General features: G+C 33.8%; 4 protein-coding genes across 6 annotated transcripts; 3 read left to right on the forward strand and 1 right to left on the reverse strand.

The window, feature by feature from the left end:
* Nucleotides 1-2,828: 2,828 nt before the first annotated feature.
* LOC115977779 (protein MIZU-KUSSEI 1-like) lies at nucleotides 2,829-3,767 on the forward strand. Its single transcript, XM_031099798.1, has one exon. It carries the CDS (start codon nucleotides 2,938-2,940, stop codon nucleotides 3,631-3,633), a length of 696 nt encoding a protein of 231 aa, XP_030955658.1. The 5' UTR covers nucleotides 2,829-2,937; the 3' UTR covers nucleotides 3,634-3,767.
* A 24,052-nt stretch (nucleotides 3,768-27,819) lies between these two features.
* LOC115977747 (transcription factor MYB73-like) lies at nucleotides 27,820-28,962 on the forward strand. Its single transcript, XM_031099766.1, has one exon. It carries the CDS (start codon nucleotides 28,060-28,062, stop codon nucleotides 28,768-28,770), a length of 711 nt encoding a protein of 236 aa, XP_030955626.1. The 5' UTR covers nucleotides 27,820-28,059; the 3' UTR covers nucleotides 28,771-28,962.
* Nucleotides 28,963-33,321: 4,359 nt separating this feature from the next.
* Nucleotides 33,322-34,880, reverse strand: LOC115974464. The gene is made up of 2 exons (XM_031094846.1): nucleotides 34,600-34,880; nucleotides 33,322-33,824 (listed from the first exon to the last, which is right to left on the reverse strand). Exons 1-2 carry the CDS (start codon nucleotides 34,769-34,771, stop codon nucleotides 33,568-33,570), a joined length of 429 nt encoding a protein of 142 aa, XP_030950706.1. The 5' UTR covers nucleotides 34,772-34,880; the 3' UTR covers nucleotides 33,322-33,567.
* A 4,229-nt stretch (nucleotides 34,881-39,109) lies between these two features.
* LOC115974234 lies at nucleotides 39,110-42,632 on the forward strand. Of its 3 annotated transcripts, none has more exons than XM_031094489.1 (3): nucleotides 39,110-39,186; nucleotides 40,018-40,583; nucleotides 42,350-42,632. In XM_031094489.1, exons 2-3 carry the CDS (start codon nucleotides 40,119-40,121, stop codon nucleotides 42,506-42,508), a joined length of 624 nt encoding a protein of 207 aa, XP_030950349.1. In that variant the 5' UTR covers nucleotides 39,110-39,186; nucleotides 40,018-40,118; the 3' UTR covers nucleotides 42,509-42,632. The 3 variants fall into 3 exon arrangements, with proteins under 3 accessions (XP_030950349.1, XP_030950351.1, XP_030950350.1); XM_031094491.1 differs by lacking the exon at nucleotides 42,350-42,632 and adding an exon at nucleotides 40,850-40,952; XM_031094490.1 differs by lacking the exon at nucleotides 39,110-39,186 and adding an exon at nucleotides 39,211-39,297.
* The last annotated feature ends 8,992 nt before the right edge of the window (nucleotides 42,633-51,624 follow it).

Below are 51,624 nucleotides of genomic sequence, written 5' to 3' on the forward strand. Positions count from 1 at the left end.
CCTTTTTTTTTGGGTTTTTTTTTTTTTTTGGGTTTTTTTTTTTCATCAGGCAATAATTGTAGGTTACCCAAATAAAATAAAGACCCTTTCCTTTGGAATTTGGTTTTGGACATTATGGTGTGGTGTTTATGAGAACAAATAATGGTAGCACTGGCACATAAGAAAATGGGTTTACTTTGAGTAAAAAACAAAGACTCCAAGACAAGCTTCTAGACTTGTGTTTTGATTCTCTTGAAATAATAATTCTCATCTATTTATTACCTAATAATTGGCCAAATATAAATAGCCTGATCAATCAACAAATCCTATAGCTAATACTAGTTGATGAGGGATAAGCATAAATATTCATCTAAATCCTTATTCAAATAACCTGATATAAAAATCACATTAACAATGCAAATGTAATAATCTCTAATATAAAGATTATCTTAACCGGAACATATCACATTGTTACAATAAATAGGACAATTTTTACATTTTAGTGTGCTGAGAAAATAATTTTAATAGGAAAATATCATCGCCAGCTGTTTACACTAAAATAGAGTGTTGTTATCAAATTATCAATGGCTCCCCAAACAAAAGTAGTACTAGTTCTAATGAAATAATGAAATGAATATAATTGACCCTCTTTTTCTAACATGCTACTGAATAAGACTCTTTGTGAATTAATGAGGGAGAGAGAGTGATTTGCAAGCAAAAGAAAATTCCATGGATAAATAGTAGTAGATACGTTTTTGGAGGAAAGATGAGCTGAACCTCAATAATTAGATGGGTTTGGGGAAAAAAGCAAAAAGAAGTGTGATGTTGATACCATATGTGATGATCAGAGAAGCACATGCCAAACCAACGTTTCCACAGTCCTTTTTTTCTCATCTTTTTTGAGTTTTTCTTCTTTGCCTTCCCTACCTTCTTGTGTGGTCCGACCTCCCTTATCTTATCACATTCATCCAACTCTTTTTTTTTTCTTTTCATCACTAAACTTGGTCACATCAAACTTTTTATAGTCCCCATTTCTCTTTCTCTTAACCAACTTGGTGTGTTTTAGTTCCATCCCCACCTCAAAAAGATTCCATAAAGGACAGCCCAACCTAGTAGTGACCAACCAACTTCCTACTATAACAATAAACCCAAAGCATAATATTTTTTCATAATTATTGACATAATCTATTGAGATTAGTGCATAATAATACTATGTTTGAGATCGAGTTTTTTTTTTTTTTTTTTTTTTTTTTTTTTTTTTTAAATTTGAATGAAATGGAACATGTTGTATTTTTTTTCAAATGTGTTTAGAAGTTGCTAAAAAGAGGAATGGAAATTAAATAAATATGAATTTTTATTAATATACCATTCATCCTTTATTTATATTTTCACAAGATGAAAAACAAATTTGGTATTTCACTTCCATTTTATTAAAGGAATTTTTTTTTTCCTGATGTGTTTGAAAGTTACTAAAATGAGGAATGGAATAGAAATGAAATAAATATAAAAATTTTATTAATGTACTCATTCATCTTTTATTTATTTTTTCATAAAATGAAAATAAAATTGATATTTCACATCAATTTTATTAAAAGGAATGAGTGTTCTTTCCACTTTTGAGAGGAATGCTTATTGGGAATTGAATGAAATTAGTTTATTCTCTTTTGTTAAACTTCCAAACATAAGAATTGATGAAGTATTCCTATTCATTTCATTTCAATCCATTCTTCTTAAAGAAAAAAAAAATTTCCCCACTTATATAGGACTATAAATGAACCAAACCGTTTATGAACAACTCAGGTTCGACTTGATAAAAAGCTCATTCATGTTCATTTGTTTATAAATAAGCCAAGCTTAAACCTTAGTTTTAGACTTGTTTTGATAAACAAGCCGAACCCAAGTAAAAATAATTGTTCGTGAACAAGCTCATGTACAATAGGGCTCGATATAAAACATGCTGAGTTTTGACTTGTTTATAGCTTGATATATGTTTACTAAATTAACTCATTATTATGATATTATACATATCTTAATGATAACAGAGTCCACATGAGACCACTTACCACTACCCATTAATTTTTTTTCTATCCTTTTTTTAACACTCCCTCTAAACTGACCATGGAACACTTTTAGACTAAAGTTACATGTTTTTTTTAATTACTCAAGTTATAAACAATGAATAATGAATGGATGGATTTAATTATGTAAGGTTGTAATTTGAACAATTTCTAATCACGGGTGGAATTAGAAGCATAATAATAAAATGAGTATATTATTTATTTATTTTTTTTACTTTACTTATTTTTGGTGATATAAGCATTTGATAATGCAATTTTTTTTGGATCCCAAGCTAAAAAGGTTGACTTGAGCTCGAGTTTAAGCTTAATATTAAGCTCGAGCTTGGCTTGACTAATTAATCAAACCAAGTTAAGCCGAGCTCAAGCTTTTTGGCAACCTCACGAGTTCAAGTTCAAATATTGTTTTTAGGCTTGTCTCGAGCTCAAGTCAAACTTGAGCATTTGATTTTTATTGACAAGTCAAGTTCAAATACGCACTATTTGGCAAAACTTGGCTCGTTTACAGTTCTACTCAAACCATTAAAATGGTGTTAGGGATAAACTCGCAAAAGTGAAGTGACGTTACTTCAATCACGATAGGCCGTGTTGGCCTAGCCATGAAAATAATGTTAGTGATAAGTTCGGAGAAGTGATGTGATGTTACTTCAATCACAATAAATCGTGTCGGCAATTTGAGAAATATTGTGTTCCCATTATTACTCTCTCTCTCTTTTCTCTTCTTTTTTTTCTTTATTAAAATATTTGGATGAATTCCCTACCCTACTTTAAACATCCCGTACCACTCTCTATATCTATCCTTAACTTCTTGACAATCATCTCCAACAAACCCTTTAATGCTTTTCTTGAACCAACACCATAAGCAAAACCCAATATTCCAACAATGCCTCCTGTTCACTCTAGCCCGTTCTTTCAAATGGAAAACCAAGCAATACTATCATTGCTCCGGCACACAACTACTCCAGGAAATGAGAAACGCACAAAGTCTTCAGGGGGTCTCTTGAAAATGTTCAAGCTCTTCCCCATGTTAACCTCAGGGTGCAAAATGGTGGCACTATTGGGAAGACCTCGAAAGCCTTTGCTCAAAGACAATGCAACAACAGGGACTCTTTTCGGTTTTCGTAAAGGAAGAGTAACTCTAGCAATACAAGAAGACCCTCAATGCATGCCAATGTTTGTGATAGAGCTACCAATGCACACAAGTGTTTTTCACAAGGAAATGGGGTCAGATTTAGTCAGAATTGCACTAGAGAGTGAAACAAAAACTCACAAGAAGAAACTGTTGGAGGAGTTTGTTTGGGCAGTTTACTGTAATGGAAGAAAGATGGGGTACTCTATTAGGAGGAAACAAATGTCAGATGATGAACTTTATGTGATGCAACATTTGCGAGGTGTGTCAATGGGAGCTGGGGTTCTTCCAAGTCAGTCTGAGAAAGACATAGCAGACGGGGAATTGACGTACATAAGGGCTAGATTCGAAAGAGTTGTTGGATCAAAGGATTCTGAATCTATGTACATGATAAATCCAGATGGTGCAGCAGGGCCAGAATTGAGTATTTTCTTTGTAAGAGGTCATTAGAATTACTTAATTTTGTGTTCCTTTCTAGGTTTATTTTGTAAAATTATTAAGCTTTTTTTGCTGTTGTTAAATTACATAAAACCATTTCCTCAAGATTTTTGCTTGTTCAATGATTACAGGAAATTAGTCTCATAGTTTCCCACTATGTTTACCATTTTTATTGCTTTGCCAATGTGAAATTAACCACCTGCCTAGAGTTTTTTCGTAGACTTATGTTTTCTTCTAGGTTTATATTGTAAACTAATTAAGCCTTACAAAAAAATATACTACATAAAATCATTTCCTCAAGATTTTTGCTTGTTCAATGATTAAAGGAAAGGAATATTTCCCATGGCTTTGTGGTCTCTTGTTTTCTCCTCTGTTGTTATTTTATCTCACAATGATAGATCAAATCCTTGTGAAATATCAAATCTCTTCCACTACTTTGTGAGAGAGATTTGATATATCACCGTAATAATACATAGTTTCTTGATGTTTAGCATTTTTTTTACATTGACAAAGTGTGAAATTAACCGCCTGCCTTTACTGTTTTTTGTAGAATTGCTTTTCAAAATTACATAACCAGAATTACATTTGGTTAGCATGCGTATTTGAACATTGTTCATCGATTTTGTTCTTTTGAACGAAGTTTAAGGTTCATATGTCTTGCTTAACTATGTGAAGTTCGTAATAAGTTTCTTTTACTTGCCCAAAAAACAATTAAAAAAAAAAAACACAAAATAGCCCAAGGTAAGTGTAAGCATTAAAATTCGACAAAGAAATGTATAGTTTTATAAGGTAAGACAGACTTTCATTAAGTGTTTCAATGTGCTGAACAAGAAACGAGACCAATAAATTACCATTTTTAAACATGTGTTATGTCAATGTCACATTTACTTTAGTGCACCAAAACACTAGACATAAGCGAAGACAATTTTGATTCAATGTGCTGAACAAGATACAAGACCAATAAGTAGTCATTTTTAAATATGTGTTGTGTTCATATCACGTCCAAACTCCGGTGCACTGGTTCGCTAGAAGTAAACATGCTAGTTTTATAATACAATCAATGATCATATTGCTAGAAATGCAAGGGAAATAAGACTTATTGGTATCTTATCTTTCCACCTTTTGAAAATATGCTATTTGAAAATATTTGTACCTAAAAAATAAAAATAAAAGAGTATAAAGAGTTATATTTTTTTTTAAAAGTGTGGTTTCAAAGAACTAGAACAAGTGCACCTACAATTGGAATAGTGTTTAGGGGGACATTAAATTTTGCTTCCAGCAAAAAAAACGAGTCTTGCCCAAAATTGCAGAGGCACAAAGCTCTGGAGTATTGATGCTCGAACCAGATTTATAATTATGGACTTTATTACATACTGTTCCAAATCCATGCCAAATATCTATTAGAATTAGTTGCAATTCTTTTTTTCCTTTTTTTTGAGAAAAAAAAAAGGAACTCAATCATCCCATGCCTTAAGGTATAGTTGGGTAAGTTCAAAGGGTACCAAAAGTAGAGCTCAGAGACCCCAACTCCAACTCAATCATCCCACGTCTTAAGGTAAGGTTGGATAAGTTCAAGGGTACCACCAGCCTGAAAGTGGAGCTCAGAGACCACCCTAACCCCACACAAGCCCCATTGATTTTTAATCCACACATTGAAATTATGTAACCCACACAGTGCGAGCATGGGATGTTGAACCTGGGCACCTGATGAGGACATAGCAGCCACTTACCACTTTGGCACACGAGCTGGTGGTAGAATTAGTTGCAATTCTAATTAGCTTGGGACATTTGCATGAGGGGAGCTGTATTGTCCTCATCACCATATCTGGCACATTCATTCATTGTTGGCACATTACTGAAAATCCACATCACGCCAAATTTAGGAAATAATAGGACTTTATATTCTTCCTTTAAATTCACATCACGCCAAATTTAGGAAATAATAGGACTTTATATTCTTCCTTTAAATTTTGCAACGATATCTATATATGAACTCAATTCCACATTGCCTAAAAATCCTAAGATTGTGTTTGGATGGCGAGATTTGGATTTAAATTAATTTAAAATATTTTAATTTTAAATTCATTGCTTTTAAAAGTCTTTGTTTTATACAATAAAAATTTTGAAATTTATTATTTAAAATTTTATTGTTGGTAACTTTTTTATAAGTTCTAAGGTTCTTTAGAATTGCACTTTTAGCCATTAGACTTTGAGCTGTCTTTTCCAATGGCAGGGGATTTATTAAAGCAATTTAATGTCACCTCAAAATATCAAAGTCAAGGAGTTAAATTTACTTAAAGCATATGGGTACACTGATGGTGGTATGTTACTATCTACAATTTAATCATTTATCAATGAGGGTTAGAAATTTGAAATATTTAGAATTTCTTGTGCTTTAAGAAATTTTTAGAGTTCCTTTTGCTGTTATTCAGTAAATATCTTCTTCTTTTTTCTTTTTATTTTTTGGGTCCAATGAGCCTAGTTTTCATTTAGAATTAAATAAATAAATAAAAAACCTGTTTCATAAAATGAAAGCCAATACTTCAAAAATGAAATCACTATGCATGAAATAGAAATTTGACAGGTTTTCAATGTCATCTTGCTCTATGATCAGGCAGCTGACTTAAGCATGCATGTTTAGAGGAGAAACTCAAGTTTGAAGCTATGCATAATGATAATCTAGTATGAAATTAAATAGATGGCATTTGATTCCTTGTTTTGTTCATTGATTTTATTTATGTTATTTTCATTGTGGCAAAAGCGATCACTTTAAATTTGTTATGGACCAAAATCGATCATTTTAAATTTTAATGACTAAATTTGTTTATGGAAAAATATATTGTTGGTCCCTAAACTTTTGCTCATCAGCGATTTTAATCCTTGAAGTTTGAAATGATTGTTTTTAGTACTTAGTAAACTTTGAGCGATCACTTTTAGTCTTTCTGTCAAAATCTATTAAATCTCTAGGGGAATGACGACATGTAGCCAAACTACAAACTAAAAAGTGATGACTTTAAGTTTATTACTCAATAAAAGTGAAACTTTAATCTTTAGGGATTAAAATCTCTAATGGGCTAAAGTTGAGGGACAACATTTAGATACAATTTTAGGGGTGTTAGATCTTAAGTTCCCTAATTAATTTCAACCACATGGCTGGATTGACTAACACAATATAGAAGGTTTTATTTTCCCCAATGACAATTTAATCTAATTATGTGCTAATTAGTCATTATAGTCACATAGTTAAATCACCACTCTCTAGAGTAATACTAAAGTCACAAACTATTTTACAATATTTTTATAAACCGTTGATGTGGCAAACTTCTTATTAGTTTTCATTTTTTTTTTTTTAAGAGAGTTTCAACTTATGGCGTCCGCTCCTGATGATTGCTCTTTATCATTAGACCAAGACATCAATCAGTTTTTGGTGTAGGTATGGATTGAACCCCAGATCTCTTATACAACCATTAGAGACTTTACCAGTTGAACTAACTGGAATCCTCCTTATTGGTTTTCGTTTAGGCCAACTATTAATATCATTTTATTATTTACCAATAATCACTTACCACATCAACAGTTTGTAAAAAAGTTTGTATCTCTATCATTACTCCCATTCTCTATATTTATCCTTAATTAATTAGTCAAAGTGCTAATTAGTCCTCTGACTATAATGACTAATTAGCACATTTAATTATGTGCTAATTAGATCTTATATCCTACCTTTTTGGATATGAGCACTTGTGGAATCAACCCATTTATAAAATATGATAAATTGATCGAAAAAAAAAAAATTTAAAGAAGATCAAATTAATGGTTTGGTCGATGATGTCCTTCTTCTTAGTGGACCTAAAAAGCCATGGCCCAAAAACCCATTAAATGGACACCAAATCCATCATATCAAGTAGTGGGTCACTACAAGTCTACAACCACAACTGAAGTATTTGGAACTAAGCACTAACCATTAAGCAAGTGGCATGCAATGAGCCTAGGAGATATTTTCTCTCTATTAAGCATCTAGATTAATAAAGCCATAAATTTAGCAATTTAGTTCCACCAGAAAATACTTTACCTATTTTATCATCTCATTTTACAAAACACCTAATATCAGTTGTGGGGACACAGTTTGGAGCCCAAACCTCTACCTCATGAAGTCTTCGCCTAAAAAAGCCCAATACAATGAATTTTGTACAGTATGGGTCAAAGAACTAGGTTTAGATAAGTTAAGCAGAGGCTTGCATGGGATTAAGGAACACACAGACAAAAACAAAAGCTACTATGATGAAAATATCTTCCGGTTTGAGGAGACTTAAAATTTGATTTATGAATACAAATCAATACATTAGGGTTCTTTTGTATGCTACAGTATTCTCCCCTCTTTTTTCTCGTCCCCCCTCATAGGGGGCTTCTTTACATTATATAGACCTTTTCTCATTATCTGGGCTTTACACTTATTGATCATCTGAGCCCCCACTTGAGCACCCATCCCATCAGACACCCCTTTCAGTCCTTTTTGAGCTATGGCAGTCAGGATAACACTGTTCAGGGGTCTTCTCCACATTAATGCGGCTAGAAAAGTAGTTGTAGTATATTTAATATGGTGGGGGTTTGCTTAGATATTTCGAGTTTCCTTCTTTGTCACGTGTTTGGGGGGTTTGCTTCAGTGGTTTGAACATGCATTTGCTTCGGATTCTCAGTGTCCGAGGAGGAATTCCTCAGACTTTTTTTCTTTGTTTCCCGTGATAAGGCTTAACGTGGATCACCTAAGCCATGTTGCCTCCTCGGATAGGCTAGCGTCTTTGAACGGGCCCAAGGCCCAACTCATTACTTTGGGCCATAGCCCCCACATCAGTTATTTTATTTTAGTTTTGAACGCAATAAAATAACATAAACAACACAATAAAATAATAAAAAAACAAACACCACAACCACCTCTACCAACGGCCACAACCACCACTCTACTCTGGCAACCACAACAAAACGCAAAAAAAAAAAAAAACAAAAAAACAAAACAAAAACAAAAACAAAAACAAAAAACAAAAACAAAACCACAATCACAATCACAATCCCATCACCACCAGCCACCACAAGCACCAGCCATGACAAACAACCATCACAACCACAACCACAATCCACTGCCACTGCCACTGCCACTACCACAACCACAACCATAAACCACAAAACCCATAGGCAAAATTCACAAAACCCACTGCCAAAGTCAAAATCATCCACCACCATTATCATAGCCAAAATCAACCACCACCACCACCAACACCAACACCAACACAGCCACCAAACACATGAAAACACACACAAAAAAACCCAATCAAAGCAAAGAGAGAAGAGAGATGGGCGGCTTGGGGCTTGGGTCGACGAAGCTGGGCAAAAAGGGATGAGAGAGATAAAGATCTGATATGGTTTGTGAATTTGTGATGGGAGTAACGGGAGAGAGATAGGAGCTGAAAGGGAAAAAAAAGAATAAAAAAATATATTAAAGGCATTTGGCTTCTTGCCACAGTAAATAGGTACTAGTACCTGTTTACTATAGCATGTAGCCAAATTTTTTTGGCTATGACACCACCAATGTGCACAATATTTTGTAGTTTGAGGAGGCAAAAATAGCATTACAGCTATATGCCTCCACCAATAATGATGCTCTTTTTTGAGAAAGGCTACTTGAAATCTATGTTTTAAGTGAAATAAAATATTTTTTATGTATCGAATAAATGCATTATCTCTCTCACAAATCACAATTACGTAGGATTCTAAGTATTAATGAAGGATTATAGAACTAACATATTATAACAAAATTGATGTATATATGTGAAACCAGTTTTATTGCCCAAAAGGGCCAAAACCAAAAGAAACTTCTGGCCAGGACTATCTCTATCTTCATGGTCAAAGAGTCAACTAGAGAGAGAAGGATATTGGAATTGGTCCATAGGAAATTCAAGCAAAAGTCTACTTAGCAACATAGAAACTTCTTTACCAAAAAGAAAAAAAAAACATAAACATAGAAACTTCTAGGAACATGATGTAAAAGACCAAGTTGTATACTTGGATAACAAAAAATGTGATTCTACTTCTCGTCTTATAACAAAAGTAGAACAAGTAATGTGCTAGTTCCGAGTAAATCTATGTACACATGACTTTTTCAAAACTTGATGAGGTTGCAAGTTTTAATTAGTAGACGAATAAATGATGATATGGTGGATCCATATTTCAACTGACCACAATTTACTACCTTATTAAATTACAAAAAGATTGTAAAATATGTTGTGTTTCTAAACTCTAGCTTTCTTGCCAAAGGCCTTATAGCTGAATTGGCATCTTCTCATGTACAAAATGCTTGGGAGTTAGAGGAAAAAGGATTTGAGTTGCGAGGTTAGCAACATGTTGTCATTATCTCTAAAAAAAAACTCTAGTTTTCTTTAATGACACCCCCTCCCTGCCTCATTCACTGTCAAAATGGAAATTGCTGCTCCCATTAAAAAAAAAAATTTGGAAATTGTTATTTACATGGATAACGTGTCACAGTAGAAATTAACCATAACTAATACCTCTCTCTTTAGATCAATCCATGGCCGTCTCTCTTTCTCTGCCCCCTCCATCACAGACCACCACGGGCGATTTCACTCCCCCCCTCTCTCTCTAGCTTTGTGAATTTTAAATCCCTTTCTTTCTTCCAATTTGTCGGTGCTAGGAATCAAGATGAAGAGATTGCCGAATTGGAGCTGAAATCTTAAGATTTGTGGTGGTGCAGGTGTGGGCTCGCGGAGGAGGTGAAGAACAAGTTGGTTGGGAGCTCTATCACAGTCGTACATGGTGGTTTGTGTGGTAGTGGTGGTGGAGGTGGGAGGATTTGTGAAATTTTGTTTGATTTGTCTTAAATCCAAGTTGTTTGGTTTGTAAGAAAATCTGGAAAGGTGAAAATGGAATGTTGTTTGGATGTTTTGTGGTTATTTTTTTTATGAAATGGAGGATTGTAATTGTTAGGTTGATGAGAAAGTGAAAGAATTTTTTTTTTTCCTAATATGAGTTGTATGGGTTGTTTGGTTGGTGAAAAAGTGGAGGAAAGTAAATAAAAATATTTTTCATCAGTAATTTCTTGGATACTTATAAAATTGTTTTTATAAAATTTGTCAAACTTATTTCGAGGGACATTTATGGAAATTAACCAAATAAAGCAATATTACATTTTTTAAATGTGTTGGAAATTTACTTAACGAACCAAACACATTCCTTTAATCATATTACATGAATGTGAGATTACAATAATGTAGCATTATACTTGATGTAGCATCTAGTGAACCAAATGCCCCCTTAAAGTCTTCTCAAAATCAAATCTATTGGAATTCAATATCAGAGTCATAGGCCCATAGCTCCCTCCACTAACTCCAAAGTGAAAAAACCCATAACCCAAAATATGTAGGAACTTTAAGTTCAAATCTCTAAAGCGTTGTTCCTTATATTTTTCTCAATAATCAAATAGACTCCCTGTTAATTACATAAACTTCATTTGGTTACATAAGAAAATGTCCAAATCCCAAATCTCACTCTCTTTATCACAAGGGCATAGCCAGAAGTTTTTGTTTGGTATGCCAATTTATGATATTAATTTATTAGCTTACACAAACTTCCATAAACTTATACTAACACAGAAATTTATACACACATATAAGAGTAGATATTAATTTTTACCAAAAAAAAAAGAGTGGATATTAAAAGTGAATCCTTAAAGTTATCATTTTTGGGTGCGGTTGCTGTCCAGTGTCTTGTGACACTGGACCCGCGCGATCATGACACATGTCATAAAATGGACACGTGTCTGAAACTGTGCCCTTCCATTTTAATATACGTTATGAAATTGTCTACCAAAGTGAGTAAAAAAATTTCAATTGAACTAATGAAGTATTCAAATACTTGAATGGTCCAAAACTTTAACAGACACAAGAACATATTTTACAATAAAAAATGAATGTGAGAAAGAAAAAATAAAATAAAATTTTCTATAGCTACTAGACCAATAGGACAATTTTTTTAAGAATATCGGACTAACTCAAATATTTGGGAGGGCCAAGTCTCATTTTTATAGGCTAATAATTAAAATGTTAAATATTTATATATAGTATTAAAATATTTTTTAAATTTTTGGCACCCCACTCATACATGTAGCTCTGCCCTGCTTTACCATCCCCATTTGGGCCAAAAAAAAAAAAAATTTCCAAATAACATTAAATATTAAAAAAGTTTAGTTAGTTGTCACGTTTTAAAAGAATGTTGTAAACTAGCATCTCAAGTGTCTAAAATTCGAGTTCCAAGATAAAACTCGAGTTTTTAAGTCTCAATTTGTAAGTGGTGGGAGCTGATGTGGAGGAAAATCCACGTGGAACTCAAGTTTTTAAGACTCGAGTTTCACTTATTCTTCCTCACATTCTTCTAAGTTCGTCCAGCGTTCTTCTTCGTGTAGATCTGAAGACTCCAATTGTCCAGCGCTCTTCCTCTCCACTTCGTCTCTGTTCTTCATCGTCAGATCGTTCATTTGTTCTTCAACGTCAGATCGTTCCACCCTCTGTTCTTTGTCATCAGATCATTCCTCCCTTTGTTCTTCGTCATCAGATTTGTTCTTCTTCAGGTTTGTTGTTCTTCAAGTTCCAAAATCGAGTCTTAGAGATTCGAGATCTATCTGGCATCATACTTCCAACTCACCAAGTGGGAATCGAGTCTTTAATCCTCGAGTTTTAGATTGAAATCGACCCTATAAAACTCGAGATGCTAGTTTGCAATTTTCTTTAAACCGCATGTTAACTTAAGATAATCTTTCCTCTCACACGGCTAGTCTGCAAATTCCCTCTTTGGGCCATCTCAGAACACCCACAAACACATACATACAAATACATTACAGCATCTGCAAGAACGGATATGAGCACTTTGAACGAAATGTGGAATCAACCCAAACATAAAATTTGATAAATTGACTATCGAAAAAAAGAAGAAGAAGATCAAATTAATAGTTTTGTCAACGACGTCCTTGTTCTTAGTGGACCTAAAAAAGCCATGGCCCAAAAAATCCATTAAATGGACACCAAATCCATCATATTAAGCTCTCACTAGTAGTGGGCCACTATAAGTCCACAACCACAATTGAAGTATGGAACTAAGCATTAAACCCTACAGCCTGTGACATGGAATGAGCATAGGAGATATATCTTCTCTCTATTACTTTGAGAAGTGAGACTTGAAATCTACGTTTTAAGAGAAATAGAATATATTTACGCATTGAATACATATATTATCTCTCTTATAGTATATGAGCTCAACAATCATGTAGGATTCTATTAATGGATGATTGTAGAGCTCACATATTATAAGAGAAATAATGTATATATTCAACGCACAAGATAATTATCAATATAAAGACACTATTGTAGGAGATATTTGCTAGTCCTAAACGTAGCCTACATTACTACATGACTATCAGTTTATTCCCACTGTTATTTTCTCATTGTATGTTTGGAGTTCGAACACATTGTAAAAGGCCTAATTAGATTAGGAGCAATATAACTGTAAAACAGCTAGGCTAAAAACATTATAAAACTTCTTGAATTTCCAAAGCTGTGGACAACCCAAGTCCAGATTTGGACCCAGCTCGCTTTGAATATTATAAACTTCTTGAATTTCCAAAGCTGTGGACAACCCAAGTCCATATTTCGTGAAGCCCAAATTACACGCAAGGTAAACTTATGCACCTGTTGATTTTGTGCTCTGGTTGGTGACAGACGTGCTTCAACTTCTTCTTCTTCTTCCTTTCCTGAAAAAGTGAAAGCAGTTTTGTTACCCAAAAGGGCCAAAACCAAAGGAAACTTCTGGCCAGGACCATCTCTATCCTCATGGTCAAAGAGCCAGCTGGAGAAAGAGGACATGGGGATTTGGTCCATAGAAAATACAAGCAAAAGTCTACTTAGCAACATTGTGGGGGCTAAGTAGTTTAATAATCTAGAAACATGAATAAAAGATCAAGCTGTATACCTGGATAAGAAAAAATATGGTTCTACTTCTCGTGTCTTGTAACAAAAGTATAACAAGTAATGTGCTAATGGTTCCAAGTAAATCTATGTACACATTACTTTTTCAAAACTTGTGGTCCTGTGGAGGTTGCAACTTGCAAAGTTTCGATTAATAGATGAATAAATGATGATACGGTGGACTCATATTTCCACTTATCGCAATTTACCACCTCAATGAATTGTGAAAAGATTGAAAAATATGTTGTGTATTTAGACTCTCAACTTTGTTTAATGACACCCCCTCTCTAACGTGTCACAGACGAAATTTACCATGACTAATACCCATACATTTTTTCAACTCAATTTAAATTATGCATTGGTTGGCCAACAAATGGAGGAAGTAACCAGGAATTGAATAGGATAGACTTTTGGGTAAACCATTTATACCATTACAAATTAAGCAATTAATTTCAAGGAATCGATCTAATAGTTTTAAGGTCTCATGAAATATTAGGTTCAAAATTTCTATTCAACATCTTAGGATTACATCCATGTTCCTCTCTATATATAAGGAGTAATTACATGGTGCGTGTGAGATGGCAAACACACACACCCAAGAGAATAGTTTATATTCCCACACTGAACCTACTCCAGTTAAGTCTTTTTCCCCCCCTTCTTGAAAACGAGAGCTCGGGACAGCTCTTTGAAAGTTGAAACTTTACAACACGCATGGTTACAAATTGACATCAATCAGTTGTTTACACAATGACTTGGATCAGTACCTTGAGTCTTGAAAAGATAAGCTCCTGGCAATAGACATGTCAATCGTATAATACAAAGCAAGAATATTAGGCTGACCACTTTTGAAGATTCATGTAGCTCACCGTGTCCTCATTCTCAAACCGTGTGGATATGCATATGATATTTGAATATTTCTTTAGTATTCTAAAATTAGTCAAAATATAAAATAAAAGAAAAAGAAATTTTTTTTTTTTTTTTATATAAGACAGAAATTCTCTGCGGGTTATCCAGGCGATTAATGAAGCTAGACCTGTCTGGACTATGTGTGGTCATGTTGTCGATGATATTAGATACCTGTCTTCTTCAATGAGTTGTAGTTTTTTACATGTTAAGCGTAAAGGTAATAGATTAGCTCATACCCTCACTCGTAGAGCAGTTTCTTCTGCTACTTTGAATGTGTGGTTAGAAGATCTACCACGGAATTTGGATGATATTTTTTAGTTTGATTTACCGTAATAAAGTTGAATTACCTTTTTCTCAAAAAAAAAAAAAAAAATAGAAATTCTACTTTAACCTAAGCTAAGTGTATATATGTGTGAAGCTCCCTTCTGGAGACTTAAACCCGGCCCTTGCCCCCCACACCCTACAAGCACTTATACTTGTGAAGTGACCACTGCATCAATGGTGTGCAATGGTAAAAAGAAAAATAATTGAGAGTTGAAACTTGAAACGTTTGAGGAAGCTTCTTCTTAAAGCCAGGCTGTATCTTCAACTTCAATAAATATGGTGTTTGTTTCTATATGCAGAGAAGATGCATCTTAATAAAATGCAATAATTTTTGAAAAATTGCAATTAAAGATAAGACAGAGTGGTTACGAATTCGAATCTCCTAACATGATAATTTTCATTTCGCACATCAGTCAACAATGTGTCCTAATTTCAAACCTTATAGACAATTTGTTGTGAATAGCATTAATTCATTGTTTTTCTTTAATTAAAATATAAAAGGACTCATTAAGTTTATGAATATAGTAAGACTATATAATATATATATATATATATATATATATATATAGTACAAATAAAGTTAAAACCTCCTTATCCCACAAAACTCTATCCCCTAATATACGCGGCATTTGGACCCAATCTGACTATAGCTCACAGCCTCACACCCAAATATTAAAATACACTCTTCAAGTGCCACAAGTTATCTACATTCTATTAGAAATGTACTCTTTGATTAACGGAGATATGGAACTCATCTCGTGGCTTAATTAAGCTTGCAGTCAAGTATGTCTATTGTAAGATCATAGGAGTAGCTTTTTTATCCAACCACTACATTTGCTTGTTGCTTTGGTTCCTTTATTCAAAAGGCCCATGGGGAAGGTGATAAAAATAAAATCATGGTTAAATTATAAATTTGATCCACGATCTTTGATTTTTGTTTTTAAATCATATGCATACTTTAAAAATATTTCAAGAATATCCTTATTGATATATGATGGATAGAAAATACTAACATGACAAGTGGGATTCATAGAATCGAAATCGCTTTGATGGCGTGAAGCCTATCATGTGGCATGAATTTTGTTGATCAAATCAACTGTTTCCATTCATTAAATGACGTAAAGGATATTTTTTAATAAATTTTTAAAGTATAGAGATAGTAAATACTTTTTTCCTTGAAATCATGTAGGATTAAAGATAATTCTCAAAATATGCTTAGGTTTATATACAAAATGCCAAATGAATTACCCATCACTTTTATGTAGATTCCTTCAAATAATTAATAAGAAAAATAATACGGGTAATGAATCAAATAATATCTCCTTAAATGATAGTTTAACATTTCCAAGTAACACAATTGTGATACATGAACATAATAATTATTTTAAATTATTGTATTTAATGGTTATGAAGACATCATGTCTTGTTAATCAAAATAATTTATTTTTAAGCAACACTTTATTCTAGGTACAATTATATTTTAATACTATAAACATTAAAAAAATTAAAATGAATAGTACTAAATGTACACTTCAAATATTAAATCATCTCCAAATAGCAGATACAATCATACAAATCAAAGTATCCTTTTGTTGTGGGTACTACAAAGATCAAAGATATAGAAGAAAGATGTTGGATTAGAAAACAGATATGTTTTAGGGAAAATTATTAAATATTCTAGGAGTATCATAAATGCGTACTCCCTTATCTCACATAAATTATGGGTCCTACCAGAAATCTAATTAGCGGGATCTATAATTATGTAAAAGAAGGGAGTACGCATTTATGGTACTCTAAAAGTACTCAATAATTACCGTTTTAAATAGCAAGAGAGTATTTTTAAATTAAAACAAATTTTCCTAAACATAGAAAAGCAAATACGCAGTCTATTAGGAAATAAACAACATTCTCATAAAAGTGGGAATTCAAAAATTCACGTACATATAAATTTCCTTGTTTGTTGGTTATCTTTTCTCTTTTCTCATGTTTTACATTCCCTCACGACTTCACTTTCCCACTATGATTAAACTATTTCTAATTTTACAATCAAACAAAAGAATGTTCAAAAATACTTTATATATATTCTAAAAAAAACCCTTCAAGATTACTTTAAGTGGGAAACAGTCACTCTCAAAAGAAATTCATATTTTGGATGGACGTGAATTCTCTTGTTTATCAAATTAACAAGTGGGAAATAAAGTACAAAAGAAAAGAAACAAACAAGAGGAAAACAAAAAACATGCAAAAGAAAACAAATAATAATTCAACAAACATTAACCAATGGTTTGACCCATAACGAGATCGACAAAGCACCGGTTCACACGCGGCATGGGCTCGGAGTCGGCGAAGCGATGAGACCAGACCAACCGGCAATCGGGTTGGAAGGGAACACTGTGGGTCCCACCTGATAGCTACTCATCAAGTGGCCCCAATCTAATTTATCAGAAGAAAAAGATCTTTTATATATATATAGTCCAATTTCAGGTCCCACAGTACAACTGCTTGCAGAGAACCACTTGTGTCCAAGTCTATGCCAAAACCCAAAACTATAGCAACACGTTTTGTACATATATTTTGTCGCAACTTCATCATGCATCAAGTAGAAATAATTGAATTGCATTTCACTACACCATACACATTTGTTTGGCTCGGGTTTATAAGTTTAGTTTTTAATTTTTAACTTTTAATTTTTATGTATAAATTTTTAATTTTTTTTAAATGTAAATATATTTTAACACACTTTCAGTAAAAAGCTAAATAAATTAGGTGTGTTTGGGAACTTTTTTTTTTTTTTCCCTTCTGATTGTGTAATAAAGTATATTTAAACTTAGCAAAAGTGAGAAAGAAATTTTTATTTTTTTTAAAATAAGGTTTTAAAAATTTGTACTAAAAAGAAATTTGACATTTAATTGGTTTCCAAACATATACTTGTCATTGGTGGTTCATATGTAAGTGATATATATTAGGATAAACTACGTATTTAGTCGCTATCTTTTAAACTATATTTCAATTTAGTCACTAATATTTGTGTCAATTTGATCTCTAACTTTTCAATGTTGTGTCAATTTAATCATTTTTTTTTTTTGAGAAGCAATTTAATCAATGTGGTTATCTCTTAAATTAAACTTGTTGACGTGGCAAATGACGAATATAAAAAATTAGTTTCTGTTGATATAACAATAAACTAATTTTTTATTTTAGTTGTTTGTCACATCAGTAATTTTTATCTAAGAGATAATGACATAAACTAAATTGATACAGCACTAAAAGGTTAGAGGCCAAACTGACACAATTGAAATATTAGAGATGAAATTGAAATATGGTGTAAAAGACGGAGACAAAATAAGTAGTTTACTCCATATATAATTCAGTCGCAAATTAATAAATATAAAAGTTGTAACAAAGAGTGTGATAAAATGTAGATCTGAAAATGATTTAATTGTTTTTACTTAAGTTCAAGTGGTGATCCATGTATAATTATAATGTAATTCATTTATAAATTTTGATCTTATGGTATATATTAGTACTTCATTTTTTTTAAAAAAAAAATTTGTATAAAAACGAAAAAATAATTCACTATTTTGACTATTTTACAAAAAAAAAAAAAAAATCTAAAATAAATGGTTAGGACTCGCATTAACCCAACCCATTTTGATAAAGAACAAATTGTGGGCGACAAAATTTTGTGTCTAAAGAGAATTGAAGTGTGTGACTATGAGCATGGCACGCCCTGTCACTTCAGTGTGCCTTGAAAACTCTGAAATAAGTCGGTGAGTTAGGATTTGCCGCCAGCTGTAATATCAACTGCCCAACTGCTTCTTGCTAACGTTACATCAGTGAGACACCATAAGGCTCCAAAATCCCATAAATAAAGCCACGTGGGCGGCTAGGATGCAATGATGATACCGCCCTCCGTTCATATTACATGAATGCAACCCCCACAACTTATAATATAGCGCGTGGTTACAAGCTCCAAGACATGATCAAGATCAAGCTAGCTCACATTATTAGTGCCACGAAAGACCAATCAATCAAGCTCATATTTTCTCCTCAAAAAAAATATATAAATAAAAATAAAAACAAGCTCATATTTTCTCTATAAAAAAAAAAAAAATGCAAGATTCTATTTTCTTGTCTTAAAAAAAAAAAAAAAAAAACCTCCTATTTTTATTTTCAATACTTTTTAAAATAATAATTGTGGGAGAGGAAGCCTGAAGAAAATGAATTATCAACATGAACCACCCCAGGTATAATTGGGTCTAACTGTTCATCAGATCAAGCCCAGTCCAATCCAGAGAACCTAAGTACTTGGCGGACTAGGAAAGTCGAGGGTTACGGCTTGCCCGAGGAGTTCGAGGAACAACTACTCCTTGGGAGATAGGAGGAAGGCCACAAGAGCTGAGTTTGAAAGGTCGAGGAGTACAATAATGACGCATAGACAAAACAGAAAGGAAACTTCTAGATAAAGCTTCCATCTATATTAAATAACCTACAACAACTCTCTCTGCTTCATTAATTGCAGAATGACTTCTGAATAATGACTTCACAGTCTGTAATCTACTCTACCACCAGTAAGGCAGTAATGTGACAAGTATCCAAAGAGAGATCAACAGCCTTCCAAGTGGAAGGCTGTGATGCAATTCAAACGACAATAAATAGGAAGGAAGATCATCTTTGAAGGGGGATCATACAAAGTTCAGAGAGAGAAATAGAAAAATAGAGAGAGAAAAAGATCAGTGTAATACCGAGAATTGTATTTCTTAAGAACAATTGTACCTCGGCCAGCCTGAGGAAAGAATTAAATAAGAAGCTTTCTTTTCTTGTTATATTTCTATCAAGTATTGTCATTCTTACAAAGCTCAATTCTTTAATTATCAAGCCATAGTCCTTAGGAATCAAAGTGTTGGCCTTAACTACCCATCTCTACAAATTAATTGTATTAGACCTTTGTCTTAACCCACTTTTAGTGGGTTGGGCCTAGTTTTAAGACCTTCCCCGTTCAATAATAATAATTATTATTATTATCATTATTGTTGTTGTTGTTTAGAAATCTATTGCAAAGTGCTTCGTGGAACTAGAAGCCAAGATCTCCCTCGACCCCCAAGCTCTAACACTTGGGAAGCTATCATTTTGCCTAATAGGAATGTGGTTCAATGGTCCCTTATGGTAGTAATGAATAATTTAATTGAAACAAAGCAATAAAATTATCAAAATTTATTGGATAAATTGCAAATTACACCCCTAAAGTTCGAGGGCGTTTAGATTTTACACCCTAAAATTTCAAATTTTAGATTTTACCCCTTAAAGTTTGGGGTGTTTGGATTTTACACCCTGAGATTTCAAACTTTAGATTTTACCCCCTAAAGTTAGAGAGTATTTGAATTTTACAATCCTAAATTCTGAAACTTTAGGGTGTAAAATTCAAATACTCTCAAATTTTAAGAAGTAAAATCCAATCACCCTTAAAATATAGGGGGTAAAATCCAAATTCTAAAACGCTAGGGTGTGAACTCCAAACACCCCTAAATATTAGGAGGTAAAATCCAAATTCCAAAATTTCAGGGTGTAAAATCCAATCACTTCCAAACTTTAGGAGTGTAATTTGTAATTTACTCAAATTTATTTGATAAAGCTAAAAAGCACTTGGAAGAATTTTTTTTATTGACATTAGGTATATGAATGGTGTAATCCAAATAAGAATTACGACACATTTTCAATAAGAAATAGATACTCTCATCTTGTTGTTAGATTTAGTAATTCTTCTTGAAAATTGATATATTTGAGACTTTAAAGTAGGATTTTTCTAATCCGTTTTTGTTGGCTTTTGATTCTTTATTAAGGAGTTTCAAAAAGGTCATAAGAGAATAAACTTTTTTTGCCTTTTTTTTTTTTTTTTTTTTTTGTTGATAACTTTTGTCTTTTTAATTGGTATAAACTATAAAGAAGATAGTATAATTTGGGAGTCTTTGTTGGGTTTAATTATATAGTTCATCCTATACTCTACTATAATTGGAGTAATAGTCTTTGGTGCTCATTTTTCAAATATCCCAAAATAGACCTATCATCTATAATTAAAATAAACTTTAAAAATGTACTTAGGGGCCGTTTGGGAGTTTATAAAGGAATGGAATGGAATGATTATTAAAGGAATGGAATGGAATGGAATAGAATGGAATGAATTTAGTAGGGAAAGGAATTGAATGAAATGTGATTTAAAAATCTTGTTTGGATGTTATAAAATAAAGGAATGGAATGGAAAGTAAGTAACACCGTTTGGGAGTGACATTGGAAGGAATGGAATGAAATCATTTTATAATAACATTACTATTATACCCCTCATTTTAAAGAACATAAAAAATAATCAATAAGAACTTATAATTGCTTTGAAATGCTTAGTGTGGGGCCCAAGAATTTGTGGTCCTGGCCCATTTTTACATTGGGGCTTAAGGCTCGAGCCGAGGAGGGGTATAGCCGAGGACGTGTAATAAAAGTCCAAGTAGTCTTGAGACATAGTCGAGGATAATTTTGTCCTCGGCATATCCGAGGTCCCCCTGAAAGAAAGGGCAAGAACGGTATAGGAACAGTTTTGGAAAAAATCTAAAATATCTATGTCAATAGAGAAAGGGACGCTGGATAGTATAACGACCAAGGACAAAGGGAAAACTGCCATTACTGCCATTGAATACTCTGCACCTGACAGAGCCATGCTCTTCAGCTTTTACAACCACCCCCAACCACTTTGGGTATGGGCTGATGGGACAAGTATCAGTCCTGGAAAGTCGATCCTACACGTGGACGTAGGATAAAGGGTACAGGCTAATATAAAAGGAGAAGCAAGCAATCCGGAAAAGAGGCTGGGAAAAAAGGCTAAAAACTAGAGCCTCTCAGACCGCCTCAAGGAGAAAGACTCCTCGAGCGAACACGGCTTAATTCTGTATGATCACCACAACTAACCCCCGTCCGGTGACCAAGGCCTAGCCTTTCAAACCCACGCTCTATAAATGATATTGTTTGGGCATTTTTACGTACGAACTCAGTATCATTTTGGGTCGTTACAAATTGAGTCCTTATAATTGGCGCCGTCTGTGGGAAAGGCTTGTGTCTTGGCACAGGCGGTGGGTTGAGACAATTCCCCCATCATTTCCAACCGCCGGTTGTAGTGTTCTAGCATAAAGTTCTACTAGGGGCTACGTTTCTTCAATAGGGGCTACGCTTCGAAGCGTTAGTAGCGCGGATGGTTCTAGGGGCTTGGCCGAGGAGCTAATCCCCATAAACCAATGTCCCACGACATAGCCGAGGGGTTAATTCCCCCAACTACTAAAAAATCAAGTTTTGGACAGAACCAAGGTATTGCATGGTCCTCGGACTCAAACCTATGGGGAAACCAACTACTTAAAAAGCTAAGTTTTGGATAGAACCAAGGTATTGCATGGTCCTCGGACTTAAACCTATAGGAAAACCAACTAATTAGAAATCAAGTTTTGGACAGAACTAAGGTATTGCATGGTCCTCGGACTCAAACCTATGGGAAAACCAACTACTTAAAGAATCAAGTTTTGGACAGAACCAAGGTATTGCATGGTCCTCGGACTCAAACCTATGGGGAAACCAACTACTTAAAGAATCAAGTTTTGGACAGAACCAAGGTATTGCATGGTCCTCGGACTCAAACCTATGGGGAAACCAACTACTTAAAGAATTAAGTTTTGGACAGAACCAAGGTATTGTATGGTCCTCAAACTCAAACCTATGGGGAAACCAACTACTTAAAAAGCTAAGTTTTGGACAGAACCAAGATATTGCATGGTCCTCGGACTCAAACTTATGGGGAAACCAACTACTTAAAGAATCAAGTTTTGGACAGAACCAAGGTATTGCATGGTCCTCGGACTCAAACCTATGGGGAAACCAACTACTTAAAAAATCAAGTTTTGGACAGAACCAAGGTATTGCATGGTCCTCGGACTCAAACCTATGGAAAAATTAGCTACTTAAGGAGAATTCTAAGTCGCTCAGTCCTCAGACCAAATACCAGAAAAGACTAAGGCTATGGAGGTCATTAGGAAGATGGTGAAACGTCTTATTACTCAGCGACCCGCAGGGGCTGTTCATTTTGGGTTACATATCCTCGGATGATTACTTCCTACACAGCGCTGAGTATTCAGCCATCATCTCGTTCAGTTTGGTGTATACAACCCTTTTTCAGGTCGGTCTTATTGTGCAAGATAGCTTCAATAAGTTCATAACAACATCTTTTTTCTTAGTAAGGGTTTCGGCCCTAAGTATCGTTTTCTCAGGTCGGCATTATTATGTCGGACAGTTCTAATAAGCTCATAATAACATCTTTTTCTTTTTTCTTAGTAAGGGTTTCTGCCCTAAGTATCATTTGTTCAAATCGGCATTATTATGTTGGATAGTTTCAATAAGCGCAGAGTAAAGTCTTTTTATTAACAGGGATTTCGGCCCTAAGCATTGTTCAGAGTATAAAAATGAAAAGAAGTCATACAGTAGTACGTCCATTCACGGCATAACCATTGCAGGAAAGAAAGAATACATAGAATAAAACAATGGCAACTTTTATTAATGTAAAGAAGTAGTACAGCGTATAATGAAGGGCTTAAACAAGCCTATATAAGAAATAAATTACAAGAACTAGAATAAAAAAAAAAAAAAAAAGCAACAAAAATAAGAAGTCTTGCTAAATTCTGCTCTAGTAGCTACCATATTGAGAGGAGGACCTCTTTTGATGGATGAGGAGAAGAAGAGGAAGAAGGAAAAGCACCAGGATGGATCTGGTGATGGGAAAGAAGAAGAAGGGGAGGCAAAAGGGGGCATTAGTGAAGGAACAGAGGAAGAAGCAGGGATACTTAGTCTCTGCGTCAGCCCTGACTCCTAACACGCTGGTGTCATATTAGCTATGCTCATAAGAGAGCGGCTGGTACTGATAATGGATAACCCCAGCTCAATCGTACCAAAAGCTTGATGCGACAAGCACCTGCTTCGAATTTTGGCTGAAGGAGGATGGGAAGTATCTTGAGTCTCTGCCAACCCTGCTCCGACTGAGCCATCTTAAGTTTCGGAGGGACATAACGCTTCTGAGAAGGATGTAATATTTTCATCCCCGTTTTTACTTCAAACATGTCACACTATAAGCTTTGGCTATGCTGATAAGGAAGACTTTGAGCACAGCTTGAGGTTTGAGGCTTTAGGAAGGTTAAAGATTTTTTACACGAAAGGAATACCCTCTCGTTTGGCTTCTTATATGGAAGGTAAATTCAGTGGCATTTAATCCGTACAGATTTCCAAGAAGATCTGCAAATGAGGTAGCGTCTATTCAACTCCCCAATGTCATCTATAACCGTCAGATTTGATCGGCCTCGTAGTGTAAATCTATTAAAGATGCGCCTTGTACCCTGAAACGGCAGAAGCGCCCAGTGTGAAAATCTAGACGAATGTCTCGTAACCCAACACATTTACTAAATAGATGAAGGGACACACCACTTGCTTCATAAATAACAGAAGAATCAAAGAGGAAACAGAGTAAAAAGCAAATTTGAGTTCTCTAGCGGTTCTCAATTTCAAATTCACAGCAATTCTACAGCAGTTTTCCAGCAATTCTCACTTTCAAATTTCTAAATACAATTTTTTTTTTAGCTGTACAGTAACAGCAGTTTTCGTTTCTTTTCACTTTCAAGGTTTTTAGGTTGTTTAGAATGTAGTTTGTTTTGGTTTTTAGGTGTACAAAAACATTATATATCACTCTCATGAATCACTAGCAAATAGTTCATAAAAATTAAAAAAAAAAAAAAAAAAGACTAGCAAACAACTGAAAAGAAAAAGAAAAGATAGACATACTTGGTTTGAGCAATATCTGAAAATTGTAGCAGACAAAAAAAAAAAAAAAGACCAGCGGCAGCAGCTTCACTTTGTAGAGGACAGACAATATTGTGCAAGAATTATAACTTTATTTTTCTTACGGGTGAATGAGAAAAAAAAGGTTGATATTAAAGGGGTATTTTAGAGATTTTAACAAAAATTTCATTAAACTTAAATTCATTCTCTCTCATTCCTCCCAATTTTGAGGGGAACAAAAATTTGAGATTTTGAGGGAAAAGGGAGGAATGAGCATTCCCTCATAACCATTCCATTCTCTCCCACTTAAACTTCCAAATAAGGAAATTGACATCTCATTCCCTCCGTTAAAACTCCCAAACAAAAGGAGGGAAGAATATTCTAAAAATATTCATTTTATTCCATTCCTTCCTCCCAAACAGAGCCTTAATAGATAATACTTAACTGAAATTGTAAAACAATCAATTTTAAATTCTTAAATAATAGCACACATATTTTCGGAGAAATATTAAATGTTTTGTAAATAACTCTCAATCGAAGCAGAACTGCTAATTGTCCCTAACTTCGAAAATTCTTCGACAAAAGCCCACCATCTGAATCAACAATTAGATTTAGAAATTGAAAGCCTCTATAACCATTAATATGAAACTACTATCAATTATCATTTTAAAATTTGAATTCGATTACAGTTTCCACATGAATTAATGTTCATGAGTTGCGTGCAAATGCTTCCAACAGTTTGTTCACAGTGTCATCTCCAATCAGTAGGGTAAGAACAAAAATATAAAAAGCCAAAGAAAAGTAAACAAGGGACAAGTCCAATTTTTCCTTAAAAAATAAAAGACAGAAAGATAAAACAGAGTGATGGGTTTTTGTGGAGCTAGTTGTCTTTTATCTGATTGATGACCCAACCCGAATAATGTTGCGTGATTTTTAATGGAAAATTTTCTGAGACTTAGTCCATGAAGTGAAGGCTTGGGCTGACAAGCCCAAGCTATAGATGAGAAATTTTTTTGGCCCGTTTTGTAGCCTATTGTGCATCCTATGCGCAGGATGTAGAAAACGTAGTTTTAGTGATTAGGATTAATTGTTGTCGTTGTTGAGATAGAGGAAAAAAAAAAAAAATTGCTGCAATTTGTATTTTTCATTGATAATAGTGAAATCTCTGTAACTCCAATTTGTATTTTTCATTGATAATAGTGAAATCTCTGTAACTCCATGGACGTAAGTAAATTGCCGAATTACGTAAATACTATCTTGTACATGAGATTGTTTTTCTTTAACGTGTGTTTTCTCTATTTTTTATTTCTCACATGTTGAAAATTTTGGATTCATTCCCTACACAATTTACCGTTTTGAGTTTTAGATTAATGCTAGTTAAAAGTAAGACTTTTCAAAACTGTCCTATTTGGTCTCTAACTCTAATTTAGTTTTTAAATCATTATACCCGTTCTTTTCATATTCCTCACTGTAATTAAGGATCAAGTTGATAAATTTAAAATAATTTTAAACCTAATTGACATTAGTTTAAACATTTTACACCCCAATAAAAATCTGGAATACAACCTAACCTACCCTATAAAGTAATGGGTGTGAAACCTGTGAGGTCCTGCAAGCTCACGCTCTAGGAAGAAGAGTGTGGTCTCTAGGTTTCTTAGAGCACACAAAAAAGTCAAAGGGATTCAAACTCGAATCACGTGAGATTCTTACAGCCTGTTAGTGGGACCTTCCTACGTGGAAGACGTCGAAGTCATCTTCAAAACCAATTAAGTTCCATTTTTTTTAAAAAAAATTTTAAGAGCCTTCCTTTTTAACAGATCTCCTTTCCGACGGTTGATTGTGGCCGTCCATTTGAGTGACTTTTGTAAATTTTGGATGTGGATTAGAGACTCTTACAGCTGTAATTGTTTGGCAAAGTTTTTAGTCAAAAAAGTTGAAGGTCCCACCTCTGCCGTTTTAAAACGTTTCTTGTATGATGTGTTAAACAGCTCTGCCTTTCCTGTCATGTTTTAAACGCTCCTGATAAGTACTCCCCAAATGTTCTGAGTACGAGAATGATTTTTATTCATTATTCTTTTTTATTATTATTTCCAGTTGGCCCCCCTCACTTTAAATCTCACATTTGCCCTTAACCCTTGTGCCCTTTGGGACTAAATTATTTGTACCTTTTTTTTTTTTTTTCCCGCAAGTGACAGGACTCGTGACAGTCTCACTTAGACTAGCTTTTTACTTAAATTAGCATGAGCAAACAAATCTACCACATATACTTGTTTTTCTTTGATTTGTAACATGTGATTGTACTAGAAATGCCGAGCAAAGCTTCACATTCAGTGAATTAAGGAGGATACAAACAAGATGGACGTAATCATTTTCAAACATGTGTCGTATTTGTAATGCCATTGACAGAAAACAAGTCAATATTTTTGCTTGTACCGTTTTGCCTCAGAATAACATGTGTTTGTACAAAGCTTCACATTCAGTGAATTTAGTGGAATTAATACAAATGAGAGTGATGTATGTTCATTTTTCAAACATGTATTATGTTCATATGGCGTCTAGTAATGTACGATTTTTTTTGTGGTGTGTAACAAATGATTATATAAATAATGTAAAACAAAACTTTCTATCACTGATTGATTTAGTGTATTGAATGAGACACGAGAGTGACACATAATCATTTTTAAAAACGTGTCGTATCTGTATCTGTATCACGCGTAATACACAGGAACAAATCAACACAAAACCAAGTCAATGCTTTGCTTACTTGGGTTATTTGATGATTTTTCTTCTCATCAAATTTTCAGAACTTTTTAACCAAATAACGTATTGCCCCAAAATTCCAAATAACTGAATAAACCGAGAGATGGAAAAGGATGGTCAAAAACTTCAGTATGACATTTTCCTAGAGCCGTGCCCAAATGGCCAAAGCTCTCTCTCTCTCTCTCTTTAGTGGGCTAAAATCGTCAAAGGAAATTTAATAGTCCCAGACAAAGCAGAATCAGACTGCGACAAAATTTTGGCTCACACAGAAAAGAAAAAAAAAAAAAACTGAAATAATAACAGGGTGCGGATTAGAGTTTATAAACCCAAGGTCCCCTCCCCACTTTACAAAAGCCAATTTCCTGGAAGTACCCCATCTCTGCACAAAAGAGCTCTAGCCCATTAGAGCTCTCCAACAAGTGCATGCACCTCTCTCTCTTTGCGTCTGTGTATATAAAACCCAAACTCTTCCTTTCCTCAATTCTGTACACAGCCCCAGCCATTCTCAACGATCCCAAATTCAATACCTTTCTCTGTGTCTTTCTTTCTATCAAAGTTGCTAGCTTTTTCTAAAATGGAAGCCTCTTCTACTACTTCTTCATCTGATTCTTCCTCTTCAGACTCATCTTTATCTAGCAAAACACCAAGAAATCACAATAGGCCTGAGAAGATCAAAGGTCCTTGGAGTGCTGAGGAAGATAGGATTTTGACTCGTTTGGTTGAACGATATGGGGCCCGGAACTGGTCTGTGATAAGCCGATACATAAAGGGTCGGTCTGGCAAGTCGTGTAGGCTTAGGTGGTGTAACCAGCTGAGCCCAAACGTGGAGCACAGACCCTTTTCTCCAGCTGAGGACGAGACCATCTTGGCTGCTCATGCTCAATATGGTAACAGGTGGGCCACCATTGCTCGATTGCTCCCTGGTCGGACCGATAATGCTGTGAAAAACCACTGGAACTCCACGCTTAAGAGAAGGGTCAAGGACCAGCAAATGATAGAAGGTGGGGGTTGTAGTATTAGTACTAATAGTTTGATTAATAATGAGGGTTTTGCCTCAGGATCTTTGCATTGCAATAATGGTTTTGATGAAGATGAGCAATTTACGGCTTTGACACTTGCGCCGCCGGGGATTGGTGGTGGTGGTGGTGGTGGGAATGGTGGCGTGGCAGAGCGGAGGTCGGAGAGTATGCCGACGGGGTTTTGGGATGTTATGAGGGATGTGATTGCTAGAGAGGTTAGAGACTATGTGAGCTCAACCTTGTCTGAAAATTCGGGCTTTCATTAATGTTTGTGTCTTTTTGAGGATCGTGTAAGTGTTCATGTTGTTGTGGTTGGGGTAGGAGTAAGATTTGGGGTTGAATTTGTTACAATGTAATTAATGGTTATAAAAGTCTACAAGGCAAATTGTAGTATGAATTTTATTGCCTCAGCTACAAACAAAGTGTTTAACAAAATTTTGAGAAGTGCTTGAAGTAAATGTAATTGGCCAATTCTCCATAGCCGTCTCCTTTTCCCACTTATAATAATAATAACAATAATGTTGAGGATATGAAAATTTTCACAATGGCACCGATAAATTCTATTCCCCCAAAAAAAAAAAAAAAAAACTGTTGTGATGGGAGTATTATCTTGATTCCTCATCAATAAAGTTTGAGATACAATAACAATTCACAATAATTTTGCATCATTTGAATCAAATTAGATACCATACACAATAATTTTATACATCAATTGAATCAAATTTGATGCATTTTACACAAAGTTCACCACAAGTATGCTTATGTAAAAATTTTGTAAAATTGTTATGGATTTCTTCTGTGTACATAAAATAATTCAATTTTCAGTAGCTTTATCACAAACACTGTTTCAATAATATGGGCAATCATAATACAGTGAAAAATGTATTGTCCATAACCTTATCGAAAGGGAAAAACAAAAAAGTGTTCCAACAAATTTTATCTGCCTTGCTATGGCAAGCTGTCACCAATAAATTGAAGGAACTGTTTTTTTTTTTTTTTTTTGGGTAAGAATTGAAGGAACTGTTGCAACTATGTATTTGATTAAAAAGGGATGACAACAAAACATTGGAGAAGTTTTAAACTTTATTATCTTGTTGTTAGTCTTCTGTTCTTGACGACTTCCAAGGGTGTTTCTGGCCAATTATAGCATCCCATGTCAGTATGCAAGCTAATCTTGCTTTGTGACCAGGAAACCATGCCAAAACCGGTAATAACTTATTGCCATATTACTGGATTTTAATACTATCAGTGTGCATTTTTTAAGAAGGAAATATTCCTCACAGTACTTTTATTTATTTTTTTGCTGAGTTTTTACGGTACTTTTCACTTTTATTTTTATTTTTAACCTTTGACGATTTTGGTTTTGCATCATCACTAAATAAAGAAAGAATGGCAAACAAAATTAGATGTGCGGATCCAAACTCATATGATTTCGAACAAAAACGTTAAGGATAAGATGGAATATTGATTACCTCCATCAACATCATATATATGCTATAATGCTAGTATGTACCAAAGTTAGAATTTCTTTAACACTTTATATCAAATAAGGGAGACAAAAAATAAAATAAAGAAATTCTTTTTGGAGTCTTAGCCGTTGTAATTAGTTTCTTTTGTCAATAAAAATTTTCTTGGTTGATTTATACTTGATAACGTTACATCATGCTTTATTAAAATATACATACACCCTCTTAGGGTGAAGGGGTAAATTCTTTTAATTAAAATTAACTGACAAGTGACAACATCCTAGCTCTTTACTCTTTTGCTCAATTACAATAAGCGACTTTAAATTTTGAGAGCAAAACTTAGATAAAATTCATTAATTTTTATATTTTAGGCTCACCAATTAATGGTTAATTACATTGGCTAATGCAATGTATCTTTTCTAAGGATGATTTAGATTTAACTATGGGGTTTCTTCTCCCAAAAAAAAAAAAAAAAAAAAAAAAAAAAGAAAGAAAAAGGTTTTAACTATGCAGCTAATTGGACAATATAATCATATGATTGCATTTAATTGAAAAATCTTAAATACATGCATCTAAGGAATTGTACCTAAGTTTTGTTTAAATTTTAATATGACAAACATATTTTTTTTCTAGTATTATTTCAGTTACTCTTTTTTATATTTTAAACAGGGAAAATAGCTAGGATCGGAAAAGATTAGATCATGGGTGACTTTTCCCAACCTCATCCTCTTTTCGTGGGCAAAATCCAACGAAGGATCAAAGTAGGTTACGGGTAGAGACATTTTGCATCCTAATTAGGTGGTTTTATCATTGGTGGGATAAAAATGAAAGAGAAAAGGGGCATGCAAAACCCGTGAGACGGGAAAAACTCATGTGAGATATAATAGGACAAAGTGAGTTTAGTAAGGTGAGAAATTTTCGCCATCCATATTTTCATCATTTACCTTCAACTCTCTCATGGTCTCACACAAGTTATATTATATATTCCCATCGTGCATGTGAGATGTGTATAGGTCTTGAAATATCATATAGATGCATTGAACTAATAACTTTAGACCCTAGTGTCACAATAAAACTCACAACTAGTTGAAATGAAAACTAGTTGTTAATAATGGATAATAAGAAGAGCGTTATTGGTGTGCTCATATGAGAAATCAATAACAATATGTCAACTCGGCATTCGTAAATTTATTGTGAAAATTGTTGTGTATGTAACTTTGCTTGTATTCAAATATCATCCCTCTATCTCCCAAAAAAAAAAAAAAGTCCATCTGAAGTGCCACTGTTTGGGTTTGCATCCGGGGCCTATGAGATTAATTGAACTCATATTTTCAAAGGGCACCTTATTAAAATTTCACAATTTGTTGGTTTATTATTACCTCTATCCATATTTTAGTTTTTAGATAAATGATGGTGATGGTATGTTTAGCAATAATGGTTGCATTGAGATTTAATATTTATTCCTTCTCCATGGAAAAATATCATCTTTTTCTGAAATATGAATAATAATTATAAAAAAAATCCTGATCGATTGTATGAATATAATATAATATATTTCTCAATAATAGAAAAGGAAAAATTTTTAACTCGCTGCAATGCAGATCTTGATGGAACGAATCCATGAACATGAGCTGTTTATGCGGCCATATACCGTTAGTTAGCCACCATTCAATGAATTTAGAATGTTCATTCTAATTGTTGTTGCTTATGGATAAGAAAATTAAATTGAATTATTAAATTCAAAAGAAAATTAAATTGAATTATTAAATTCATTGTCCTATCTTATATTCCAAACTATGGGTATAGGTATTTTTAATATAAAAACGACAACAATTATTTTATGCACTTGATAGATATATCTATCCTCTTACAATATGTAGATCTCACATTTATATGATACTCAAATACGTTGAGGGAGGAAAAATACATGAGACCCTTTTTTTCTTTTTCTTTTTCTTTTTCTTTTTCTTTTTTAATGTGGGTCCTATTATGTCTTAAACTAATTTTTGTGTGCGTGGAAAGAAAATAAATGCTTGAAACATCTAATTTTTTTATTTATTGTCTAAGGAATTTTGGGAGTTGGAGTATTTATTTATTTTAAGTGAATGTGATATTAAACTTAATAGTTCTCTCGCATTCACTCATTTCCTTCTTCAAATAAATTAACAAAAAGAAAAAGGCAAACTTGAAAAATATTGAAAAAGTAAATCTATACAATATATCACTACAAAAGTCAGAAGAGGGAGCATAGGAGAACTCTTTATTAAAGCAGATAGCTAGGTGCTTATAATGATAATATATTCCCACTATCAAATTTCATAGAACACATATGCCCTTTTTTTTGTTCCTTTTAAATCTTTATATAAGAGGTTCTGAATTTTTGATGTAATTTGAGCACACAAATTTAAGGAAGCAAAAACATTTTCAGAATCCACAAAGGAGATTTCTCATGATGAGAATCGGAGCTTTATTTCATGGGTTGGGAAGTGAACATGGGACATATAATATAGGACAACTTGTCCTTCCTTGGTCAGGTTTGGAAGCAAAAATTGTCTAAAGATGTATTCCACTTGTGACAGTGGACACTATTGAATCTCATGTTTAATCATGTCGTGCTCGTGCATGTTTTAAACGTGCATGAGGTCTAGTAAAGAATAACAGCCTTTTGGACAACAAATTGTGCCAAAAAGCAATAGTTTTTGGCGATGTGGGAGGATGAAGATTTTGACATCTTTGTCTTTTATCATTTTGGCCAGACCTTTCGTGAAGGGTCATACAGATTCTGGTTTCACTGTACAGCTTTATGGCTCTCGGGTATTTTAGGGCATTTACTAATTGATTATTTTTAGAAAATGTTAATACAATTTTCCCATCAAAAAAAAAAAATGTTAATACAATTTTTATAAAAAATATAAAGAGTTAAAAAAGTTTACTATTATTTTTTTCTATAAAATGTTTTTAAAAATATTTCATAAACTAATACTTCTAGAGCATCAGTTAATTTTTAGCTAACTTTATTATAGATTAAGATGACCTTTGACTACTTTTATCCTCCCCACTCAAATTACCGATTCAACAAATTAAGGAAAAAGTTGTGGAACAAACCTCTTGTTTCTTTTGTTTTGTTTGAGCTGCAGTGATGTTTTCTGTCCTGGTTAGGAGCTGTAGGGCTGTGATGTTTGTTTTCTGTAGAATTTTCTGCTTGTTCTAAGACTTTTTGGGATGTTTTTAATAAAATACTCATTCAAACAACAATTCTATCACATTTTTTCCGTATAAATTATACAGTATCATAACTTAAAAAAGAAAAAGAAAAGTTTTATTGATATTCAATCACGGTCCTCCCAATTGATTGATTTTTTTATTACAACAATCACTGATAAAAACAAATAAAGTAATGCTTGGGTTTTGAATATTTTTACCATCTTCGTTACAACTATTAACGTGGCAAATTATGATTAGAATATCACTGTTACATATGATTTATAAACCACCTTAACGATCGTAAAAAGATTCCATACCCAAACTTATTGAAACAATAAATAGCAATATTAATTGCATAAACCTTGGCTTTATTTGTGATGAATGAGACAATGACTAATTCCCTCGTGGCAATGGAACAGCAAAGAACTTCATCAACCCCGCACTGCAGTGGAAGCCATTGTGGCCACTAGAAGCAAAGTAATAAGGCCTCCACTGTTTTAGCACAATCTCAAAGCCCTCACCGCTACCTTGTGTAGCGTTTGCCAACAACTTAGCCCTCCTGAAATCACATTTTATATAGCTCCATAGGTCTGGCAGCAAATAAACTGAGGGAGCAAAGGAAGTGTCGCTTGGTGGAACATATTTGAATACTGCAAACAAATGGAACAATGCGAAACCACAAATTCAATTAGTTAATCCATAAATATTTTTGAGGATAATTGCTGTTATCTAGAAAGAAAAAAAAAAAAAAAATCATTTCTCGGTCACGCTTATACTATAATTTTTTAATCAATACGTGAATTCGAAATTAATTTGCAATCATCATCCCTTATTCAAATTATTACAAATTTTATTTTAGAGATAGTTTCAACTTAATTAATAGTCCACATTAATCTGCAATATTCACCTCATCACTTCCTATTATTTTGTGAATTATTCTTAAAATAGAGTATTAATAAGAGGACAAATTTAGATAGAATGTTGTATTTTGTGTTTCTCAATTAAATCCAACCATTTGGTTGTATTGACTAATAACTCATATATTTGAATTCAATTGTACTTGGGAAAAGATTTTACTGTAAATGTTGTATACTTGTATTATTCAATGCAACAATGTAATTGAATTTAATTGGGAAACTTAAAACACAAGTGTAAAATACTTACAGAACTAGACCTAATAGACTGATAGTGATAATAAAATATTATAATATGAATGTGATATCACAAATGATCCCATAACTTTGCGTAGATAGGTCTAGAATTTTGTAACTCAATTGGTTAGCACCTCCTAATATTTTCAAATAAGATATTTAGGGTTCAAATCCCCCTCTTCCAACTATTAAATTGTCGGAAAAAATAAAATCATGTAAATAGATATAATTTATTCTGATATCTATAAAACATAGTTAGAAACTTAGTGCTCACCTAATGTATCATTTATGTAGAAGGGGCTGTTTTGGAGAGCCCAATCAGTGTAGTTGAAGCCGAAACGCCAACCTTCTGAGCCTCCAACAACAATGGTGTTGGCCTCACCAACTGCCAATAAGGAGGCAGTCAGGAGTAGGATGAATCCTTGTACACGGTAACTGAGAGCCATCTTCGTTCTCAAATTCCTCTAATGAGCTTGAAAGAAAACCAAGGTATATAGAATGTGATGGTGGTAAGAGAGAATGAGCTAATGGGGCTTTATATAGGAAGCTTTGGCAACATGTTTCAAAGTTAACTGGCTATAAAATGCATGTTTCACCCTCAACTTCGTTTGGTATGAGCAGCAAAATTGCGAGGCTTCGATTCAATTCAACATTTTCATACTCCCAACATCGCTAAAATTTGTAAATTTATTTCGTTTCTCATTTGCTAATTTCCTTATTACTTGAATGCAAATTACAGATTTAGGCCTAAGGTTTGGAGACTAGGAGAGCCATATTTGATTATACAATCAGGATGGAAAGTGCATGATTGTCAATTCATGAGTTGACAATCACATTTAGTCATCACAATTTCGGTAAGTATCCATTTAGGAAAAGAATTTGTTGCGAAAGGTTATGATTAGGCAGACATCAGGGTCATCAAAAAACAACTGAATGTGGGTTGGTGGGCTGTTTTTACCCATAACACGAGTTTTTTTGGGGGAGGGTGTTCTTGCCTAACAGAGCAACATGAGATTCATCTATCAATAAAATATTCCACATATATATAACAATAATGATCTCATGTATTATCTTTTTTACAATACTGAGAGTTTTACAATTGTGTACTATCCAAAGGGAGATAATGTATATATTAAATGCACAAGATATTTTATCCGAATAACGGCATTTCATTTTCGCATTTTCAGACCGACTCAAAATGTGTCACTCTATATTAAGGAAAAAAATTGGCCGTTGCCATTTTTAAAAAAACAATCCAGTATTTGGCTCTCTTTCTCAAACTAATTATGGAAATGCCCCTCTTTTAAAACTCGTTTTCTCAAAATCAAGTTAAGTCCTATAGTGGCGTTTTTAAGGAGCCTATAGTGACATTTTAAGGACCTATAGTGGCGTTTTTAAACTCAATATCCATGAAGTCGAGTTATAGGTAAAAAAAAGAAAAAAAATTGCATGTAACTCGACTTTATGGAGATCAAGTTAAAAAACGTCACTATAGGTCCTTAAAACGTCACTATAGGCTCCTTAAAACGTTACTATAGGGTTTTAGAATTTTTTTTTTTTTTTTTTTATAACTCAATTTTGAGAAAATCGAGTTTCAAAAGAGGGGTATTTTCCTAATTAGTTTGGAAAAGGGGCAAAATACTGGATTTTTTTTTTTTTTTTTGAAAGGGGCATTTGCCCATTTTCTCCCTATATTAAGATTATGAAAGAGATAATACATATGCGGATGCACAAGATACCTTCTACAACAAAAGACATTTTCCTTACACTCTTGTAGCCTAGACCAACTCAAAATATGTTACTCCATCTTACCATTATCAATATATAAAAAGAGTCAATCCTTTCCACTAAAATGTTTTTGGTTTATTCAACATGTAGTATTCACTTACCCTTTTTTATGTTTTTTTCTCCTTCTCATAAGTCATAACATTGCCAGTTGAACCTTTTTTTCTTTTCTTTTCTTTTTTTAAAATTTTTTATAGACATATGAACTGTTAGTTACCCGGATTATATATAATAATTTAGTAACACAACAAATTGTCACAATATTTTCACAATTATTGAAGTGTTAATTCCTTGTAGGTCAAAATAAAATATCATACTAGAACCAACTACTACTAAAAATAAAGGTATTGTGAAAAAAAAAAAAGAGTGATACATCAACAACATTTTTCACAACACTTTCTATATATAAAAAGAGTGAATGGAAAGAACTACAGTGACTTTGCTATAGTAGTTTTGGTTTGTTCAATTTTCACTGTTTCGCTAGCCACTTTATTTTATTTTTTTATTATTTTTTTTTTGTGAACTGGTAAAGCTACAATAGATTTGCTATATTATTTTTGGTTGGTCCAATTTGCATTGTTTCACATTTTAATAAAATATTAACACAACAAATTGACACAATATTTTCACAATTGTTGAGGTGTTAATTCTTTATAAATCAAAATAAAGTAATAAAATATCATACTAGAACCAACCACAACTAAAAATAAAGGTATTGTGAAAAAAGAAGTGTTATATCCACAATATTTTTCATTACACTTTTGTAACAAATCATTGGTGATAAATTTTTATTAGTTCTAATTTAAACTTACCAATGAAACTACTTTTTTGCTCGCCAATAACAATCTGCAACAACCTACTACTTATGATTTTGTTGTGAAAATGTCGTAGACATAACATTTTTTTTGTGAAAATGTTAAGACATCTTGTTGTTGTCACAATATTTTCAAAACTGCTAAGCTGTCAATACTTTACAAGTCAAAATAAAATATAACAAAATTATAAAAGTATTATGAAAATGTAGTGTCATTTTGTTGTGTTTTTATAAATTTTTTGTTGGTTTAGTCAATTTTGTTGAGCTAAAATTCATCGTTTCACATACAATTTTCTTAAGTTTACTTTTTGTATTTTTTTTTCTTTACGCATCATTTTAAGTAAAGACACATAGTTTTACACCCCAAAAAAAAAAAAAACAAAACAAAAACTTAAGATAAAAACATTTTTCATCCTTTATATTTGGGGTAGTTTACAATTCCTCCTTAAACTTTAAAATCAAACAATTTTTCCCTTAATATTTTGGGAAATAGCAAATTTGTCATATTGTTACCCTCTGCAATTAAACCGTAATGAAAGTTTATGATTCTTAATATATTTATTGTGAAATGTCTAAAATACTCCCACTAAATTTTAACATCCCAAAATTTTCTTTACGTATTTTGAGTTTTAGATAGTAGTAATTCTTAGAAAGTTGGAATGATGATATAAAGTGTTTTATTTGTTATCTAAAAAACATTGATTTTCTAGGTTTAAATTTTCGAAACTTATAATTTATCTAATGGAAAATTCGATGACACGTGCCTTTTGTTATCCTTTTTTTTTCTTAGCAAAACTCAATTATTTATTATTGGAAGATGATGATATTCGTTACTGTAAGGACACAATTCTCTGGCGGCCTAATAAGGATGTTGGGCTCGCGCGTGAAAGATCCCTCACAATATGATTTGTAGAGAGTGGGCTTGAAAAGCTAGCCGTTGGTCACGGGGCGGTGCTCGGTCCTGGTTTTAGAGGAATTCGTGTAGAAAAAGGATTTGGGCTTGAACGTTTAAACCCTACGGCATCGCATCCTATGGGATGGGCCTCCTCGGACTTGATTCGAGGACCATTAGGGTCTTACCCCGGTTACCCGACGATGGGTTTTTTCTGTAATCTCAGGTGTTGTTGAGATGTTCTCCCCAGATCGTCTCCCTTTTTTTGGAGGTGGAATGGGAGTCCCCCCTTCGATTTACTTACTTTCTTCTTTTATACTCATCTGCGTTAACTGTCCTTCGTCCACGTGTAGGGTCAATCTTTACAAGACTGATATTTGTCCCATCAGTCTAATCCCAGAATTGTTGGGGATGGTTGATAAGGCTGCAGAGTACGGCTCTGTCAGGTGCAGAGTCTTATCTAGAAGGGTAGTAAGGATAACTTCCCCCAAGATATTTTGGATCTCCTTACAAATTCGTTCCTATACCAGTTTTACCCCTTTATTCCGGTGGGATTCTGGATCTGCCGAGGACTGAACTGTCCTCGGCTGCCTCCCAAAACTGTTTTGTGCTCTGTATTGTAGAGCTTGGGCCACAGCTCTCCTCGGCTTGGGCCTTCGGATTTTCCAAGAGCAACTGGGCCTGACCCTTAAATTATTGGGCCCCACAGTTACCATTCTTAGAAGTTTTTAGTGAGTGGATATATTGCTTTTAACAAATAGGTACTAAAAAACTACTATAGTAAAATAGAAATTTGTGTTAAGTAGCTACCCTAACTTTGTGGTTGATCAAAATTCTTATACGAATGAAATTAACTTTTTATGACATAATTATCAAAATTTTTAACATTAGTGTCTTTTTCGATTAATGTAAATCTCTATGTACTTTGAAAATCAAATGATTTATATATTTGTTTTGTGATATAAATAAAATATAAAATTGACCTTAATCACTACTCTCTTTCCATGGCAAGCACGTTCCTCACACGTGCTGCCCTAACTAGTGTTATATATAAGAGAGATAATCCTTATGCGGATCCAATAGATCCCTTCTTCAACCAAAGACAGAAAATGCTCTTGCTCAAAAAAAAAAAAAAATGATAATTAAAGCCCATGTTAAGATCCAGCCCAACAATTTACCAGAGCCCGTCAAGACAATTGAGTTGGGTTTGGGCGGGCCGACATAATAGCAGTAATAGGGACAAAAATATTGAAGTACAAAAGTACCCTCCAATTTCAGTGAAATAACAACAACCTCAGACAAAGACCACCTTAGGCTTACCAAAAACACCTTCTCTCTTTCTGAGCGGCCAACCATACATACAGAAAAAGGTACGTATATTTAACGTTGTTTGAGTTTTTTCATTGATTTTATTGTGTCTCTCAGTTTGATTAAAAGCAGGGCAAGTCAAAAATTGTTGATTCATTCTTTTGGGGGTTTGTGTGAGTTTCTGAGTTCATGAACTCTGTACTTGAAATTTGAAGGTTTTTTAGTCAAATTGCAGAAATTTCGTCTCTTTACAAGATTTTTCAAATTGGGTTTGTGTTATTTCCTTTTGAATCAAAATACTGCATGCTATTTTTCCCTTCTTGATTTGTAGATTAATTTTTTCTTAGTTAATTGTTCTTGTCCACATAGGAAAAAAGGAAGAGCAAAAAAATGAAATTTATTGTGGATTGCATTATCATTTTGTAATTTTTGTTTGCTGGGAAAATTCTTGTAGTTGTGGGTTTAGTTCTTGTTATTAATTGGGACATTTTAGTTGGATATTGGAACACATCTAGTAGTGGGCTTCAGTTGTTTGTGGAAATTTATAGGCTTTTAGTTAGTTTTGATATTCCATATTCATTGAAGCAAAAAAGAAGCTCATTAGTAGAACTATTAGGTGTGTATGTATTATCAATGACTTATTGTGTCCTATGCATATAATATAAGAGATGGTTATAAGGAAGTTTGGAGGTCCATCCAAAAGGCCTTGTTTATTGAATTAATCGGTTTGGACTTTAATGATACTGCTTGGTTAGGGGCCTTGAATGATAAATTTAGACTCAAAAGATGATAACCAATTCTAAGATAATCAATCTCACTGGAGACAGAGATGATTGTGTCATTTCATAGTCTTGAGGCAGCTTTCTTAATTGCATCTTCCTTGTTCCATGCAGACCATTGTCCCCTTACTGTATTCTTCATTTCGGTAGTCTATATGGGTAACAGATGAAGAGTCTTAAAGGTCCGTCAATCTGAAAAAGGAAAAGTAGAGAAAATGGGTCCTTCTTCCAAACAACCTTTATTTTGCCTGAAATGGCCATGGGACACCCAACAAAATCCTAAAAGTCCTAATCTTTGCATGTTTGACAGTCCTTGGATATTCAAGTCCTTGCAAAATCTTGGGTCTGTTGCTTTCAATCTCGTCACCTCTGTTTCAAAATCCTCTTATCCATCGCTCAGTTCCAATAAACCCTTCCAATTTGATGCTGGAACCAACCAAAGTAAGAGTTTGAAGTCCAGAAAGTTGAACTTGACTCCTGAAGAGCAAGCAGAGGCAGAGCAAACAGCATTTGCTTCAGCCCTGGCAACTGGGAAAGAGGCTACTGTGATTGAGTTCTACTCACCAAAATGCAGGCTTTGCAATTCATTAGTTGATTTTGTTTCAGAGGTGGAGGGTAGAAACTTAGATTGGCTCAACATTGTCATGGCAGATGCGGAAAATGAAAAATGGCTACCTGAGGTATGCTACGTTCCTCATAATCTTATATATAAGCACATGCAATTTTGAGGCTGTTTTTTAGCTTGGCTGTTGGATATAGTTATCTAGCATTAATCAACAAAACCATGGGGTTTCTTGTTATATTATTTTAAGCATACCGTCTATTTCTTATGTTGTGGCTGTTGCCATTCTGTTTTTGTGGAGTTATTACGGGTAGTCATGAGAATGCATTACTAAGTTGTTTGTCCCACTGAGTATGACACTATACTGAAATTGTTACTAATTAGGAGGCACCAAGGATATACCTCTTGGAGAAACCATGTTGTCTGGCAACTTAGACTTTTGCAGATGATTAAGTATTGAGGGAAAATATCTGGTATCATTCATGTGTTTCACTTATTTGTTTGTTTTTGCTTTTTATTTTATTATTTATTATTATTATTTTTAATCTCTTGCAATTGCCTGAGAGGCCATTGATCATTTTTTATATTTTTCAGTATTTCACTTCTCTATCTTGGCCAAGACCTATTTAGAATAGGCTTAACATATGACCACAACATTTGTGGATTTTACTCGAGTAAATCTTGTTGTGTTGGATTGTATCATATGGTTTATGATGGAGAGTATATACCAGGTTTAAAGTCCTGGTGACAGGATCTTGCTCTTTGATAACAAAAGGCCAATAAGGCTATGTCACTATTTCTTGTCTGTTTTTCAGATGATGAAAGTGCTGAAATTATGAGATTGTTATTAAATATTTGGCAATATTTGGAACCAGATTCACACTTCTTATTTTTTGGGAATAACATTTTTTGTTACAATGAGTATGATTATTGCTCTCATATTAAAGGATCCTGAAGTAACTCGGTATTAATATCTCAACCTTTTTTATTGTTAGGGCTTTGTCCTTGATGATCTGTTTTTCAGATGATGAAAGTGCTGAAATTATGAGATTGTTATTAAATATTTGGCAATATTTGGAACCGGATTCACACTTCTTATTTTTTGTTACAATGAGTATGATTATTGCTCTTGTATTAAAGGATCCTGAAGTAACTCGGTATTAATATCTCAACCTTTTTTATCGTTAGGGCTTTGTCCTTGATGATACTGGCTCCATTCTTGAGGGTGGGAAAGTTTTAGCAACCAAATGACATACTAGTCTAGATGTTGAGCATGAAATGCATAGCACTTTTAATTTATGAAATTTGAATGTTTAGCTTGTATGTTGAGCACAAAGAAATATGTTACTGGTCTATACTTGAGGGTGCTATGGCTGATGGAGGTTTATTTTTTGGAGTACAACAAGCAACTGAACAACCTTTTTTTTGTTGATATAAATTGCCTATTATCCTATAATTCCTTCTTTCCTTGGAAGTGGAGTTAATTAAGTTCCTGAAATTCTATAAAAGCTGATCACTTCAAATGGAGAAAAACTTGCTCTGTTGCATATAATGTTGTGTTGGTCAGATTAATTTAATTTGCAGTTTAATGCATTATGAATTTGTGGTAATTGAATTATGTTCAAGTATGTGAAATACATGATACATCTATTGCTTAATCTATCATGTATTTAGCATTATAGCTATTGTTCTTTAAGCTTCAGTTTGTTAATATCTCAGTGGGATCATAACTGGATTATGATGATGTTATATTAATATATTATCAATTACTTTGCTTCCTTGGTTTATTTTTAGCATCTTTGGCTCCCTACATCCTCCCTATGATATGATGAATTGATTAATATAAAGCTCTAGCTGATTTTTCCTTATTCCTTGTCAATGCAGCTTCTTCATTATGATATTAAATATGTCCCATGCTTTGTGTTGCTAGACCAAAAGGGAAGGGCACTAGCAAAGTCAGGTGTTCCAAGTAGTCGGCTACATGTAATAGCAGGTGTCTCCCATCTTCTCAAAATAAAGCGTCCCCTGAAAACTAATCGCTAGATTAATATTGTACCCACTTGAACAAAAACTAGTGTATCATTGTGGTAAGTTTATATGCAGGATGTTTTTAATCACAATGGATTAGATTTAATTTTAATAGATGTTTCCAAGTCATTTGCATAAAGATACTAACTCTTCACATTTACACTTCTATGTTGCACATATGAAACATTTGTTTAGGTTGAAACATTAGTTCAACTAATGTTAGCTCAAATTCTACTTGAAATTCTAATTTGGATGCATACAAAGCAAGTTTACACAATGAAATAACTTATCCAAAAAAAAAAAGTTTACACAATGAAATAGCTTGAATGGCCACACATCTTTTGCCATAATCTAAGGAAAGCTTCAGCCATATCTGCATATGCCTGTTTATATATCCTAAACAAACCTAATACATATCCTCAAAATCCACACACAAAAATATACACAATATAGTTAGTATAATCTCTAAATCCATGCATTTTGGGATATTATAATTTCCTTCACTTAAATCTTTGACGTTATCAATTGAGCTTGCATTACATTGCAATGCCCTTGAGCAAGATGACATTATTAGGTTGGTTTTGATACCATAATTAGGGAAGTGTTAGCTGTATTTGTGTTATATTTAAGGGGATTGCTCAACAATTGGAGCTTCATGTAAATGATGTAATCCTTTATTTATCTTAATTGACTTAATATGAAGTGAAACTCATCACATGCCAAGTGGGTATGTCTCGCGAAATATATACTCATGAAAACAACAAAAAAATGGACACCATTTATAGAGATGGACACGTTTCTTTTAAGCAAACGACAATGACAATGAAAAGGCGACCATTTATGCACAATAAACCTTTAATTCTTTTCAACATCAAACGACATCCTTTTTGCTTTTAAATTTTCCACGATAACTAGTGTATAGTCATTTCATTTCAGGAACTCCCAACTTGTAGTTGGCAAACCCATTATGTTGCTTCGTTTCATATTGATAAATGACTCTAAAATTTGTCTAAAACTATTCGTCAGTCTGATCAAATTGACATGCCGTTTAATGAATTCTTAAACGGGCTAAACAGGTCTCTCCTCGTAACTTTTGGGCCTCACTGCTTCACAACCCATAAACTCCTTTGTCCTAAAATGAATCATAGCCTAAGCATTAGGTCACACTCTTGTTTTTGGGTCTGACTTGTGAATAGATTACACTCACTCGGACCCTTTTATTTCCTCTTCAATACATAATGGCCCTTCCAAAGCCCACAATGGTATTTGTATTGACACAACTTTTTTACTCTTTTTTTTCTTACTGACATGATCTATTGTAATTAGAATACTGTTTATTTCATCAGATAATCACTATTATTATCCATGAATCATAACAAAACATGTCAATAATTTTGAATATGATACATTATGATTAGAATAACATCTCTATTATTCTATATCACCATTATTATTCATCAATTATAACAAAGTCATCTTATTGTTTTTGGAAAAAAAGAAATGTTGTGCTTGCAGACATTATTTTCAGAGTCTCCAATTTGCATGGTACGTGTAGTGCCCACATGACCAATTTAAGAGGCTTTAAAGCCTTGTGGACTTTGACAATAATGGTGTCTCCTTTCTTTTCGTGTACAAAAAGGTTATGTTCATAATAACTAGCCGACTCTATTGGGTGGTATGGGACAAGCCTAAAAAGCAAATATATATGGCCACACATAAATGGTGGCCTTCAACACACAACTTTGGTCTTGGGCACACTAGCATTAAAATTTGACTTTTTTGGATGCGTATTTGGGGTTTGGGATTTGAGTTTTGTGAAAATGTTTCTGTGACACATTTGTAATATCTTTATTTTCGTATTAAAATTTTAAAATTTTCTTTTTGACATTTCTAGTAAAGTATAAGACCAAACCATGTAAGTCTTTGCATTTCCTGTATTTCCTGTGTGATTTTTTTTCTTCTTCTATTTTTTAATTTTAATTTTACACAAATCCCTATTATTTGGAGAGGCTCATTAACAAATAGACGTATTAGCTTCAGCTATCTCTCAACACTTTTTAATTGATATTTTGTCCATGGCCCTAGAATTCCATAAACTCTAGTACCCAGGACCATATAACTGCCAACACGTTGGTTGGTTCAGTGGTAAGGAGTTCGTGGCCCTGCTTGTCAGGCTTGAGTTCGAATCTCCTCCACAGCCAATTGTTGGTGGGCATCCTTGGTGAGGTTGATTCCCCACACGGTCTGGTAAGAATGGTCGGAGCTTATGTCAGAATGGCGTCCTGCTCGGAGGTATAATATAGCCATAAAGACCCCTATTTTCTCATTTACCCAAAAAAAAAAAAAAAAGGACCATGTAACCAATGGATTTAGATTCTATTGCACGAGATACATTAGTTTGGAGCAAAAGTTAAAATTAAAAACTAAAAGATAAAAGGGTTGAGGAGAAAAATTACTTTATATATATATATATATATATAACTTTTTTTAAAAAAAAATTTGCTCTCAGCCCTCCATAAGTATTGCATCGAGCAATTACTGTGCAATACTATTGCACAGGATCTATATCAACAATCAATAGCATAGAACCAGAGACTGCTGCACCCTAGTGACAGTGAGTAGTGACTAGTTGTACTCAAATTATATTCAATTTAACCCCTGCAAAAATAATTATATGCCCCATATCAGCCATATCTTTGCATTCCAGACCATGATGATGTTAACAATACTGATTTTGTTTTCTTCTTCCTCTCCGCATGTTGGAAAGTGGGATGTGTTCCCTCACTGATGACAGAAGAAACCTGGCTTTTTTTTTTCTTTTTTTTTTTTACATTTGGGTTAGGATGAAAAATATAAATTATTTTACTGTTTAGTTTATTTTTATTACTATTTATGAGGCTTACTATACTTTTTGACACTATTTCTAAGTCCTACTATATTATTTTAATTAACTTTTATCTTTATTTATAATACTTTAGATAATAATTTTTCAATTTCAACAAAATAAACGGTATCCAAACACTATCAATTAACTTTCAATAATGCAAATTGCATTTTGATACGGATATTCCAAGGAAATTTCAAATTTCGAGACCTAGGTTGTTTATTAACAACCTATAAAAGTGGGTTAAATCTGAGCTTGTATGATAGCCTATCGTTCTTTGTTTTATAGGATGACTGTTTCTCCTGTCCCTTTGCAGTGTTATAAATGTTGTTCCTTCTCTATATATTTTTTATCAGATTTTTAAAGCCACTCTTGAAGACAAAACCAAGTTATTCAATTACTAATAATTTTCTGAAACGGTTGACATACAAATTTAAAATATTTACTCAACTGCTGGTAGTGTTTAGTGTTATTTAACACAGTGTGTATTGTAATAAGTTTTACCCTTTTCTTTTTCTTCTTTTTTAGGGGACTAGGCAATTACTATCATTCTCAAATCACAATGATGCCAGTTGGGCATTACTGGGTAATGGCTATCACCCTCACATGCATCTCTGCTTTTAACCAATAAACTCTGTTCATCTCTACAGAAGTGAAGAGCAGAACTTTTAACCAATAAACTCTTGCAGTCGTTTTATTACTCTGGTCTGGCAGGCGTTTTTATGTGACGGCCTTGATGGCTCTCCCTCGGGAACTTTAACTATTTCCCTCTATCATAGAACTACACGCTTGGCTTTGGTTCTCTCAACCTCTCACATTATATACGACTAGTTGCCACTTGCGCGAGGCGCGACAATATTTAATTATTTTGTAATAAAATATAATATATAATTTATTTTTTAAAATATTCATAAAATTATATAATTTTGACTAATCATATGCAGTAAAGTGTTTTACTTATGAGAATTTTATTTTAGATGTATTAAATTATTAAATAAGAAAATGTTCTTTATATAACCGTTAACCAAACCAATAAAGGGTCCAGACTGTCCAGTAAACAAAGGGCAAGGATCGTTTTTTTTTTTTTTTTCCCTAAAATAAACATTGTTATACTATTTTATTAATATTTTTTAAGTGATGACTTTTGTGTTCTATAAATAAAAAATTATATATATTTTTTGCTTTCTTTCAATATTAAAATTTTCATCTGCTCATATTATGAGCCAATTTGCTAGTGATAGAATATAACGTGTATTAAGTTTTTCCAATCATGATAGTCAGAAAATAATGAGAAAAATAGTTTTTTCACCGTTCAAAATTTCAACATGTAGCCTTCTATTTTAATGTTATCTTTAATCCCAAATTAGTTTATCTCTCTTGAAGTATACTATGATCATTATTTCTCTTCTTGAACACAATAGTTATCTTAATAAATCCATAAAAATATACTGAATCAAAACATATCTATATGAAGATACTTTCCAAACAAACAAAATGCCATATCAATCGTCGCTTAACAATGATTAATTTGAATAATTAGAAGAAAAAAAAATTAAAAAACTATTAAGAGTACTTTCTCTACAAAAACTACAATTTTGCCTACCCAAAAGGATTAAAAAAATAAACGAAATTTAATAAAGTCTCATAGTTTCACATCTAAATGGATCACTAAAAAAAATCAATTTCTAACTTGCAAAACAACTAATTATTAACCTAAATCAATTCAAACCAACAGGATAAAGAAATATATATATGATTGGGAATTGGAATGACAAAATACCCAATAAATATGCATAAAAATTGATACAAATTTACCAAAAAGAAAAACAAATGTGATGCGATAATTAAATCAACAATAACAAAAAGAACCATTAACGGAAAAAAAAAAAGTAGTTGAAACAATAAAAAAATTCACCAAAAAAGAAACAAAATTGGAGAGAGAGAGAGAGAGTATTGACCTTTTCGTCGTGAACAACTTGAAAGGAATATGGGAGAGAGTTGGAAAAAAAGTAAAAAGAAATTTATAAGAAAATTAAGATGGAAGAGTTAGGATAAAAGTATATGAAGATTGAAAAAGTGAAACGGTAGGATTTTATAAAGGAGAAATTTAAAAATATATAAAGGAAATCAAATAAAAAATTTAAGAAGATAGTGATTGGAGGAGATGAAAAATTGAACTAAAAAGACAATAGTTGAAGAAGATGAAAGGTTGAACAAAGTAAAAATTGCAAAAACTAAAAAATAAGAAAGGGTGCTAATGATGTGGCACAAAAAGAGTGCGCACATGCGCACACATATATATTGAGAATTGGCTTTGTAAAAGTTATTGCAAAGCTTCCATTATTATATAATAGCATATATATATATATATATATATATATGTATGTATGTATGTATGTATAGATATTGTTTGTGGTTTTAGATTATTCATTGATTCTATTGTTTAGGTATAAATATCTAAATTAATGTAGGTGAATATGTAAATGCAGAGTTATACATAAAGTTAAAATCATCAAAGTTGAATGTGTAAAATCAATATGTATATATTTTGTCAACAAAATTTAGGAATAAATTATAAATAAGAAAACGAATGATTATGTAACCAATGACATAGTGGATGAGGTAGCGCAATACGAGTGAAGCAACAATAAATAGTATGCTTCAACTTTTAGATATATAGATAGATGGGAGTAAGATCCATATAATTGAGACATATTTTGAGATAGAGGTACTGTCTCGTAAAATTCTTTTTCTTGGTTGAGCATAAGATAAAACATTTTTCCGTTGAGTTGGATCCCACAAATCGTCACAATTTTTATTACAACTTAACACAGTGATAAATTGTAAGTGTGGGGCCCAATAATTTGTGGGCCAGGTCCATTTATTCGTGGGGGTCCAAAGGCCCAAGCCGAGGAGGGTTATGGCCCAAACTTGATAATATAAGTACAAAATAGCCTTGGGATACAGCTGAGGACGATCTAGTCCTCGGCATGTCCGAAGTCTCACAGGAAGGAGGGACAAAAACGACATAGAGACAGCTTGGGAAAAAAAATCTAAAAATATCTGCGTCAATAGAAAAGGATACGCTGGGAAGTATAACGACCAGGGAAAGCTGCCCTTACTGCCATTCAAGACTCTGCACCTAACAGAGTCATACTCTCAGGCTTTTACAACCACCCCCAACCACTCTGGGTATGGGCTGATGGGACAAGTATCCGCCTTGGAATGTCGATCCTACACGTGGACAAAGGATAAAAAAACACAGGCTAGTATAAAAGGAAAAGAAAGCAATTCAAAGAAGGGGCTGGGAAAAATGGCCAAAAACCAGAGCCTCCCAGCCCGCCTCCCAGCCCGCCTCTAGGAGAAAGACTCCTAGGGCGAAGACGACTTAACCATGTGTGGATATCACGAAAAACCCACTACTTGGTGACCAAGGTCTAGCCTTTCAAACCCATGCTCTACAAATGATATTGTTTGGGCCTTTTTACGTGCGAACCCAACATTGTTACGGTTCGTTACAAATCGTGTCCTTACAATTGGCGCCGTCTGTGGGAAAGGCTTATGTGTTGGCATAGGCGGTAGGTCGAGAGAGTTCTCTTGTCATTTCTAACAGCTGGTTAAAGAGTTCTAGTGTAAAGTTCCGCTAAGGGCTATGATTCTTGACTAGGGGCTACGCTTGGTAGCGTCAATCGCATGGATGGTTCTAGGGGCTTGGCCGAGGGGCTAATTCCCCTAAAACCAAGGTCGCACGCCAAAAACTGAGTTTTGGACAAAATCAAGGTATTGTATGGTTCTCGGACTCAAACCTATGGGGAAAACCAACTACTTAGATGAGAAAACTAAGTTTTGGACAGAACCAAGGTATTGTATGGTCTTCAGATTTAAACCTATAGGGAAACCAACCACTTAGATGAGAAAACTGAGTTTTTGACAGAACCAATGTATTGTATGGTCTTCGGACTCAAACCTATGGGGAAACCAACCACTTAGATGAGAAAACTGAGTTTTTGACAGAACCAAGGTATTGTATGGTCTTCGGACTCAAACCTATGGGGAAACCAACCACTTAGATGAGAAAACTGAGTTTTGGACAGAACTAAGGTATTGTATGGTCCTCGGACTCAAACCTATGGGGAAACCAACTACTTAGATGAGAAAACTGAGTTTTGGATAGAATCAAGGTATTGTATGGTCCTCGGACTCAAACCTATGGTAAGGTCGGCTACTGAATAAAGATTCTAAGTTGCTCAATCCTCGGCTCAAATACCATAAAAGGTTAAAGCTATTAAAGTTGTTAGGAAGATGGTAAAACACCCTATTATTCAGCAACCTGGAGGGGCTGTTCATTTCCGGGTTATATGTCTTCAGATGATTACCTCCTGCACCGCACCTAGCATTCAGTTGTCATCTCGGCTATTTTGGGGTAATTGTTATTTTCGCAGGTCGGCAGTGTTGTGCCAAGCAACTTTATTAAATTCATGATAATATCTTTTCCTTAGCAAAATTTTTTGACCCAAAGTGTCATTAGTTCAAGTCTGTATTATTGTGCCGAACAACACCCGTAAGTTCATAATAGCGTCTTTTTCTTTGATAAGGGATTTCAGCCCTAAGTATTGTGCTCTAAGGTCGGCGGTATTGTGCCAGGCCGACTCAATAAGCTCATCATAATGTCCTCTCTTTTTCTTCCTAATAGGGGTTTCAGCCCTAAATATCACTTGTTCGATTCAGTATTATTAAGTCGGATAGTTTCTATAAACACAGAGCAAGATCTTTTTATTAACTAGGATGTCAGTCCTAGACGTCGGTCAAAGTGTAAAAATAAAAAGAATTTACAAGATTGTATGTCTATTCACGGCGTAATCATTTCGGAAATAAAGAGATAGAACATGTGAAATAAAACAATAACAACTTTTATTAATATAAAGAGGCATTACAACGTACAAATAAGGGCTTAAACAAGCCTATACAGAAGGTGGATTACAAAAATAATAAAAGGAAAACAACAACAATATAACAAATAAACAGTCCGATGTCTTTTTAAACTCGTCTCTGAAGTCCTTCCAAACTTTGCCCCAGTAGCGCCCATATTGAGAGTAGGACATTTTTCAGAAGAAGATAGAGGAGATGAAGAGAAAGAAAGAGGAGAAGAAGAGAAAGAAGGAGGAGAAGAAGAGGAAGAAGGAAAAGCGCCAGGATAAATCTGGCGGTGGAAAGAAGAAGAAAGAGAGGCAAAAGGAGGTACCAGTGAAGGAAGAGAGGAAGAAGTAGGGACACTTTGTCCCTGCGTCAGTCCTGACTCCTAACACGTTGGTGCCATGTTAGTTATGCTCATAAGAGAGCGGCTGGTACTGATAATGGGTGACCCTAGCTTAGTCGCGCCGAAAGTTTGACGTGACGAGCCCCTGTTTCGGATTTTAGCTGAAAGGAAGGTAAGAAGGATCTTGAGTCTCCACCATCCCTGCCCTGACCGAGCCATTATGAGCTTCATAACAATATGGTGTTTCTGGGAGAGGTATGGTTCCTTCATTACTTATTCCTATCTCAAACGTATCACGATTTAGGGTGTAACTAGCGAGTAAAGTAAATTCAGAAGAAGGATAAGGGTATCAGATTTCAGAAGGGTGAAAAGGGTCTCTGTATAAGAGAAATAGCCTCCTGCTTTTCTTTTTATATGAAGGGCGAAACGGAAGATATTTAATCTGTTCAGATTTCCAAGAAAAATCTGTAAACGAGAATATACCCGTTCCACTTCCCCACATCGTCAAACAAACCGTCGAATTTAAATAGTCTCGTAAATAGAAGTCATTAAAGGCGCGTTTCGGATAATCAAACGGCGAGAACGCGTCATGAGTGAGTTCAGAGGAATGTCTCATAGACCAGTACATTTCTTGGGCAGATGAAGAACCTCCAACATTAATGAAAGGCTGAATTAAATGAGCCGTAATAAAGGCTTGGTGTTACCAAAACTCCCCTCTCCGACCAAGAGGTCAGACAACAGGGTTTTGAGGGGCTATTGTGGGGCCCAATAATTTGTGGGCCAGGTCCATTTATTCATGGGGGTCCAAAGGCCCAAGCCGAGGAGGGTTATGGCCCAAACTCGATAATATAAGTACTGTAAGGACTCGATTCGTGACGAATCGTAGCGGTGTTGGGCTCGTACGTAAAATGGCCAAAAATCAGAGCCTCCCAGCCCACCTCCAGGAGTAAGATTCCAGGGGTGAAGAAAACTTAACCATGTATGAACACC

This window comes from Quercus lobata, chromosome 2, assembly GCF_001633185.2.
Source record: "Quercus lobata isolate SW786 chromosome 2, ValleyOak3.0 Primary Assembly, whole genome shotgun sequence".
NCBI lineage: Eukaryota > Viridiplantae > Streptophyta > Magnoliopsida > Fagales > Fagaceae > Quercus > Quercus lobata.

Coding starts and splice junctions, on each gene's coding strand:
- LOC115977779 (XM_031099798.1), top strand. CDS start 2,938: ATGCCTCCTGTTCACTCTAGCCCGTTCTTTCAAATGGAAAACCAAGCA.
- LOC115977747 (XM_031099766.1), top strand. CDS start 28,060: ATGGAAGCCTCTTCTACTACTTCTTCATCTGATTCTTCCTCTTCAGAC.
- LOC115974464 (XM_031094846.1), bottom strand. CDS start 34,771: ATGGCTCTCAGTTACCGTGTACAAGGATTCATCCTACTCCTGACTGCC. Junction 33,825..34,599: donor CTACATAAATGATACATTAG/GTGAGCACTAAG, acceptor ATTTGTTTGCAG/TATTCAAATATGTTCCACCA.
- LOC115974234 (XM_031094489.1), top strand. CDS start 40,119: ATGGGTCCTTCTTCCAAACAACCTTTATTTTGCCTGAAATGGCCATGG. Junction 40,584..42,349: donor ATGAAAAATGGCTACCTGAG/GTATGCTACGTT, acceptor TTGTCAATGCAG/CTTCTTCATTATGATATTAA.